This window comes from Rhinolophus sinicus, chromosome 15 (genome assembly GCF_057876585.1).
Source record: "Rhinolophus sinicus isolate RSI-liver-muscle chromosome 15, RSI-T2T, whole genome shotgun sequence".
Classification (NCBI taxonomy): domain Eukaryota; kingdom Metazoa; phylum Chordata; class Mammalia; order Chiroptera; family Rhinolophidae; genus Rhinolophus; species Rhinolophus sinicus.
In genome coordinates this window covers 91411116-91483204 of record NC_142515.1, presented here as the reverse complement: position 1 = coordinate 91483204, position 72089 = coordinate 91411116, and the positions used below count along the sequence as shown (strand labels likewise).

Below are 72089 nucleotides of genomic sequence, written 5' to 3'. Positions count from 1 at the left end.
GAGATAGCAAGCATAAAAAATGGATATAGAAACCATAAAAAAGAATCAATCAGAAGTGAAGAATACAATAACTGAAATGAAGAATGCACTAGAAGAAATCACCAGCAGACTAGATGAAGCAGAGGATCAAATCAGTGATTTGGAAAATAAAGTAGCAGAAAACACCGAATTGGAACAGCAAAAAGAAAAAAGAATCCCTCCAAAAATAAGGATAGTTTAAGAGACCTCTGGGTCAACATCAAGCATAACAACCCTGCCATCATAGGGGTACCAAAAGGAGAAGAGACAAAGCAAGAGACTGACAATTTATTTGAAGAAATAATGACTGAAAACTTTCCTAACCTGGTGAAGGAAATAGATATAAAAGTCCAGGAAGTGCAGAATCCCAAACAAGATGAACCCAAACAGGCCCACACCAAGACACATTATAATTAAAATGGCAAAGGTTAAAGACAAACAGAGAATCCTAAAAGCATCAAGAGAAAGGAAACTAGTAATTTATAAGGGAGCCCTATAAGATTGTCAGCTGATTTGCGACAACATAGATGGATCTTGAGGTTATTATGCAAAGCAAAATAAGTCAGACAGAAAAAGTCAAAAACCATATGATTTCACTGATATGTGGAATATAAAACTGAAAACAACAAAAGAACAAGACAAACAAATGAAGAAACGGGGTGGTCAATGAGGGTAAAGGGGATCAAATATATGGTGATGGAAGGAGAACTGACTCTGGGTGGTGAACACACAATGTGATTTATAAATGATGCATTACAGAATTGTATATCTGAAATTTATGTAACTTTACTAACAATTGTCACCCCAATAAACTTTAATTTAAAAAAAAAAAAAACATTGCCAGCTGATTTCTCAACAGAAACTTTGCAGGCCAGGAGGGATTCGCACAAAATATTCAACATGATGAAAAGCAAGGACCTACAACCAAAGGTATTGTACCCAGTAAGGCTATTATTTAAAATCAAAGGACAGATAAAGGGCTTCCCAGACAAGAAAAATCTAAAGGAGTTCATCACCACCAAACCAGTATTACAAGGAATGTCAGAGGAACTCCTTTAAGACAGGAAAAAATAAAAGATCAAAATTATGAATAATAAAATGGCAACAGCTACATATCTAACAACAATTACATTAAATGTAAATGGATTAAATGTTCCAATCAAAAGACACTGGAGGGTTAAATGGATCAGAAAACAAAACCCTTATATATATACTGCCTACAAGAGACTCATTTCAGATTGAAAGACACCCACAGCTAGAAAGTAAACAGATGGAAAAAGTTATTTCATGAAAATGGAAATGAAGAAAACAAACGAAAAAAGCTGGGGTAGCAATGCTTATACCAGACAAAATAGACTTTAAAACCAAGGCTATAACAAGAGACAAAGAAGGACCCAGTAATCCCATTTCTGGGTATTTATCTGAAAAAACCCAAAACACTACTTCAAGGGGACCTGTGCATCCATGTGTTCATTGCAGCATTGTTTACAATGGCCAAGGTGTGGAGGCAGCCTGGGTGACCATCAGTGGAAAAATGGATAAAAAGGAGGTAGTACATATATACAGTGGAATATTGCTTGGCCATGGAAGGGAATGTGTTCTTGCCATCTGCAGCAGCATGGATGGGCCTGGACGGTGTTGTGCTGAGTGAAGTATGTCAGACAGAGAAAGACAGATGCAATGTGATTTCACCTATATATGGACTCTAAAGAACAAAATGAATGAACAAACAAAACAGAAACGGACTCATAGGTACAGAAAATATTTTGATGGTGCCAGATGGGAGGGGGTTAGGGGTGTGGGTGAAGAAGGGGGAAGGGATTAAGAAGTACAAATTGTTTGTTAAAAAATAGTTATGGGGATGTAGGGTATAGCATAAGGAATGTAATCAACAATATTGTAATAACTATGAGGTCTGACAATTAAGTTCACGAACTTATCCCAAAAAAAGTGCTACATACCTCATTGCTGAATATCACTACACTCACCTTTGAAGTACTCCCCTTGGAAAACTATGCACCAATGCCAGTGCCTCGTCCACCCTTCAAAGCAATTTTGAAACTCTTTTTCTGGAATGACCATCAGAGCTGTCGTCATATTACTCTTAATGCCCTCAATGTCATCAAAATATCTTCCTTTCAATATTTCCTTTATCTTTGGGTAAAGAAAGAAGTCATTGGGGGCCAGATCAGGTGAGTATGGAAGGTGTTCCAATACAGTTATTTATTTACTGGCTAAAAACTCCCTTACAGACAGTGCTGTGTGAGCTGGTGCATTGTCATGATGCAAGAGCCATGAATTGTTGGCAAAAAGTTCAGGTCATCTAACTTTTTCATGCAACATTTCAGCACTTCCAAATAGTAAACTTCGTTAACTGTCTGTCCAGTTGGTACAAATTCATAATGAATAATCCCTCTGAGATCAAAAAATGTTAGCAACATCGTTGCAACAAGTTCGCAAATTTATTTGTCAGACTTTCGTGTGTATGGTGTCAAAAGTATACTAGATTTGTTGGGATGATGGATGAGAAGGTTTGGGGGGCAGGTTGAAAAAGGTAAAGGCATTAAGAAGTACAAATTAGTAGTTACAAAATAGCCGTGGGGATGTAAAGTAAAGCATAGGGAATACAGTCAATGATATGGTAATAATTAGGTATAGTGCCAGGTGGTTACTAGACTATGAAGAGGGATCACTTCTTAAGTTATATAAATGTCTAACCTCTATGCAGTACACCTGCAATTAATATAAAATAATGTTGAATGTCAACTGTAATTCAAAAATTTTAAATATGGTGAAAAGGTGAAGGGGAATAAGAGGTTCAAATTTCCAGGTATAAAACAAATAAGTCATGGGGATATAATGTACAGCATAGGGAATATAGTCAATAATATTGTGATAGCACAGTATGGTGTCAGACGGTTACTGGACTTATCATGGTAATCATTTCTTTAGGTACACTGTTTCCCCCAAAATAAGACCTAGTCAGATGATTAACTCTAATGTGTCTTTTGGAGCAAACATTAATATGAGACCTGGGCTTATATTACTATAAGATCGGGTCTTATGTAATACAACATAAGACCGGGTCTTATATTAATGTTTGCTCCAAAAGACGCATTAGAGCTGATTGTCCAGCTAGGCCTTATTTTTGGGGAAACATGGTATATAAATGTTGAATAACTATGGTGTAACCCTAAAATTAATATATTGTATGTTAGCCATATATTTAATAAAATTATTTTTAAAAAAGATACTCTACCCAAAGTATAAGAAAATGTCCAAAATACTTAACTCCCTCTCCCAGTGGCCTGCTGGTTGAATGACAAGCATTGAGAAAATGTCGCCAGTACCAGTAATATCCACTGACCAGATAGAGGAGAAAGATTCTTAGCCTATCAGCGGTGATGCAACCAACCCTTCAAACAAGTAGGGTATGAGAGATTTTGCAAAGCTTTATTCCGATTTCACCCCAGCTTAGATATGACTGGACACTTCTGTAGAGTCATGGCCAAAACAAACTCTGAGCCAGGCCTGATCATTTGGGCTGATACTAAAACACACACCAGCCTTGAGCATGTTAAGTCCTCGCCGTTCCCCCAGAACAAACGACAGCCTGAGAAAAGCAAGCAGTCATGCATATTTGTGCTGGGAAATTCTTAAAATGTGCACTTTATTTGTGCAAGATATGTACCAAATCTCCCCACTCAATGCAAAGCACTGCCACTTGGATGCTGGGCCGCATTCTCTTTTTGTGAAGTGGGGTGGGGGCTGCTTTTCATTCCAGGCACAAGAATGTGCAATGGGGATCTTTGAACTTATACCTGTACTTCCGAGTTTTGAAAAATCCAATTCCATGCAGCTTAAATATTATTTTCACCACTCAAATCAAGTTAAAAATTTAATTTAAAAAATTAACAAATTTCCACTCTAATGTTGCTAATTCACTGGCCTACTGATGTCACTAAGATTCTGTCCCAATCACAAAGATTTACTCTGGGATTCCAGCAATTTCAGTTACAAGTGGTTTTCTCTAAGTAGCTAGACTAGAAGAGAATCACATAATTTTAGAGCTGTACATCAGCTTTGAAGATTATTTAGGCCCATTTCTTCAATTTACAGTTAAGATTTTGAGATGTTAAGAGCTTATCATACGCATCAGGATCCAGTCAAGATGGCAGAGTAGGTAAACACTGTGCTTGCCTCGTCCCACGACCACACAAAAATTACAATTAAACTACAGAACAGCCATCATTGAGAATTGCCTGAAGTCTAGCTAAACAAAAGTCCTATAACTAAGGAGATATATAGAAGAAGCCATGGCAAGGCTGGTAAGAGGGTGTTGGATGTGGAACAGACTCTTCCCACACCCACATGTGGTGATTAAAAATCAGGAGGGATATCTAAGCTGTGGAGGTCCCACCTGAGGAGGAGGGGTCCCAATCGCACACCAGTCCCTCCAGTCTGGGGTTCCAATGCTGGGGAGAGAAGTTTCCATAACTTCTGTCTCTGACAACCAGAGGAGATTGTGGCTGAGTGAGATGGAGGGCTGCTGGAGTCACAGGAATTCCTCTTAAATGGCCCATGCATGACTTACTCACTGACAGACTCACTTGTTCTGAGCTCCAACACTGGGGCAACAACTCAAAAGGTGCCAGGGACTTATGGGAGGAACTGAATTGTCAAGCTCCATGGTTAGGAATGGAGGGGCAGTGTTCTCCCAGACAGAAGTGCTTGCAGAAGCCATTTTTACATTGTTGAGCCCTCCCCACAGCCAGCCTGCATGAATAGGCAGGCACCATATCTGAATCTCCACCAACCTGGCTAACATCATTCACTCTGCCCTGGTGATTCTCTGAGAGACCCTGCCCTGCCCATCTTATAGGCCAACCCATGCCACTTTCAGTGGCTTTTCCATGCAAACAGCCTGTCTTGACTCATACTGCAGAATTTCCTAAAATCTCTCAAAGGTTCACAAATGCCAAACAAGCAGCGTCTGGCCTCTTGCTAAGCAGCCCCAAGCCCAGCACTAGCAGCAGCTGGCCTCAGTTCGCAGCTTAGCCTCTCCCAGGCACTTCCAAACCCAGCACAAGTGGCAACCATCTGAAGATCACTTTGCAGCTCATGCCAAGGGGCCCCTGACAGGGTACAGGCAGTTGCTGTTTGGCCTGCAACAGAGACCCTCCCAAAAGGCCCCAGAACCAATACACCTGGTGGCCAGCTTCAGATCATACCAGAGCACCACCCAAATGACACGCCTAAAGAGCAGATTGGGAAGGCACCAGAGCCCTGCTAAAGCTAATCCTGCTCTGTAGGGTCAGCCCCTGCACCACAGCTCCTCCACTGTAGTCATGGCCAGTCCTCACAACCAATCAGCCTGAGGGTCAATCCCTCCCACTGATGTGTAAACAGCAACCAAGGCTCAACTACAACAGGAGGACACACACAGCCCACACAAGGGACACATCTGCAGCACCCAGCTCTGGTGACAAGGGAAACTGCACCACTGAGCCCCACAGGACACCTACAACATAAGGCCACTCTATCAAGACCGGGAGACATAGCAGCTCTACTGAATACATAGAAACAAACACAGGGAGGCAGCCACAATGGGAATACAAAATAACATGTCCCAAATAAAAAACAGAATAAGGCTCCAGAAAAAGAATTAAACAAAATGGAGGCAAACAATCTACCAGATGCAGAGTTCAAAACACTGGTTATAAGGATGCTCAGTGATCTCAGGGAGGACTTCAGCAAAGAGACAGGAAACATAAAAATGGAAATAGAGAACATAAAAAGAACCAGTTAGAAATGAAGAATACAGTAACCGAAATAAAGAATATATTAGAGGGAGACAACAGTAGATTAGGTGAAGCAGACAATTGAATCAGTGATTTGGAAGATAAGGTAGCAGAAAATACTCAATCAAATAGCCAAAAGAAGAAAGAATTCCAAAAAATGAGGATAGTTTAAAGGACCTCCAGGACAACATCAAGCACACCAACATTCACATCACAGGGTCACCAGAAGGAGCAGAGAGAGAAGGCAACTGAAAACCTATTTGAAGAAATAGTGACGGAAAACTTCCCTCACCTGGTAAAGGAAATAAACAGAAGTACAGGAATCACAGAGAGTCCCAAACAAGATGAACCCAAACTGAGCCACACCAAGACACGTCGTAATTAAAATAGCAAATATTAAAGACAAAGAGAGCATCTTAAAAGTAGTAATGGAAAAGCAGTTAGTTACCTACAAGGGAGCTCCCATAAGATTGTCAGCTGATTTCTCAACAGAAACTTTGCAGACCAGGAGGGAGTGGCAGGAAATATTCAAAGTGATGAAAACCACAACCCTACAACCAAGATTACTCTACACAGCAAAGCTATCATTTAGAATTGAAGGACAGATAAAGAGCTTCCTAGACAAGAAAAAGCTAAATGAATTCATTACCACCAAACCTGCATTACAAGGAATCTTAGAGGGACTTCTTTAAGAAGAAAAAAAGATCAACAGTATGAATAATAAAGTAGTAATAACTACATATCCATTAACAATTACTTTAAATGTAAATAGATTAAATGCTCCAATCAAAAGACATAGGGTGGCTGAATGGATAAGAAAACAAGACTCTTACATATGCTGCCTACAAGAGAATCACTTCATATCGAAAGACACACACAGAGTGAAAGTAAAGCATGGAAAAAGACATTTCATGAAAATAGAAACAAACAAACAAAACACTAGGATAGCAATACTTATACCAAACTAAATAAACTAAAACAAAAGCTATAACAAGAGGCAAAAAAAAGAGCAATTTCACTTCTGGGTATTAATCTGAAGAAACCCAAAACACTAATTTGAAAAGACAAATGCCTCCATATGTTTGTTACTGCGTTATTTACAATGGCCAAGACATGGTGGAAACCTGGGTGTCCATCAATGGATGAATGGACAAAGAAGAGGTGGTACATATACACAATGGAATATTACCTAGCCATAAAAAAGAATGAAATCTTGCATCTGCAACAGCATAGATGGACCTAGAGGGTATTGTGCTGAGTGGAGTAAGTCTGACAGAGAAAGACAAATGCCATATAGTTTCCCTTATATATGGAATCTAAACAAATAAAATAAACAAACAAAACAGAAACAAGCTTAGATACAGAGAACATTTTGATGGTTGCCAGATGGAACGGGGATGGAGGGATGGGTGAAAAGGGGGAAGGATTAAGAAGTACAAATTAGTAGTTACAAAATAGTCATGTGGATAAAGTACATCATAGGGAATATAGTTAGTAATATTGTAATAACTATGTTTGGTGTCAGATGGATGCTAGATTTATTGAGGTGATCACTTCGTAAGTTGTAAATATCTAATCATTATGTTGTATGCTTGAAACTAATATAATAATATTGTATGTCAACTGTAATTGAAAAATAAATAAATAAGTTTTAAAAAAAGAGAGTATCAACACAACATAGCTAATTAGTGGGGGACTCTCTACTCATGCTTGCACCTAAGTGAATGAACACTCAGTTAACATTTATTGAAGGTCTTGCATGTGTCAGGAACTTGTATGTTCTTGCCTCTGGATTCACCAAGATGGAAAAACTTCTCAAGGAGTTTACACTGAAGTAGGTGCAGGTTGATCATAGTCAGATCTTAGAAAAATGTTAAATATTTAATACTTTTGTTGGTTAAAAAAAAAAGACTGCTCTCTATACAACTCCACTTCATCTTAACCATATTAACTTAAGGAGTACGGCCATAGTGTGCGTCAGAGCCTAAGACCTAAAGGGGATCCTCATTACCCCAATATAAATTATCCAGGTGTGTAAGCTATGAGGCAATGGAAGGAAGCAAAGGGGTTTCATACGAAAACGTTCACTAAATGAATTTCCACTTAAAATTTTGTGCCCGCTCAAACATCCCTCCTCACTCGCAGCACTAGTATTGAGTTTCATTCTTTGGATCAAAATCTTTGTTGGTTAGTCTTTCCCAGATCATTTTAAACATTAGCACAATGCCACCTGGTTGCAAAATCAAATTGAAAATCTCTACTGAAATAATTGATAAGAGTCAATCAAATTGAAGTTGAAGAACTGCTCAATTACATGCAAAACTGTTGATAAATAAAGAGCTGCTAGAAAAAAAAAATGGTTAATGGAAGAAGAGAAATTGCAAGAATGGTGGCATAAAAGTTACTTCAAAAAAGAATGATCTGAGTATCCTTGAATTAAGAGACCTTGAAAAAATGAATTAATTTCTTGAATGTTTTCAAAAAATCATCTTTTCCGGCATTGTAGGATGAAACTCAAACAAAAAGTGGAGGCCACTGTCTTAAGCCAACATATACATTTGCCAGCAAAACCAAAAGAGAATGAATATTTATGTCATTCTTTGTTCATTCTAAGAATAAAACACTTTTTTAATTTAAATATATATGTATATATATACGTATACACATATATATTATGTATAAAACAAGATAAACTTATTTTCAAGATTTTTAATTGGATTCTTCAAGATACATAATCTCTATCACTTTTTTATTTGGGCATTTGTTCCTAATTTCAAGCAGATTTTGTACCCACGATTTTCAGTAATGAAGATGACCTGTTATTGTGGAGATGAAGGATGGAGGCCCAGAAAGCACAGCAAATTTTTGAAGATCACACATCTAGTCCTGGCAGCACTAAGTCACTTTATTTTCCCATCACCCAGAACTGTTCATCTATATGCAAAGAGGTAAGGAATTTGCCTTGCACTCAACATGGCTTTTCAGTCAAGGTAAGAATCTGATGGCAGGAGAAGAAGTAAAAGACACGGAGGAAAGATCTTATAGAAGATCAAATAAAATATGTTTTCCCTTCACTTTAGCTAAAGAAATGACATGTCTAAAATTGATTCTAATCCGAAACGTACATTCCAGGGATAAGACGTGCCCATTTTAAAGTGTGTTCTGGTGCAATTAAGAGACGCACTTAAGATGGGGATTAATCTCGATTATTCTGTTTAGGGTTCTTTTTCAAAGAGAAAGAACACAGAGGAAACCATACACCCCTCAGCACCATCACCCCTGCTGCCTCGCTCCTTCCAGCAAGTGAAAATATAAGGCAAAAAGGACTTCCAAGATGCTATAGGCTGAATGTTTGTGTTTCCCTCAAAATTCAAATGCTGCTGCCCTAACCTTCAACGTGATAGTATTTGTGGTGGGGACTTTGGGATGTAATTAGGGTTAGATGAAGTCATGAAAGTGGGACCCTTATGATGGGATTAATGCCCTTATAAGAAGAGAAAGAGAAACCAATGCTCTCTCTCTCTCTCTCTCTCTCTCTCTCTCTCTCTCTCTCTCTCTCTCTCTCTCTCTCCCCACCCTTTCCCATTAGGCCTGGCTCAGGCTCCACAGTATCTAGGCCTCCAATCCACCAGACTTCCTTGCTCCTCAGCATGGAGCATGAGGAAAATCCACCCATTTCTACCCTTGATGAGGATGTCCTTGGCGACTGCCATGATGACAGAGGGAGCCCAGTTGGGTGGAGGGAGAGTGAGTTTCTTCAGCAGTCTCTGCTGGCTGCTCCACATGGAGCCCTGTCAGCTGTGGCCCCATCACAGTGGTCCTTCCATCATTCTGTGTGCAGCTGTCCTCCGATGCAGTGCGGAGGACAGGACGTGACCCGACTTTCCTGACTCACTTATCACGGTGCTCTATCTTACACCTTGCATCCAGTCTCAGTGGAACATTCATTATATGTATCCCATGTACGCCCCTGCAGTGTTCCCTCTCCTAGAAAGGCCCAATCTTACTACCAAGAGCATATTCATTCAAATTGCAGTTCAAAAGTCACATTCTCTAGTTAGCCTGTCCTCCATCTTCTCAATCTGAATGTATACTCTGTTTTTCAAGCTCATGTGGCACTTTGTTAATTAATAGGATGACCCTATATCCCAGTTCGCTTAGGACCATTCCAGTTTATGCTTGATGTTCCCTTATTTTTAACGATTTGCTCCTTTAGCTCTGAAAAATGACCAAATTAGGACAATAAATTACATGGCCACTCTATGTATATCATTCTTATATTTTAATTATTTCTGTACCCATTTTTGTCTCTGCCTCCCAGTCCCTAGGTTTGAGGTCAAGGACGGCACCTCTCTCAAATTTGCCTTTCCCAGGCCCAGTCAGTACTTAATACCTAGTAGATGCTCAGTATTATTTATTCAAAGTAAACTTTAGTTGGGCCGCAATGGATAAGTGTGATTTGAAAAGGCAGAGTAGGAACATTTTAAAGATTATCACAGTGATATTAGGAATAATACTAAGATATTTTATTGTAGAATTTATTCGTTAATTTCAAGTCCATCCCAGACTTGCCAAGTGGATTTCCTGATCTGATGGACACAGAGTGGCAGGTTTCTGAACATGAACTCAGGGCTCTGGCTGCAGCTGCTCCTCAAGGGCTAAGCAGCTCCAGGGAGGAGGCTGAGTGGCCCCCACACAGATTTCCTAAGGGTGTGCCTGTGAACACTAAGTAGACTCAGGGTGGATCCAAGGCAATGAAACAACACTTCCAGATGACAGCACTACTGTTAAGCCACACTAAATCCATCAGGAAGTGAACATCGGTAGCCCAGATGTCCATTCAGTATGACTGTTTGAAAAGGTATATCTGAAATGTCCCTAAACCAGTTCTTATCTCCAGCTTGGGATAGAGTGCTCTGAAGGGTCATCCCAACTTCAGAACTCCCCAGAGTATTGGCGATGACTTATACTGGGACCGCCTCACAGCTCAATGCCTCCTCTTCCCAGTTGTGTGTCCCTCTCCCCAAAGAACCACCTGATAAACCTCCTGCACACTAACCATTTCATCCTGCTTCCAGGGAACCCAACTTGCAACACGGGTCCAAGGAACAAAAGACAGGGTCCATGATTTCAAGATACAATTTAGCTAAAGAGATTAAATATACTCACAGAAAGAAATAATAACAGTGTAAGACAGATTAAAAGACTTATAAAGATAGACACAGTACCTCATTTGTTTGAGTATCTTCAATGCTCACCAGCAAGCATGGTTCCAATAGCTGTTTTTTGAATGGATAGGTAGATGGTAGGATGGCAAATGAACGCCATTATGAGGTCTGACAATTAAGTTCATGAACTCATCCCAGAAAAAGTGCTACATACCTCATTGCTGAGTATCACTACAGTCACCTTCAAAGTACTCCCCTTGGGAAGCTATTCACTGATGCCAGCACCTAGTCCACCCTTCAAAGCAATTTTGGAACTCTTTTTCTGGAATGGCCATCAGAGCTATTGTCATATTACTCTTGATGTCCTAAATGTCATCAAAATGTCTTTGTTTCAATATTTCCTTTATCTTTGGGTAAAGAAAGAAGTCACTGGGGGCCAGATCAGGTGAGTAGGGAGGGTGTTCTAATACAGTTATTTGTTTACTGGCTCAAAATTGCCTCACAGACCCTTGTGAGCAGGTGCATTGTTGTGATGCAAAAGCCATAAATTGTTGGTTCAAAGTGCAGTTCATTTTCGTCTTTTTCACACAGCCTTTTCAGCACTTCCAAATAGTAAACTTGGTTAACCATCTAGTTGGTACAAATTCATAATGAATAATCCCTCTGATATCAAAAAAGTTTAGCAACATTGTTTTGAGTCTTGATTTAGAGTGATGGACATTTTCTGGTTGTGGAAAATTGTGCACTTTGACACTTTGTTTTAGGGTCATATTGGTACACCCATGTTTCATCACCAGTGATGACATGGCCCAAAATATTGTCCTGCCTCTCCAAAAGGTCTTGGCAAACTTCAACTCTCCTTTGCTTTTGTTCATCAGTGAGCTCCTTTGGGACCATCTTTGCAGACACCTTTCTCATGCCAAGATTTTCAGTTAAGATTTTCCTAACTGTTTCTCTATCAATGTTTACTTGGTCTGCTATGCTTCTCACACTCAGCCAACGATTTTGACACACAGTTCGACAACTTTTTGCAATGTTTCCATCAGTTCTGCTCGTTACTGGCTTCATCAGTGATGTGTTCTCGTCCATCAGAAAAACATTTAATCCACTTGTACACTGCCATTTTCTTCATGGCATTATCCCCATAAACTTGGACTAAAGTGTCCCTGATTTCCCTTCCAATCTTGCCAAGTTTAACAAGAAATTTAATGTCTGTTCATTGCTCTAATTCAAGCTCATTCTCGCAATGGCACACAAAAACATGCAACAACAATAATTAACGCCACTCAGCAAGACACTACCACATGTTGACACGAACACAGCTGTGAGACACTGATATACCAAGGTTATGAAACCTTACCGAGCTGTTCGTACAATGGTGCCAATGTAAGTACGTGGTGGCAAGTTCGCAAACTTAATTGTCAGACCTCATAATTATAACACCGAAGAACAATTGTGTGTTCAGAGGAGCAGAGGTCACTGTGAGGTTTGGTTCCTGGGAAAGGCTTCACTGAGAAAGTGCCATGTAACGAAGGTACTGATATACAGCAGGGAGACAGGAATACAATCTGATATATAGGAGAGAGATCACAAAGAATGGAGACCAGGTGAAGAAGAAGAAAATCTGGGTTGGATTGCCAATTATATGGGGCACTAAAATATCATCAGAAATATAACCAAATGGATAATTGTGTGATTGTGGGTGTCTATGCTTCTTTCCAGGATAGTATTAGCTGTGATTAGAAGTAAAACCCTGCTGAGCTGTGAGGAGGAAACCCCAAAGGGTATGGTCAAATAACAACACATGGCTACTTCCCTTCCTTCTGAGGAGGTAGGGCTGGGTGACCAGGTTTGGGGTGAGAGCTGAATTGTGGAGGAAGTTAAAGAGGCTGGGGGCTAACTGCTGCTGTTCTTCTTCTCTGATCTTTCTCCATGCAGCCATCAGCCATTTCCGTAAGTAAATGTCAAACATTGAAAGAATAATGGTTTAAAGGGATCTGCAGCTCTGGGTATTCACATGTTTCAGTTCAGCTCTAAATCTAGAGCTAAGCAGTAAGGACGAACAAACAAGAAAGACGTTCTAGATGTTAGTGATGTAACCCATTCATGTTGCTAAATGCTATTTGAAGCTATTTATATGTTTGCAAGTTCTGTAAGGGTACGACTATTGCATTTCTCTCTCTCTGTGTGTGTGTGTGTGTGTGTGTGTGTGTGTGTGTGTGTGTGTGTGTGTAGACACAGAGGGAAGGCACTAGTCATGCTCTCACTGTAAATCCAGTGATGTCCCGACACCCTTGGGAAGCTGGTCAATGGCTCCTGAGTCTGACTCCTGTCCCTTAGGACCAAGACTCTTACACCTTTTATAACAAGAGCTGCCCCTCGACTCACCTGGGATGCCAGTGGATTAAAAAAAGGAAATATGAGGGCAGGGGCATGGTGAGGCGTGGATCACAACAGCACTGTCTGGGGGAAATGGCTGGTCCTGGGGAAGAGTAATTTTAAATACAGCAAGGCGTGCCTCGGGATTGTTCTCTTGACAACTCTCTAGTGCTTGACACTGGAGACCTAGGTTTGCTCAGCGTCTCACTTCTTACAGGGAGCACAGAGCTTTGCAGTCCCATCACACTTTAAGGTTGTAAAGGAAAAGGTGGTTCCCACACTTGCAGTCACCTGTGGGCGCACGGAAGGAAGGTGTAACAAGGCCACCAGAATGCAGAGGCCATAAGTAGCTCCTCACACTCCGGGGACCCAGTGTCATCACAGGACTCTGGGGAGGGTATTATTGCAGGGACAATGAAATATGCTTAATCTGATCAGGGCCACCGAGGAGGATAAGATGGGCAAATTCACATGCCCGTTCTTGAACCTGTATGAGACCCCAGGAACTCTGAAGGACCAAAGGAAGGCATGAGGAGTTGAAATACCCAAAATTTAGAGAAGGCGATTAAGTCAAAGAAGTACTGCTTTGTTGCAAATATGATGATTCTGCTGTGCACCCCCAATGCCAGATGGTCCTTCTTGGGAAACACAGGTATGTGTGTATGACTGGCTTTGCTGAGTTCACAGGGAGGGCACGTTCACATCTGGACAGCTGGAAATCCCATTCCTGACTGCTTACATCTTGAGTGGAGAGAGAAGTAGACAGCTGGCTCGTTGTGGGAGCGCACATCAGCAACACTCGGAGAGGGATTTCATTGATTCTCCCATCCTGGGGTTTCTGGTTCTGACGGCATCCGGAATAACCAGCCTGACGCAGAAGTGAAAACAGAGCCTTCAGGAAGGCAGAGTAAATGGGTGTTGATGTGATCAGAGGTTCTGAGTACTAAGGGAAAGTCCCAGGACTTAAAAACATTTCTTCATGCATGCCCTTGACAGATGTCTGCAGTCCTGCCATCACAGCCACACTGAGTTGGTCTTGAATGCTGTTCATGGCATGTTGGAGTGTTTTTCTGAGCAGAGGGTTGTTTCTAGATACACTTGAGATTATTTTTTAATGTAGTTATTAAAATAGATACTGCATCCACCTGGTCGGACATGATAGACATAACTTCCTAGTTCAGTTAGACACGTGAACAGTCTTCCTTCCACTCCGTTTCTTCACCATCCAGCTGCTGCCATATTCTCGCATCACCATTGGTGTTAGTGTTCTACATATTCTTCCAGTGTTTCATTTGCACAGACAAGCAATATAAATATATGTTCTTACCCCTTTTCACCCAAAAGTAACATTATAAAACTTGTTTTATTTGGGGTTTTGTTTGTTTTATTTGTGTGTGTGGGGAGGGGTATTTTTGCATTTTTTTTTTAACTTAGATTTTGCTTTACTTAAAAAACGGGTGTCTTTGACAGCCTTCCATATCAGAAATTTTCTTAGTATTTAAACAATCGATGGTGTTCCCTTGTGTGAATATACTTTTTAAAAGTTTCCTGTAGTTGTAATTTAGGTTGTATACAGTATTTTGTTATTGCAAATAACTTTGCAAGAAAGAGCCAGAAGAAGCTTGTCATAATGGTCATTTTGCACAGGGGCAAGGATCTCTGGAAAATAAGTTTCCAGAAATGAAAAAGGACATATAGATTCATAATTCTGATAGATTTTGTGTGTCCCAGTGTCTGCATGTGTGACTTTTTTTATGACTTATTTTGGAATCATTTTAGATTTACAGAAAAGTTGAAACAATAACAAAGTTCCCATATACCTCTAACAATACTGTATGTTTTTTATATACATACATTGGAAATTATGTAGTCAACTCTATTCATCTTTTGCTTTGTAGTTTCAACTTTTGCAGAAAAATAATCCATGATTTTGTTTAGTTATTTTTTGGTTGCATCTTTTACATTGAATTCTTTAATTCGTCTGAATTTATTTTGGTATATGATATAAAGGGATTTGGGGGAGGGATAGAACTATTCTGTACCTTGATCGTGGCAGAGACTATATGACTCTATGCATTTCTCAACACTCAGAACTGAACACCAAAACACTCATTATTCTTTACGTAAATGTATAAATAAATTTTTAAAAATGTAGCAGTCTGTTAATTTCCTCAACTTCACAGTTCCCTCCCTTGAGTCACCGTACATATTTTAAAAAGCTGAACACAAACTGGACTGTTGTAAATCTAAATATCTAAAAATTCACCATGACTGCTCTTAAAAAGCTTCCTACTGTGAATTCTTTTGCAAAGTAAGCTTGCTTAGGGCCTCGGATACTTGCTATTATCCTTGGAAACTGGAATTTTGAATTTCATCATCTGTCTAAAATGAGGTGACTATGCAACTCTGATGATGTTTTAGGAGATGCTTGTTCCTTTTTTCTGCAGCTCTGACTAGGAGCGGGTAGGATTAAGTTATTCTCACAGCCTTTCCCAAGTCCAGGACTGGAAGAAAAAAAGGTGGAGCATTCTGAGGCAGTTCAAGTCCCCCAGGACCTGACACTGGAGAAATCCATGTTCTCGGACTCAGTGAAGAGGACGTTGGGACAAGGGGCTCGGGGTGCCTGGGTGCGCAGGGTCATGCCCATTGTAAGGCTGCATTCACAGCTAAAGGTCACTGGGGCCTGAGCCCCGTTGAGCCAGATCACAGCCACATCCGTCCTCTCACCCTGCCAGCCTCAGAAGGCCCTGATGTCAAGTGCAAACAGCAACAGCATGAGAAGGAGGAAGTCACCTTTGTCTCAGCCCCGTGCTTAGTGATCTATGTCAGAGATGACACCTGTTCAACAAACCAGGTAAACTTTGTGCGCCTTGTTCTGGCTGCCTGCTGGGCCCACAGTTAGCTCAGGTGCTCTGCGTGCCAGTTGTACATCCTGGTCGCATTTCTTCAGGCCTCACTTTTCCAAGCTGTGTTTCAGGGTCAGTAGTCTTTCAAACAAGTCACAGACAGCTGTCTTTGCCCCTCCTAGGAAGGTATACCTCCTTTGCTAGGTAACTTCCTCAAAAAACAATGGTTGCAAATCTCATTGTTATCAGTCATAGAGCATAATAAACGTCTAGGGGAGTTCCCTATAAAGCAAGCTCTGAGCCCTTTCTACAAACTGAAGTCTCCTTTTGTAAAGGAGCTAATCCCTCCCCCCTCACCTCTCTCTCTCTCTCTCTCTCTCTCTCTCTCTCTCTCTCTCTCTCCCTCCCTCCCTCCCTCCCTCCCGCCTTATCTCCCTCCCTTCTTCCTTCTCTTATGCTTGCCACTTTCTCTAGCTAATAAATCCTCATTGGTACACAGGATTTTTTATTTCTGGTGAACAGTGGAGTAGTCAATCTCCTGGGTTCTTAAAACTACCTATGCTTTAATGCAGGGATACTGGGAGGCATGGCTTGAACTCATCTGCTGGATATCCAAGCCACTCGGGGAGCTTCCAGCTCCTGACAGAGCATTTCCTCTTCTTTCTGGAGCACACAGCTGCTTCTGTTTATCTCCCAGCTCCATCCAGCACTTTACAGAAGGTGAAGGCACTGCCATAATGCAACACAGGGCAAGGATACACTTAAATAAAACATGAATTTAGTAAATAAGAAGAAATAGGTTAAAATATGAATGTCCTCTCATGTTGCCAAAATACACCTAGTGTTTATTTTCTTACTCTGGGGTTCAACTGGAAGGGATCAATAAATACTGCTAAATTTTTAAAATAAAGTTATAAGTCGAATTTAAGTTGTTAATTGCCTTATCATTGACAAGCTAAAGAGTATCCACTAAATACGAAAGAGTCCGCAAAACCCTGGTCCAATCTATTCCTTATCCTCTGCCAGGCTCGCCTGATGGTTCCTGATCTACCTGCTGAAGGACAGTAACCGGTCAGCAGGATTGATACACACCCCCAAACCCTGGCTCATCTGGCATGTCAAGCCAAGCTCAGCCATGAGGATTCCATGAATGCACCAGCCATTGGAGCAGAATTGTTTAACAACTTCACAGGCCCGAGTCCCTAAATCTTCATCCCACATCAAATAAAAAATGTTAATTTTACCCACATCCCACATTAGACCTACCACTTAGAACTGAGGGCTGGCCCTCCGCAGAGGCAGGACATGCTCTGGAGCTGACCACACGGAGGCCAAGTTCAGGTCTTCCAGAGGATAAGCCACTCCACACAGACATGAGCTTCCCAAGCTGAGGTCCTTCCCCAGCATCACCCATCAGGAGGTGTCACCTCCTCTGGGGAAGACGGAGGGAGGGGGCCTCAAATCCACTGAGATCCTCTGAAGAACCATGTAGAATGTTCCTAGGCATTGTCCTAATTGAAGAGGGGCGGCTGGGCCATCTGGCCAAGTAGTCCTGCCCCCGTGGGTTAGGGTTGCCATTGGAGGCTTTAACTACCCCCACCCCACCCCATCCCCTGTGTACTTTCAGTCACACTTGACACAGCCAAGTGACTTTTAGCTTCAAAGAAAGCCCTGTGGTAGTAAAGGGCTGCCTCTTTTTGGTGCAATGCACACAAGTCACAAGATCTGCTGCCGTGAGCATACGTGTGTTTTCTCTGTGCAACTAGACAGGCAGCAGCTGCGCCTATCACCATCTTTGGGCTATAATAATATACAGAAAGCTTAGTGGGGAAATCTTGCTTTTGTCCATTAGATCCTTTGCTGACCCTCATTCTGCCTATCCTTCAATAAAGCAGGGTCAGACATAGGGCCAGACCGACTTTGGGCAGGTCATTTAACCTCTCTAAGCCTCAACCTCCCCATCTGTAAAGCAGAGATAGTAACTGTGCTGACATCACAGGGCTCTCCTGAGCATTAAATACACTGGCATTTGAAATAGACACGTGGTAAACTGTAAAATTTTATTCAAGTCCCAGCCATGATCATAGGAGGCCTGGCGAAACCACCAGACAGATGGTTTCCTTCTCTGAAAAACCCGGCTCAGGCTTTATACCACTTAAGGGCACTTGTCCCATATTGCCCTAGAGTATTATGCATGTAGGCACCATGTGTCTTTTTGGGTGTCCCCACTGACCACCATGCAATGCACTTCGTGTTTTTACAGTTCGTTAAAGTGGTTCTCATCTTCCCCCTGGAGAGAGGACAGTCTCCTGGGTCCGACCCTTAGGGCCCTGCACAGGTGGAGCCCTGGCTGTGCCAGCACAGGCCTGCCTACTCTCCTTCTCATGCCCACTGGCCTGCTCCCCACACCCTACGGGTGCTGTCTCCCCACGTTGCAACACACGCTCCCAACTTGACTTTCTCCATCTAACTCGCACCCATCATTTCAGAGTCAGCTTCACTCGACTCTTCTGTGAAACACTTCTTAGACGCCTTCACCCATGCATTCCATAAGGATCTCTTTTCTTGAGTGTCTACTAGGTGCCGACACTGTGCAAGGGGCACAATGGTAAACCTATCAGATTGATCGCTTCCGTCATAGATGTAGAGACCTCACTCATAACAATGGTCTGGAACGTAGACAATTTGCTTTGTGAGTTTTTCCTTCCTGGTTATTTCATGCATGTACTTTGTATGGACCCAGCTTGAAAGCTGTATTTTTGAGTAAGGCTCCTTTGCATCCTCCCACCCACAAGCAAAACAGTGTGGCATATAATAAGCATATGTCAAAATAGTTCATGCATTGACGCTTGACTGTAAGGCAAGGAAATACATGGGGAAAGTTCCCAAACTATGAAGTATATTCCACACAATGATCAATTTAAAAAATTAAAACTGCACAAGCATGCCTTAATACTGATATGACATACCAGATACAAAACGTTTAGTTCAAGGCTCCTAGACGAGCACAAGTTAATGCAATTTCTTTTAGAAATGCTACTGTTTGGGAAAAAAAAAAAAATCTGGTACAATAGGGTCCGGAAGCTGAGACAGATGTAGGTTTCCAGTTTGAGGGGTGAGAGTTGAGGTGTGTGATTAGTGTATTAATGAAAATCAGATGCCATCTTGTGGCCAGAAATAGAAATTCAGGGATTTAGCTGGGCAAAATAATCGATTGCTTTGGGAACCAAATAGAGCATTGCATTCCACAAGCAATGTGCTCCATCCCAGTGGGGACAGTGTATTTCCACATTTACCCTCAAAACACTTCTTTGCTATAACCTATGATGTCCTTACAGATGTAATCCTTAATTCACACATACACATTTACCAGCCTCCTAAAACCCCCCAGTCCAATCTATAGGGCTGGCTGTCACCTCACCCTAAATCCAGTGATTAACCCCTGATAAACTTTCAGCAAAAACTTGATCTCTGAAGAGTGAAGATGACATCATAGATACTTTCAAGGATATTTGGTGAAACACAATTTTCTTTCATGAGCAAAGAAAATTTCAGTGACAAGTGAATGGATGCTTTGATAAAGTTGTGATTTAAAAATATTTTATGTGATTTAAAAATATTTTATAATTTATAATATTTATATTTTGTGATATTTTATAAATTAAATAATTTTTATTGTGTGAATTATTTTAAATTATTTGTATTTTATACCAATTTTGACAGTACTGGAAAGTTCAGGATTTCCCTCAGACTAAGAGTTATTCAATGGAAAAGGTCAATGTAACCATAATCAAGACTTTTTGCAGATATTGTATATTTGGATGCTTTTAGAAAAAGCTTAGCTGTGCACCAATTAAAAGACAGAGTGTCAGAGTAGATCATATAACAAGACCTACTTATATGTTGTCTACAAGAAATCCACTTGAAATTTAAATATATAAATAGATTAAAAGTAAGTGGGTGGAGAAAGATATACCATGCTAAAAATAATTAAAAGAAAGCGGAAGTAGCTATATTTATTTCAGACAGAGTGGACTTCAGAGCAAGGAAATTTACCAGGGAAAAAGAAGGGTATACATAATGATAAAGGGTCAATTTTCCAAGAAGAAAAAACAATCCTTAATGTGTATGCACCTAACAATAGAGCATCAAAGTACATAAGACTAAAACTGACAGAACTGCAAGGAGAGATTGATGAATCCCCTATAATAGTTGGAGACTTCAACAGCCCTTTATCAGATCCAGCAGGCAGAAAATCACACAGTTGAACTAATCAGTGCCATTGATTAATTGGATCTAATGGATATCTCTAGACTACTTACTTCATCCAGCAACAGAATACACATTCTTTTCAAGCTCACATGGAACATTCACCCAGGATAGACCATATCAGGAGCCATAAAATGCATTTTAGCAAAATTAAAAGAATAGAAATCATGTAATGTCTGCTTTCAGACCAAAATGGAATTAAATTAGAAATCAATAACAGAAAGATAGCTGGAAAATTACAATATACTTGGAAATTAAACACTTCTAAATAACATGTAGGCCAAAGAAGAAACTCAAGAGAAATTTTAAAATATTTTAAACTAAATGAAAATGAAAACACAATTTATCAAAATTTGTGGGATGCACCAACAGCAGTGCTTACTGGGAAATTTACAGCATTGACTGCATATTTTAGAAAACAAGACAGATCTAAAATCTATTATCTAAGATGAAACATTAGGAAACTAGACAAAGAAGAGCAAATTAAATCCAAAGTAAAAAGAAAAAAATAACAAAAATTAGAGCAGAAATCAATGAAATTGAAAACAGAAATCAATAAAGAAAATCAATGAAACCAAATGAAAAACCAATGAAAACCAATGAAACCAAAAGCTAGTTCTTTGAAAATTGATAAACCTCTAGCCAGGCTAAGAAAAAGAGAGGACACAAATTACTAATATCAGAAATGAAAGAGGAGACATAACTACAAGTCACATGCACATTAAAAGGATAATAAGGACTACTGTAAAAATCGTATGTCCATAATCTTGATAACCTTGATGAAACTGACCAATTCCTTGAAAGACACAATCTGCCAAAACTCACACAAGAAGAAATGGACAATCTCAATAGGCCTGTATTTACTAAATAACTTGAATCAATAATAACACTCCAAAAAGAAAGAAGTAGGCCTAGATGGGTTTATTGGTGAGTTCTACCAAACATTTAAGGAAGAAATGATACCAGTTCTCTATACCAGTTCTATCATCCAGAATAGAGAAGCAGAGGGAATACTTCCTAATTCACTCTGAGGCCAAAGTTACCCTAATACCAAAACCAGACAAAGGCATTACAAGAAAATACAGACCTCTTATGAACACAGATACAAAAATCCTCAACAAAATATTAGCAAATCAAATCCAAAAATGTATAAAAAGAATTATATACCACAATCAATTGGGATTTATCACAGGTATGCAAGGCTGGTTCAACATTTGAAAGTTAATTAATATAATCCATCATGTCACCAGGCTAAAAGAACAATCATATGATCATATCAATAAATGCAGAATCCCCTGCCCCCAGCACACAGCAAGAAAGAAACTGACTATAAGCCAGGAAGAGCGCTCTCACCAGACACCTTCATCAGAACATCTAGCCTCTACAACTCTTAGAGTTCCAGTCAATATGGTGGAGTAGGTAAATTCTGTGCTTGCCTCATCCCACAACCACATCAAATTTACAACTAAACTACAGAACAACCATCATTGAGAATCGCCTGAAGTCTAGCTGAACAAAAGTCCTATAACTGAGGACATACAAAAGAAGCCACGTCAGACTAGTAGAAATGGTGGAGACACGGAACTGGCTGGTCCTACACCCCCATGTGGTGGCTAAAAACCAGGAGGGATATCTCGGCTTTGGAGGTCCCCCCTGAGGAGCCAGGGGTCCCAGCCCCACACCAGGTTCTCCAGGCCAGAGTTCCAGTGCCAGGAAGAGAATTCTCCACAACTTCTGGCTGTAAAACCAATGGAGATTGTGTCTGAGTGAGACTGAGAGCTGCTAGAATCCCAGGTTATCCCTTTAAAGGGCCGGCGCATGAACTTACTTGCTGTTGGACTCACTCTCTCTGAGTTCCAGCACTGGGGCACAGCTTGAAACGCACCAGGGACATATGAGGAGAAACTGAATTGCCTGGCTTCAGGACAATGGCTAGAGGGGCAGCTATCTCCCAGAGAAAAGTGCTAGCAGAGCCATTGGTCCGTTGATGAGCCCTCCCCCCATTCAGCATGCAAATGCAGGCAAGTGCCATATCTGAGTTTTCATCAACCTGAGTAACACTGTTCAACCCACCCTGGTGATTGCCTAGGACCCTGCCCCATCCAAATTAATGTGGACGAATTCTGCCCATCCAAGCCACTTCCAGAGGCCTTTCATACAAATGGCCTGTTTTGGCTCATGCTACAGACTGCCCTAAAATCTCTCAAAGGTTCACAAACCCCAAACAAGCAGCATCTGGCCTCTTGCTAAGCAGCCCCAAGCCCAGCACTAACAGCAGCTGGCCTCAGTTTGCAACTTAGTTTCTCCAAGACACCTCCAAGCCCAGCACAAGTGGCAATCATCTACAAATCACTTTGTAGCTCATTCCAAATACCTTTGGGCAGGGCAGCAGCTGACCTTGGCCTGCAACAGAGCCCCTCCCAAGAGGCTCTAGAACCAACACACCTGGTGGCCAGCGTCAGACCACACCAGAGCACCACCCAACCATCTCCACAAACAACACCCCCACCAGACTTCACAGGCACCAGAGCCCTGCTAAAGTGAAATTTGCTCCATAGTGTCAGCCCCTGCACAACAGCTCCTCCACTGTAGTCACGTCCAGTCCTCATAACCAATCAGCCTGAGGGCCATTCCCTCCCACTGATATGCAAACAGCAATCAAGGCTCAACTACAACCGGAGGGCACACATAGGTCATACAAGGGACATACCTGGAACACCTGACTCAAGTGACCAAGGAGATTGCTCCTGTGAGCCCCACAGGACACCTACTACATAAGGTCACTCTACCAAGACCAGGAGACATAGATCTACCTAATACATAGATTCAAACACAGGGAGGCAGCCAAAATGAGGAGACAAAAGAAACATGTCCCAAATAAAAGAACAGAACTGCAGAAAAAGAACAAAACAAAATAGACACAACCTAACAGATGCAGAGTTCAAAACACTGGTTATAAGGATGCTCAGTGATCTCAGGTAGAACTTCAACAAAGAGATAGGGAACATAAAAACAGAAAGCATAAAAAAGAACCAGTCAGAAATGAAGAATACAATAACTCAAATGAAGAATACATTAGAAGAAATCAATGGTAGATTAGATAAAGCAGAGGATCAAATCAGCGATTTGAAAGAAAAGGTAGCAGAAAACACCCAAACAGAACAGAAAAAATAAATAAATAAAAAAAATGAAGATAGTTTAAGGGGCCTCTGGGACATCATTAAGCATACCAACATTCAAATCATAGGGGTACCAGAAGGAGAAGAGAGAGAGAAAGCAATTGAAAACCTATTTGAAGAAATAATTATGGAAAACTTCCCTAATGTGACGGAGGAAATAGATATAGAAGCTCAGGAAGCACAGAGAGTCCCAAACAAGATGAACCCAAAGAGGCCAACACAAAGACCCATCATAATTAAAATACCTAAATGTAAAGACAAAGAGAGAATCTTAAAAGCAGCAAGAAGAAAACAGTTACCTACAAAAAAGTTCTCATAAGACTGTCAGCTAATTTCTCAACAGAAACTTTGTAGGCTAGAAGGGATTGGCACAAAATACTCAAAGTGATGAAAAGCATGGACCTACAACCAAGACTACTCTATCCAGCAAAGCTATCATTTAGAATTGAAGGACAGAGTTTCCCTGACAAGAAAAAGCTAAAGGAGTTCATCACTACCAAACCAGTATTACAAAAAATGTTTGAGAGACTTCAAGAAGAGGAAGAAAAAGATAAAAGATCAAAAATATGAATACTAAAATGGCAACAATTACATATCTATCAACAATTACTTTAAATGTATATGGATTAAATGCTCTAATCAAAAGACAAAGTGTGGCTGAATGGATAAGAAAACAAGACCCTTACATGTCCTGCCTACAAGAGACTCACTTCAGATTGAAAGACACACACAGACTAAAAGTAACAGGGTGGAAAAAGAGATTTCATGCAAAAGCAAAAAAAAAAAAAGGAGTAGCAATACTTATACCAGACTAAACAGACTTTAAAACAAAGGCTACAGCAAGAGACCAAGAAGGATCCAGCAATTTCACTTTATCCAAAGAAACCCAAAATACTAATTTGAAGACAAATACCTCCATATGTTCACTGCAACGTTATTTATAATAGCCAAGATATGGAAGCAACCTAAGTGTCAATCAATAGATAAATGGATAAAGAAGTGGTACATATATACATACAATGGAATATTACTCAGCCATAAAAAAGAATTAAATCTTGCCATCTGCAACAATATGGATGGACCTAGAGGTGGAGTAAGTCAGACATAGAAAAACAAATGCCATATGGTTTCACTTGTATGTGGAATCTAAAATACAAAATAAACTAACAAACAAAACAGAAATAAGCATAGATAAAGAGAACATTTTTATGGTTGTTAGATGTGAAGGGGCTTGGGGAGATGGGTAAAAAAAAGGCGGATAGGATTAAGAAATACAAATTGGTAGTTACAAAATAGTCATGGAGATATAGCACAGGGAATATAGCCAATAATATTGTAATAATTACATATGGTGTTGGATGAGTATTAGATTTATCTAATGGGTGGTCACTTCATAAGTTATATAAATGTCTAATCACTATGCTGTACATCTGAAGCTAATATCATATTGTATGTCAACTGTAATTGAAAAATTAAAATAAAAAAAATAGATGCAGAAAAAGCATTTGACATAATCCAACACCCATTCATGATTAAAACTCTCAGTAAACAAGGACTAGACAGGAACTTCCTCAACTTGATAAAGAATATCTACCAAAAAACCCTACAGTTAACATCATACTTAATGGTTAGAAACTCAAAGCTTTCCCAATGTGATCAGAATCAAGGCAAAGATGTCCCGTCCCTATAACCACTCCTTTTCAACATCAAGCTGGAAATCCTAGCTAATGCAGTAAGACAAGAAAAAGAAATAAAAATTATACTGATTGGAAGGCAGAAATAAAACTGCCTTTGTTCACAGATGAAATGATTGTTATGTAAAAAAAATCCCTCAAATCAACGAAAAACCCATCTTGGAACTAGTAAGTGATTATAGCAGGGTTTCAGAATACAAGGTTAATATACAAAGTCAATCATTTTCCTATAACCAGCAATGAATAAGTGGGATTTGAAATAAAAAATACATACCATTTACACTGGCACCCAAAAATATGAAATACTTAGGTATAAATCTAACACAATATATAGAAGATCTATATGAGGAAAACTACAAAACTGATAAAAGAAATCAAACAAAAACCACATAAATCGGATAGTCCATGTTCATGTATAGGAAGACTAAATAGTGTCAAGATGTCAGTTCTTCCCAACTTGATCTATAGATGCAATACAGTTCCAATCGAAATCCCAAAAAGTTATTTTGTAGATATTGACAAACTGATTCTAAAGTTTATGTGGAGAGATAAAAGACCCAGAACAACTAACTGAATGTTGAACGGATAGAACGAAGTCAAAGAACTGACACTACCTCAAAATTTACTATATACAGAGGGTGCCAAAAAAAATGTATACACATTTTAAGAAAGGACAAAGAAGGGAGTCAACGTGGGCAGCCTGAAGGAGGTCAGGAAAACGGGAACCAAGAGAAGGGAGCTAAAGAGGGATCACTTCGCTGAGAGCTCAGAGCTCCAATCTTGTACCTGCCCAAGGAGAATGAGGGCTAAGGGGAATCCATTAGATTTAGAGACAAGGCCCTGCTTCTCTGCCACAACCTGTTATTCCTCCGAGCCAGGCCTTCCTCCTGACACTGCCACTTCCCCCAGACAACCTGTTGTGATCCTGCCCTGCACTCATGCATCCACCCACCCTCAAGTCCCAGTTGATTCCACTTCTACACTCTCATCGGTTCCACTTACTCTGTTCCAGTCTCCTTTGCCTTTCCCGTAGTCATCCTTCTTTTGGACAATTTCACTGTGACATCACACCAATCATCTCCTGGCCTCCTCAGTATTCCTTCTCCACTCTGTCCTGTCCACTTCTGCCAGATGGCTCTTCCTAAAGCTGAGCTCCAATCACAGTATCATCTGCTCAGAGACCCTTAATGACTCCCCATTACCTACCAATTAAAGGTCAAATGCCTTATGATGGCAGGCAAAGCTCTTATTTGCAGCTTATCAAAAAGACAACTTTCTCTTTTCCTGTAAGCAGTATTTATTTCCCTGATTAGAGCATCTCCACTCTCTCCCAGGGATTGGGTCTCTCTCTTATATGTAACACTGGGCTTCAAAAAGAGCTAGCACTAACAAGAGCTAGTGCTAACAAGAGTTCAGCACCTGTCTATTTCTGTGGTGCAGATTCCTATGTTTGCCTACTTCAAGCTAGCAAGATGACTTTACTGAATGCGAAGCAGGGGACAAGTACAGACAATCAGCTCCTGGGGGCTGTGCAGAGGCCACTCCAGCACACCACTGGCGGGGACAGACCCATGAATGAGATGGACAAGTGTCTCATGGAGCTTGGCTAATGATATCACGTTACTGTTTTACTTCCATGGTAGCCTCCACTACCATCCTGGTAGGTCTAGATTTGACTGCATTACGAAAGTTCACGTCTTCTCTTATATTCTTCTATTAGGCTGTAAGGCCTGAAAGGGCTGGAACCACATCTTATACCAGGCACGGTGCTGTGCTCATGGAAGGCACTCCAGATTTGTTGGCAGATTGGCTTCATGGGGGCTGAATGGATACACATGCAATGAAAGCAGGTCTTCCCATACCTGGCACCTACCCCAGCGTGGAAGCAACTCCAATCCACAAGTCAGCTTTGAGAAACACACCATTGACCTTTGTTCAAATCACCAAACAGAAAGCGTAACTCCGGCCTTCTTCACCCTCTCATCAGCACTTCCTTTCCACCCCCTGGCATCCTTGCCCATGGCTGGTTCTCAGGCCTGACCTCAGTTCTGACTCTCCACCGTCGCTAAGGCTTTCAGTGAAAGTAGATGCTCTAACCTCCAAAACTGTGTGAGGAGTCAAGAGTCACCCCTGGCTTCTCAAAGGGGTCTGAGACCTCCCCCCCACACACCCCCACTCCCAACTCCAGGAAAGGTTTTGTTCTCTGGTTTGCGCTGTGCCCTGTAGGAAGCATGAATGGATTCTGGTCACTCTCAGAACGTTCCATGGAGAGGGACTTTGACGGAACCTCCACAAAGGGGTTAATTCGTGTGAGAGAAACAGGCATGAGCGTACCACGGACCAGGGCTGGGCACACCACGTACTTGCAGCCCGTCACACTCCCACTCCCATACGAGGAAAGATCAGCTGCCACCTTCCCCAGCATGGTGGACAATGCCACAGGAGGCCCCCGGGCACTGCCCTGGCACAATGTGACCTCTCTAGGCTGGCTGTGGTGGCGATCTGCTTCCATTGTGATAAGAGGGCTGGCTGAAAGGGTACTTTCTATCGCTGCCATAGATCCTGGTCCTTCCTGTGTGGGCCTGGAATAGGCACAAGCCCCAGAATTAGTTTCTTTTCTCCACCCACTCTCCTCTTATTTCAATAGTCGCACCACATAGCCCCCAACACTTCAGAGAGCAAGGCTTTATTTTTTTCTCTAGCTCCAGTGTGACAACTGTAGCAGCATATCAGAACTAGTCCCACATAAAACACATAGCTCTCCTCTTCAAAGAGCTGGCAACAATTGAGAGGCAGAATGACATTTACTACAGGCATTCAAGAAACAACACTTTACTCCCCGTATAACACACACTGTGGGTCTAGCAGATAGGAAGCAGCAGTACCTTTGCATTTAACAGGCACAATCATCTTTAAATAAAGTTAAATAAGACCTCACTGGCATAACAATGTGTTGCAGGTGCAGCCTTAGGGGGACTTTGGAGGACAGTGCTTAGAATAAGACATCAGCATTTAAGAAAAAAGAAAGAAAGGAAGGAAGGAAGAAAAGAAACAGAAACAGAAAGCATACAAATGGATGTAGGCCAGAAAATAGGTAGATTCAATCCAAAATTTTAAAAACATAGTCATGGATTGAACGTTTACCCATTTTTTAAATCAATATTTTATTTGCAAATAAAACTCTGATCTACAAGTGGTTGAATCTCATATCATGGTATGAGCAGAATACACACACACGCACACACACACACACGCACGCACACACACACGCGTTATTGAGTACCTGTACTCAAGTGGCATTGCCTGACTGTAGATGTCACTCCCAAGACACTAATGACCCAGTACATAATATTAATTTGGTCATCACTGGGGGTGGAGGGGAGGGGAGGACATTTTCCCATTTAGTACTTCACAATGTCAAAGTCACAATCAACCATTGGATTGCAGTCTGTACAGGGCAATAGTACAAACGTTGGAGCTCAGGACGAGTGGGGAAGATTAATTCTCACAAAATTAATGACCACTTATATTTGTTTAGTGCTTATTCAGCCGCAGGAAGACCCAGTGAGGAAGGCAGGACAGGTCGTGTCACCCCCATTTCCAAGCCAATGCATCTGCAGAGAGAGGAGAGCCAGGATCAGACCTCCTGACTCTGAGCCCGTAGCGCTCTGAAATCCACTCCTTACCTCTGCTTCTTGCATCTCCCCACCCAAAGGTTTCCCAGAGAAGAGAACAGCTTCTTTTCGGAATAATATCGAAAATAAAATCCTATAAGAAATAAAGAATATTTTGCAGCAGTGTGGCAAATAGTAAGTGGACAAAAGGGGTGGTTGGATAATTATTTTAGAATTCGATCGAGTTTGTCCATCCGCAGAAGTTAACACTAACATAGGACATGTTTAGAGACAGGTAAACACTTCTCACAGCAGCATCGTCTCCAGGGGCTTTTGTATCCCGAGTGGAACAGATGCTTGCTGCAACTGGTTGGCACTGGGGGGAGTGGGAGGGGGGTTAACCCTGAGGTGGGACAGGCCAGCAGCCAAGCCCTCCAGCCCAGAAGCAAGGCCCTGCTTGGGCACACGTGGGAGCTGCCCGTGACACTCGCCTGACCCTGACCTGAGACTACCAGAGGCACTGCGTGCCGGGTCCCAAGATGGAGACTGTCCCGGTACCACCTGAATTCTTCCCAGGAAGTTACGGGAGCCCAGGTCTGAGCCTCAGTAAGATCCTGGACACTGACTGTGCCTGAAGTGAAGGGTGGAGGGCAAAGGGTGAAGGTTGGGACCAGCCTGCAGGAATGAAGGTACACACATGCTTCCTGCTCATGTTAAGAGACAGGCTCTTGAAAGGAAACTGAAGCCATTGGTGTCCTTGTGGTGAGAGGTCTGGCAGCCAGTGGAAAGGTGTGGCTGGAGGGAACAGGCTCGCATTTATTTTCTCTTAGTGACAATCTGGCCCAGATGCACCATTTCAGAAAACAAGGCAGTGAGGCCTTATGTTCTCAGTTGTCGTGGACCTAGTGAGGTTGAAGATGACTCCAGAAGTGTCCTGATTCATGCATGAAGGTCCAGCTGCAGGGCGCGGGCTAGAGGGCCTGGCTTCCGTCTCTGTGCAATGAGAGGCTCTGTGACAGGGCGGGGGGGGGGGGGCGGGGACGGGGACAGACAAATGTCAGAGATACACTTGCTGTTTTTGAAAATGCCTAAAACTGCACAGGGAAACAGGAGATTTAGTCACACACACACAGAATACCTGAAGGGCCTAAGGTAAAAGATAGATGCAGAAAGAAGTCCTAGCGTAATGGTAGGGTTTACCCCCACGGCCTGCCCAACAAATAGCCAGATGTTGGCATTTCAAGGGCTCCTAAGTGTTGGCCCAGGGAGGCGAATGAACATTTGTGTCACTCACCACCAGGGAAGGAGATGGTCTCAGTAGGTGTAAGACCAGTCATCCTACTTCACCTGGGGCCACTGCCCTCCAGTGTGAGCGACCCTGTCACCCAGCATGCGTGCATGCAAACAGCAGGAGAAGATGTCCCAGAACCAGGCCTTTGGTCCTGGAATTTCAAGGAGAGACAAAGGCAAAAGGCACATGAAGGTGGCTGACTGAATAAAAGAAAAACAAAAAGTAGCTGGAAGATACATATTGATTTCTTCAGTGTACTTTTTTTTCCCCATGAAAAGAGAAATTCAAAATATAAACTTATGTTTATTATTTTACATTCAAGTGAAACTTCCCATCTGGGGGCTCAACATAATTTTAGGTCAGATCCAGCAATTTATTACTTTGGTGCCTTTTACTTAATCCAAACGGAAGCATTCAGCCCTCTATTAAAAAACAACAACACAGTTTTGTAGCCCCAGCTGTCACACTGATTCATACACACACGGACACACACACAAATCCAAAAACCTCTACATAGAAAAATAAAGGATAAACATTATCCATCCCTTTTATATCGTGTACGGAACGTTTATATCCTTTTTTTGTTTTTTTGCTTTAATGTTTTCAGTCACTGCACATTTTCTTCCCACCTGTGAGATCTACAATTCTAGGGGAAGAGCCTGCCATGGTGAAGCAGAAAAGCTACCTTCCTCTTAGGGGAGGAAGAGAAAAAGCAATTTCTTGCTCCCCTTCCAAAGTCCTTCCCTACCTACCACCACCTTGGATGTGCCTGTGGACGGCCTCTTGGTAAGCGGCTGTCCCATCCTCTCCTTTCTATAAGGTGTCAGGGAGCGGTAGGCCCACCCTGCAAACACCCTGCAAACATGATCTTGGTGTGAGGGCAAGGGAATGGCAGCAGGTAGGGAAAGCCTTTTAAAAATAAAAGATTCTGGAATCACTGCCGACCGCCTGTTCCTTCAGTATGGAGTTCGATTCTCCAGCTTGTGCTTGGTGAGGAAGTACTTGAAAAACTCATAGACGGACCAGGAAATGGCAGTGGAAGGCATCTGGTAGAGGACACGGGCCTGCATGCCTTTGAAGTAGCCAGACAGGCCGTTGAGCTGGTACACCGTCCGGAAAGCGTTGGCCATGCCTGACAGCCGGCCACTGATGTTGGCCAAGTTGAGGGCCATGTTCTCCTGAGTGTTGAGGAGGGTCTTACACACGTCCAGGGGGGTGGTGGCGGCCGCAGCCAGGGCCCCGGCCAGCCCTCCTGAGATGATATGGGACCGTGGGTTGTAGCCCCGGTGAGGGTTGACATGCTCCTGCAGGAACTCATAGGTGATGAAGTGGATGGACTGGAAGGGAATGTTCATGGTCAGCTGCGTGGTGTAACTCCGGTAGAAGGCCCGCAAGCCCTCAGTCCTCCAAACTGTCCGGATGCAGTTGAGGGCCGACCGGTGGGGTGAGTTGTACATCTGCATGCGCTGCTTCACAACTGTCGTCGGGGCCGCAGGGCACAATGGACGGGCAATCAGTCAGTGGGCAGTTGGTTGGTTTGGCCCCACCCCAGGTCGGAGTGAAATGGGAAGCCAAGCCATAAAGAGAAACAAGCAAGTTTAGACATGCTGGTAACAGGGCACAGAGACCTAGCACACACACAGCCCCAGCCTGAGACCACAGAGGGTCAGCTCCAGGCAATCCCAACCCAGTGCCAGGAAGGTGGCTATTTCCTGAACTTTCTCTGGCCTGAATCTTGTTTAAGGTAGTCCCTAAACCAGGCCACCACTTTGAACTGGATTCCCTACCTTGACCCCCAGATCCTGGCTACCTGGGGGAATTGCACCTGCCACAAATCTAAATCCTGCCCTGACCCCTCTGCCTTCCTCTGTCCGAACATGTCTCCCAGACTCGTGCCCCGTCTTTTCTTGTGTGGTCTGTACCTCTGCAAGTGTCATTAGCTTCTGTGTCACAGTGCTCTTGGAAGAGACACTAGAATTATGTCAGCCCAAGTTCCATGACAACCTCCAATGAAGACCCTGGCTTTAATACAAAAGGAACTGGTGGTTGGTTCCAAGGACATGAGGCACGTGAGGGCCAACTGTGGTCCCTTAGGCTTAGATTTGTGATCAGCCCCACACGTGGCCAAACTGAACTCATTCAGTGCGCTTTTCTTTACTTTTTCAAGAAATCAAGTCCTGAAATCAATATAACCTCAAGGAGAAGGGGAAGTTGAACCTCATTTTTTTTTCTCCTTTAAAAAATAAAACCAAAATTCTTGTCTGGTTAGCCCTCCTCTGGGCTAACTGGTCATGGACCCTGTATGAATTGCCTTGAACACACAAAAAGTGAAGCCCAACTCCCAATCTGAGCCCTCGGGTTGCTGCAGGACAGAACCAGTCCCCACATCTGCTAGGGCATGGGAGCCAGCTGAGACCAAATAAGAAAATTTAACCATAAAAGACAAAAACAGACAAACTTAATGAGACTAGACTTAAAATGTTACCTCTGATTCTCCCTTCTGGCAAGAGACCATTTTCAGATGGGGAAGAAAGATGGAGGGAGTCCCTCATCTCTCAGAGACTAACCCAGCTGAGAGCAGGCCCAGTACAAGGTCCCAGAACTCCTCACTATTTAGACCCAGTCGGCTAAGGACACTAGGACACAGAAAATGCTGACAGAACTCAAGTCTCCACAGTTGACAACTGTTTTCGAACACTTGGCCAAATGTTAGTTTATGAAGTAATGATGCATACATAGGGGTTTATAATATTCATGTCTCTACATTTGCAAATGTTTGAAATTTTCCATAATAATTTCAAATTTCTTTTTAAAAAAGACATTGAATATTAGCCCTCATGAAAGGCCTTTGATGGGATTCCCCCTAAATTTGTCTAGGGTTGATAAGTGAACAAGGGCCAGAGGTGGTGTGTGCGTGCGTGCACACAGATTTTACAGTGCAAAAGCATGCACAAGAATGGCCAGTAGAGCTGTTAAAATAGATTCGCTGTCCTTACCCCAAGATTTTGATTTAGTGGACCTGGGCCGGGACCTAAGAGAGCATTTCTCATGTCCCCAGGAGATGCTGGTGGCTGCTAGTCCCCCAGGTCACATTCTGAGTAACTCCGTTTAAAAGAACAGGAATACTAAAAGGTCAAATGCTCATGTCCCTTCTCAAGGCCTTTAATAATGTGATAAAGAATTCTCCTGCTTATTCTGCCTGGGGGCCAGGAATCCTCTTGCCCAACCTTCTATATCCCTCCCCCAACACCTTTTTTTCTAGCCCCTTTGACATTCCCAGCTGCCACTCCCTGGGACCGTGAAACATTACCTTCTGCTGGATTCATTACTGCATCGTGGAGCAGTGTGGCCATACTCCCAGCTATCCCTGCAAAACAAACTCCAGAAAATTACCCTCTGGGACCAGGCGTTCTGAGGAAGTTCCTGGAACCTAAAATCAGACGGAACCCTGAGCACAGCTTTCTAAGACGCAAAAGTCACTATCAACTCCACCCAGATGAGCACTGACTCTTAAAACCCTAAAGCAATCATACTGGATAAATACTGGATAAAAGTGGGGAAAGTGACATAGGCACAGACACCCACATCTTCATCTTGCAGAAACCTCATTTTCTTTCTTGTGGTCAACCTCGGGAACAGGCTCTACCTGCTAACGCTGGATGGTCCTCAGAAACCACACTTCGTGGCTTTTTCTACTGTTTAGGTTTTAATTCTCATTCGTCTCTGTCTATAGATGAACTCACTCTGCCCCTTACACTGGGGCAGTCAGAGGGAGTGATACCATGTCTACTTCTCAGAGAGAGAAAATGCCAGAAGAGAAATCTTTAAGAAAATTCCTTAATAAAATCTAGGCATTTTTTAAAAAAACAAAACGGGCATGGGAAGAGGACATCAGGAAGAGCTGCACGTGGTAGATTTTCAGGGTTAATTTGGAAAGTTATGACTTGTCTACGAGGTGGCCGACCCCATCCAGGGTCTCATCTGGCTTCAAGAACCAGGAGCTTCAAAAGCCTGATGCAGGCCTAGAATGTTGCTTTGGGCTTTGGGCTTCCTGCCTCTTGCGGGTAACATGCCCAGTAATTAAGATTATCGCTGGCAGGTGGGAGGAATGAGGGACACCAGGATAAGGCTTCAGATACGCATATACACTCTCCTCCCTCCCTCCTCACACACACTTCTGATTATCCCCAGAAAGGTCAAAGTGCAACCACAGCACATGTCACAGTGCAGCAGTAACAGCACTGGGCAGAACTTGGCATAACCTGGGTTCCATCAAACCGCCATCAAGGGGTTTAGTGACCAAGGGGCTAAATCCTCACAATAAGGCAGTTTCAGCAAAAGGAGGGTTATGGACGCGGGGGTGGCCTCAGAACGGAGCTCTCTGTGACCATCTCAATAAATGCAATTAACAGCCAATCTTTAAAAAGCAAAACAAATGTCTGCAAACCAGCCAGGTGCAGTTATTATTACCAAGGTTTGCTGATGGAAGAGCTGCTTTTTGGTTCTGAGCAGCACAAAAAGAGAAGGGAAGAAAGTTGTTGCTGGTCACGTCTACCTCTCACCATTGTTGAACAATTAATTTTGTTAAAATAAGTACACCGGAGGCTGCTATCCATAGTCCCATTTCATACCCAAACAAAAACCAACAAAAGCCAAACCCACAGAAGAGGCGAAAATAACCACTCAGCCGGGCCCAGTAAGACATGTGTATGTAAGAGCTGCCCGCCGAACTCAAGCCCCCATCCCACTCCCTCAAAACAACAAAACTATTTCAGCCCTTGATCGCAGAGAGATGCAACTCAGACAAACGGAAAAGAATGGGGGTGAAATTCCCCAATCCCCAGAAGCTTAAAGTGGGAAAGGTCGTCTGCGCTGGAGCAAATCCTTTGTCAGCCATAAAACTTCTTGACCTTTTAAAGCTTAGTTTAGATCTTGACGTTGTAGAGACCTGTTGAACCAGTTTTTAAATAGTCTCAAAGAAGCTGTCCAGATAACATTTTTTTTGTTTGTTTTTGGAATCCAGCATTCAAAAGTTTTGTTCCTAGTCAGGGCTACTGTTTTCCTAGATCTGATCATTAATGGCTTTTGAATGTTTAAAAAAAAAACAAAAAAAAACACACAAAAAACCACGAAACAAAAACCCACGCAACAATGAAAACTGAAACACCTCTGTCACTGATTTTCCCCCAGGCTTCAGAAAGCGAAGGAGGGGTATGGAAAAAAACATGTGTGTGTGCGTGTGTTTGGGTGTGTGTGCACACACACGACTCTAGAGTTCTTTATTCATAAGCAAGCGTGGCGGAGACGAGACGTCAGGCTGCTGGGTCACAGGGAGAAGAACCCTGGGGAAGGGTCTGTTGAAGGACAGAACTTTCTAACTCCAGACAAACGCTTTCAAATACCGTTGGCTAGGTGGCTGTTTCCTTGGTGGTGGAAAACGGCATTTAAAGTTCTTTTCATGTTTTCGTAGCAGGCAAAATACATGGCGTGGGCCGGCCCTGCGCCCATCATCATCACATTTAGACCTCGCAAGGGCCTCCAGAAGCCTTCAGTCCGCATGATTTTCCTGAGGGCTCCATAGACGCTTGAGTACTGGGCTTTGGGATCTGGATTCAAACTCTGCATTCGTGTCTGAGGGAGGGAGAGAAAACAAGAAAAGCGTGGCGATTAATGAGGATGGTGGAAAGGGAAGACCCAGAGAGAGTGAGAGAAAACGGTCCATTTTCATCGTTTCACAACATTTCCTGGTGAAGAAAGCATGGATTCTCTCCTTCCTGGAGTACTCGTTCCTCCCCTCCCCTCCCACCCCAACACACACACATTCACATGGATGTCATTATGCCCAGCAAAGCGGGGAAAGGATGGGAGGCAGGATTTGGAGTGGGAAGACCTGCCGTGGCCCTAGCAAGCTGTGTGACCTCTGAGGAATCCCTTAACCGCTCTTGGCCTGAGGATCCTCGTTCAAAAACAAAACAAAAAAACCACAGGGTTTTCATGAACATCAAATGAAGCAATGCATGTGAAAACCCTCAATAAGCTCACAGATCTAGTCAAAAGTATTATGATTACTCTGGTTCCCGCTCTGGTTCTACTGTCTTCTGTGTCCTCACTTATCTGCGACTTTCATGTTCTGAAAGCTCCTGTTCAGCCCCCACCATAAAAATTTCCCCAGAATCCTTGAGCCCATGTCCAGAATTTCTGCCATAAGCTTGTTTACTATAAATATCTTTGCCACAAGCATTTTCACTGCACAACTAATTGGCTATAAGGCAATTTTCCTGTCAAAGATACAGTAATGAAAAATAAAGACGGGCATTAAGAAGGACATAATGAAACATGAAAAATTAAAAAGACTTCTTGTGAAAAGGGGAAATACATCGTCTTGGAAGTCTTTAGTATGACACATTTAGTTACTTGTGTTTCCTCACTTGGCATCATACTTTTTCTTTTCCGTTACAATGTCTTCTTTCATTAAGAGAGGTATCAGTTTCCAACTAAAGAATCGATAAGGCTCTCAGAGACTGTTGTGAGAGTAGCGACCTCTTTCATATTTGCATAGCTTGGTAAACTTTTGGTGTTGACAGGTGGGAGGGAGGACTGTGGTCCTCAAAGGATTTGCAAACTGATATGTGATCATTTTCTAGCATAGGATGCAATCTGGCTTTCCATGTAGCTTTGCAATCTGCTTTACCCGTAGTTGCTACCATCCACTATTTTAAGAGCATCACATCTACTCATCACTCTGTATGACCGTCATGAGTGCTGAGATTTATATCATATAAAAATAGGCGTTCTATGAGAATTTCACCAATGGAGAAATGAAACCAAACTAACGACTAGCTTAAATACATGAAGGCCACCAAATGTAAAGCAGAGTATCAACTAGCTACTTTATCTTTTACCCTAAACTTGCCTTATGGACAATTAGTTGTGCAGCAAAAATGTTTGCAGTGAAAACACCTAGAATCCCTCCAGGCTTCACTTCTCTCTCATCTCCTCTAAATACTTTTTACATTTCATCATTACCAGATAGCCCTTAAATATGAATGGTCTTATCCTTAATTTCTTCATATGTACAGTCTTGCCTCCTGAGGCAGAGATCCTGGCTTTCCCCATCTCTGTTAATGCCATCATGCTAACCAGGCACTTGCATAGGTGTGACAGTTAATCTTACGTGTCAACCTAGTGAGGCCATGGAACCTACACTGGTACCAGATATGATCAAACACGAGTCCAGATGTTGCTGTGAAGGTATTTTTTTTTTTTTTTAGACGAGATTACCACTTAAATCAGTAGAATTTAAGGAAAGTATATTACCCTCCCTAGTGGGTGGGCCTCGTCTAATCAGTTGAAGGCCCGAACAGAAAAATACTGATGTCCCCCAAGGAAGAAAGTATTCTTCCTCTAGACAGTCTTTGGACTTGAACTGCAATGTCCACTGTTTCCTGGGTCTTCAGGCAGCCTGCCCTGCAGATTTTGGACTTGCCGGACTTCACCATCACCCAGTTTGGAGAACCACTAAATAAAGGCCCCTTCCACTCCTAGCACTTTCTACTAACAACCTCCATCCAACCTTGGCAGTAAGGATGTCACCTCTGGTTATGTGAGGAGGGGATGAGGAGGGAGTACTTGGGGGAGGACAGTGTGTGCCAAGGAGGTAGAGACAGGAAACACTGGGGCACATGGTACCAAGGCCAGCCAAGCCCATGCCCCCCGTCTGAATTCTAGCTCTGGGATTTTGATCAGGTTCCTTAATTTGGGGGCATGAAATAATGCCCCCAGAGCACGTTGGCCGACTGAAATAACAGTGGGAAACACCTGGTACGGATGGGCAGTCAACAAAGACCGTCCCCTCTCCTACCTGCCCTTTATGTGTGTGAAGGCCTTAGGCGGGTCTCTCCCTTACAAAGCTGCTCACGTAGACTTCCAAGGGAAATTTCGGATTGCTTTCTCACCTCCTCTTTTTAAACGGAGGGATGAGGCAGTGAGAGGAGTAAATATCACTGAGCCCACACGCATCATCCTCTTATGGGAAAGAAGAGGACAACTGGGTATGTATGCACACTCAGTGGACTTCTCTGTCCTCAGGGGGGTGGCCGTTTTTAATGACACATACCTACATACCTGAGGGAACAGAGGGAAGTGGCTCATAAGCGCAGAGGACCCAGGCAAGACTACAGTGGCCAGGTTTGGGGCCAGAGCCTCTTTAGTCCTGACGCACTTTGAATCTTCAACCTGCCTGCAAGGGAGCACTCCCTCGGGGTCAGGTACCGGAACACAGAGGAAAAGTTGATGGGGAAACAAGGAAAGTGTGAGATAAGGGCAGAATGACACGGACATCCCAGGGTTCCAAAGCTCAGAGAAAAGACGAGGCGTGACCAAGCTACACTGTTACAGTCATGGCAGCTTCCTCAGAAGAAAGGCTGAGAGACGCCGGAGGCAGACGGGTAAGAAGGCAGGTAGAAAAGGCTAGAGCCTGAAAGAAGATAATCAGTTTGTTTAGTTTCTCTTTTTCCTTTTGAGTGACTCTGCCTGTGAAACGTACCACAAAGCTGGGTATTTTCTATCTTCTTGTGGACCAGAGAAGAAAAAGTCAGGGGTAGGTGGAAACAACCCAAGGGTTCAAGAAATAGACAAGCAAAATGCAGCATATCTGTACATGGAACATTATGCAGCCTTAAGAAGGAAGGCCACTCTGACACATGCTGCAACACGGATGAACCTCGAGGACATGGATGCTAAGTGAAATATGACAGAGACAAAAGGACAAAACCTGCATGATTCCACTTATATAGGTACGTAGCATAGTCAGAGTCATGGAGACGGAAAGTAGACGGTGGTTGCCAAGGGCTGAAGGGAGGAGGAAGGGGGATGGTTGTTTAATAGGGACAGAGTTTGGATTTTAACAGGGACAGAAGCTGTACTTCTTAAAATGGAGGATGGTGATGTTAGCCCAACAATGTGAATGTACTGTAGGCCCCTGAACTATACACTTAAAAATAATTAAGACGGGTATTTGATATCATGTGTGTTTTACCACATTAAAAAACAAAACGTCAGGGGGTGAGGGCAGAGAGAAGGAAAACGAAATTTAATGAAGTAGGGTGTATGAAGAGAGGGCGGAGATTGAAAACGCACAACACAAACAAAAACGGAGACAGAGAATTTCACAAACCGCCTTTCCTGTCCTGGGTTTCACTTCCTGCTCAAGGTCTAGCTGCATGGCTCTCCTGTTTCCTTAGAGCAAATTCCCACTCCGTGCATTTTAATTCTCCCCTCTTAGAAAATGCATAATGCACATCAGCGTATTATAAGTTCTCCGAAAGCAGATCTGTAGGAAAGCAGCCTGTTGAACGTGGTTTAACAAGGCCCTTCTTAAACGTTTGTCTTTGGCAATGGAAGCGCTGGCTCAATGCATAACCAGCTCCACCGTGCAGAACACGCTTCAGAAAATACAGCTGAAGCCCAGGCGGGCCCTGGAAGCAGGAAGTGCAGTGATCAGCAACAGGTGTCAGAAGGACATCCCCCATCCATACCCCTGGAAGACAAGGCCTGAAAAAGGGGGTGGCAGATAAGCAGGAGGAACCCTCTGCTGTATGTTGTCATGTTACTCCACATCCACTGCATACCTGCTGTTTGCTCTCAAAGGAGCAGGATTGGAGAAAAGTACCTCGGCCCAGAAACCAGGAGACCCGGGTCTCTGGCTTGGTCCTGCCACTCACTGCGTGACCTGAGCAAGTCCCCTCTGGCTCTAGAATAGCGATGCTATAGGAAGGCGCCATGTCAATGATATAAATTCTGTATGTGCATTGAACTGGCCAGAAAGGAGTGCAAAATCGAGCCTGTTTGACTCAAAGTCTCCCCTAAGAAGACAAAAAAGGACCAGCTTGCCTTGTTGGCCTGTCCTCTTATTGAGGGGAGGAGGGAGGAGAGAGTGGAAAATACGCGAGCTGTCCCAGGTGAGCTCGCTGGATCATATGACGGGAGCCGCGAGGCCCTGGGCAGAGAGCACATCTAACTCAGCACCTGCCTTTTCAGATGGGAAACTGGGACAGAGCAGGAAAGTCACTTGGCCAAGTTCATACAGATAAGGAGGCACGGATCTAGGCTCTGGGCCCTGGGCCAGGACCAGAAAAGCAAAGCAAAGGGAGAGAGCTGAACTTGGCAGGGGGACCTGGGACCACCCTGAGCATCCAGCAGGGGACAGCCCCGCCCAGCCCAAGACCCTGAGCCTCACTTGGCCACTGTCCTCAACCCCCACCCCCACCCCCGACCTGGACACGGCTGGGGATTCCCAACCCTCCTTTCTCAACTCCTCAGAATAAGAAACAAATAATATTAATAATATAAAAAACTTCCCGTGCCAAAAGCACTTGAAGCACTGAAAGAACCAGGAGAAGATAATACAGAATCTGTCCATTCATCCACTAAAAAAGCATCTGCTGCGCTCCTAGAGGCAGGCCGATGGGGAGACAGGGTACGGATGGGGGCTCCCAGTTCCTGGTGTGAACAAACAAACCTCACAGCACCGAGGGGCACAACTCCCACCGAGGGACCAGGGCTGTGCTCCAGAAAGCTAGCCAGGAATCTCTGTTCTAGACTCTCTCCTGGAGAAAGGAAAGAAGGTTCAGGCACCTAGAAAGTGCTAGGAAAATGCCAAATAATGTTAGCATCTGCCACCCAGTATCTACTTCAGAATCAGAAATCTAGTTGGTAAGTTTAATTCTACCCCATCTGCCAATGGTTGCCCAGTAGCGCTGCCAGTCTCTAAGTCAAATCAGAGTAAAATGTCTAAGCCAGACTGGAGGGCCCAAGCCCTGCCCCTACCCATGGTCACGGGCATCACTTTGGCCTGCAGCTCTCCCAGTTCCACCCATGGCCCGTCCACAGCACTGTGTGCCTGCTGCTCTGGAGTCTGCAGATGACACCCCAGCTCCTGCCCACAACCACCCAGGGCAGAGCATCGGGCCACGGAGCCCGCTCCCGGGCAGGCCTCCCTTGCTGAGACACCACCCATGGGATCACGGCAAGGCCAGTGGGAAGAGGCATTTTTGGTTCAGTGCTTTGTGGGGAGAGGACTGCTTTCCAGAAGACAGCCACGGACCTCATCAAGGGCTTGGAAAGCCCTGTCTCACGTTCCAGAATCCTTGGGAAGCACACAAACCACATCAAGGCAAATCACGCACAGTCAAGCTTTCAGCACTGAGTTCAAAACTGCCTGCATTGACCCGGGACCCACAGGTGCCCTTATTGTACTCGTTACAGACGATGGACTCCTCCTGGTGATTCCGACAATCATAGCCTGGCCTTTTGAAAACAAGTGTAGAAATCATCTGAAATGAGGCACGAGGACACCATCCAGCATCACTGCCACACACGTCAACCAGGAACAGAGCAATGCAGAAAATCCTTTCAGGGATCCGGCTGCTCGCAGCAGCAGAGATATGTTGATGTGCACGTATTCACAAGTTCAAATGCCCAAATAACATCTTGTTACATCTCCCAAATTGGCAAAACTGTGCACAAAGAGAATATATGTTCTCTCTCTCTCTCTTTTTTAATTAAAAGGAAAACTTCATCCTCTTGAAGTTTACGAATCAGCAAGAGAATAATGACTCTTCCAAAGCAGTTCTTGCCTTTCCCCCCAATAAAAGGGGGGTGTTGGGGGGGACAATCACGTATCAGAAGCAGGTGGCAGAGTGGTGCAGGGGAGTTCCAGGCCTAGCCGTTCTGAAAGCCCCTGTTCAGAAGCATGAGTTTAGAGCAAGCAAAGGGCCAGCTCATGGGAAAAATCAGGCAGGAAAGCTGTACAGAGAAGAGAGATGGTGGAAACACACCTCCAGCTAAATCATATCTGCGTCAGTTTCCCGGTCTTCCTCTAGGAGCCCGAGATGCCCCTCTGTTTCCAGGTCGCCCTGATGTTGGGGGAGGGAAGGAGGAAGTGGCTCACATGTGTGAAAACAAACCATCAAGGCCGCCTTTTCACTTATGTCCCATGGGGCCCAATTTCAGAAAAGTCACATTTGCCCTTCTGAACAGACCAGTCACACTCCGATGTTCCTGTCATCTGAGACACTGGGCCTGGACTGCAAAGGGTTTGCGCCACCTGTCATGAATACTCTCCAGACACAATACTGAAACCTTCAGGGCCCATCAGGGGCAGGTGCAGGGTGGGGGGCACTGCTGTTTCTGGGGACAAAATGACGAAGTGAAGAGCCTTCATTATGAATTTGGTAGCATGCAAGACAACCAAAACCCAGTTCCTTGGTCTCCCAAGGAAGAAGCCACAGCACCAAACACCATTCTTCCTAGAAACGGCACAGTGGGGAGGAGCCAGACCCCAGATCACAGGGAAGGGCTGCAAAGGAGCCAGTTGAGCTGAACATAGACAGAGGGAAGACACTGCAATCGATAAGAAATGGAGCTGTCATTACACTCCCTTCTGTGCTATTTGGGTTTCTTTGACCATGTGCATGTGTTACTTTGGAGGGGAAAAAAAGGCAAAGGGAGCAGGGAGAACAACTCTGGCTGAGGGGGAATGTGAACATGCTGGCAGGTCTGGGTAAAAGGAGGGTGTGTCTGGAGGGAATGTGTGCGGGAAGCAGAGCTGAAGTAATGGGGGTCAGGGAGCCCTGGACTCGGGAAGGTGGCGACGCAGTAAATGATCAATAAATGGTTGCTTGGAGAAAGGCAGGTTGGGGCTAGACTATGGGAGGCCCTGAAGAGCTTGCTAAGGAATTTGGAATTTACTTCATAGTCAAGTGTCGTCCAGTTACGTACTTACTGCAAAGGAAGACAGGAGCCATGAAGAGCCACACAGTAAGCAGGACAGATGTGCTCTCCTGCATCTGGGCGGAGGGAGCTGGCCTATGCAACAGAAGCCCTCCCCACAGGTCACGTTACATGCTGGCCACTCTCTTCAAAGCTGTGGGTGCCTGCAAGGTCACCGTAACACCACATATATGCCACTGCAGTCTCTCTGTCCCTACCCTCGGGCAACAGCTCACCACCCTGCCGATGGTTGAAGCCGTCCCACATTCCTTGAATCTAGGAGCCAAACCTAGTCACTCCTCCCCTTCTCTAGAGAATTCTACAGCAGAAGGAGGGAGGGATGAAAGAATCTGTGCCTGGCGAAGGCCCAATATACCCAGGACACGCTCAGTTTGTGGCCCGCCCAAAGGATTGAATTACTTCTGCTCTACAGGTGGGCAAATTCCCAAGATTCCAGGTAATGGGGCTCATGTTCCATGGGTGGGATTGATGACCTCACTGGGAAACAAGAAAGTAGGCAGAGCACTGGGCTGCACGGGAAGCCTGAACCACTGGTCACTCGTACCTACCTTGCCTGGCTCTCGCGAGACTAGCACCTACACTCTTGTCCCATATCTGACACTCATAGACTGTGTGGCCTTAAGTGAACAAACTAACTTGCTTCTCTGAGTCCCAATGCCTCTTATTCACAAAACACTGATAAGAATTAAAACCGTCATATTAGCAGCCAACTAGCCCCATTTACAAAAAAGGAAACTGAGGCACAGAGGGGCTAAGCAACTTGCCCCAAGGTCAGAGTACAGACAGGATTGGAAGCCAGGTGTCTGGTTCCAGAGATGCCCTTAACCACAAGGTGACACAACCTCTCACAAAAGAGTGGATTGGAAGGGATCATAAGTGACCCCCAGCTTAGGATACAACCACGTGAAGTCACGTGTGTACCACCCCTATGTGCTTTCTGAAGAGGGAGAAGGCCTAATTATGTCAAGGTCACCTAAATCCTGGCTGATTAAGTTCACGCAGCTCCTGAAAGGTCTGTCTAGGTCCAGCCCACAAGCAGTGTATACTTATAGGCTGTTGCAAGCCCAGTCTGATGGAGGACATTGGGAAATAGTTGCTGACACCTGGCCACTGGTCCCAAACAGTAAGAACGGTTGGTTCAACACAAACCCATTCTCTCTCCTCGAAAAGAACTTGAACTGTTTGCCCACCCACACTGAAATCATTTGCCCATGGATGAAAGCCTGGCACTCCATCGGTATTCAAAGACTGAGACTGAATATTTCAACAGTCAGACTGCTTTCAAGCCACTTGGCCTCCCTAGGGCCTCCCCTGACTCAGCAGCCTTGTTTATCATTTGCTTATAAACACCCCACCTACAAGTAAGGACAAGATGTCAGAGACAGAACTGGAGAAACACATTCTCCAAAGTGTTTTACCTATAGGTAAACTCACTAAGGCATCATGACGCCACATGGAAGAACAAAATACAAGAGTCCACATGGAAGCACCCTAGAAGCACATGAAGCCACTCTGAGCACCAGGATTCCTACTGTGTGTAGGAGAAAAAAAGAATCCCAGCTCTGAGAGCATGTGCCAAGATTCTCTACGTGATGGCTCTGCTCCCTGCTCCCTACTTCAGCGCCAGCAGCTCTACCATCATCTCTTTTACATAGTGGGGCTCCCCATGGGCGTTTGTTTGATTTGAGATTCTGCCACCCATCTAGCCTTCCCACCCTAACTTTGCTTTGCTAGTGAGGAAACAGTTCTGTGATTTGCCCAAGCTCCCAGAGCCAGGACCCTCGAGCACTTTTGACTCCCAGACCCCACCTGTCTGACCATCCTTCAACCATATTTTGCTGAAAATTGCAATCATGACATCGCAAAGAAACCTTGTTCAACCACCCACCCCATACCCAACGCCCTGGGCTTTGAATTAATCTGTTCACTGAACAACTACACATGGAGTTTCTGCTCCATGCCAGGTGCCATTATTACAGGACCTGAGGACCCAAAGATGGCCCCTGTCCTCCACCACCTCACAATCGAAATCCTATTCTATTTTTTCAGATGTATGCACTTGGGGAAGTTACTAAAATTTTCTGACCTTCAGCTCCCTCATCTGTATCCACTCCTATTTCACATGCTTTCTGCGATGCATAAATGAGGAAGCTTAAGCACCTCGGTCACCTGGTACAGTACAGTAGGTGTTCAATAAAGGTTTGTCATCATTGTAATTATTTCTAGAAGGGCTCCAGAATGTCCCCTGAACCATGAACTATGTTAATACAAACGGTACTGGAATTTTATTAAGAACCACCACCAAAACTAACTTAATCTTGTCTAGAAGGTGTGGGGGTTTTTCCCTGCTTACTGATAAATGGCTGTTTGGTACAAAGGATCTCGTTGCAGGTTTGAACTGAATCATTAAACTACAGAATAGGACAGGTCATAAGCCACACAACAGACCCCAGGGTTCCAGAAGGAAGCTACCAGCCACAGGGCACTGGTGTGGGGGACTCCAGGCCACAGTTCCGCCAACCTCACAAGAAAGGGACAGGAATGAGACCCAACCCCAACCACCTATGACCAGGAAGAGGTTGGACAAAGGTGAGGTGGCTTCCAGTTTCCACTGGAGCCCAGACCCACAGTGGCCAGCACAACAGGCCCTGAAGCCCCACCTCCATCTAAATCCCAGCTCTGTGGCTTCCTTCTCACACCTGTACACCTTAAGCAAGTTACTCAATCTCTCTGAGCCTGTTTCCTTATCAGTAAATGGCATTCATAATTGTACCTACCTCCCAAAGTCTCTGTGAGGATTGAAGAAAATAATAAATGAAAAGCCCTTTGCCTGGGGGGCTGGCCTATAGCTGCTGTTGCTTTTATTTATGCTTCTTTTCTTTTTTTTTTTTGATAAACAGTGAATTCCTAGGAAGATGTCATGTTTACTCTAACTCCTTCATAAAACGAATTCCTTCAGGATTCGCTGCGGTTGGGAGCAATCATTGCACAGTGAGCCTGTAAGACCTGAGTCATTGTCAGGACTGCCCGAGCAGCCCTTTAGTTTGCTGCTCCTCCTAACAGGAGAGAAACTGAGGCCCAGAAAAGTGAGGGGACTTGCCCACAGCAGCCCCACACGGGACCCTGTCCCTCCCAACCACCCACTCCCATGCTTACCGTACTTCCCTCGCCATTGCTAAATGAATGGACCCAGCTGCGTACATTAATCCTGGTTATGTAACAAAGGAAACTTGGATAGCTAGAGAGGTAGGGGAGAAAAATCACTAGTGTCAGTTTACACAGGCGCAAAAGGGCCAAGATGACAGTGCGACAGGAAGATCACTCACCTGGCCTGGCTGCTCAGAGCCAAGGGCAGTTCTGGAGACCTTCAACTGGCGCTCAAGTCTGAGGCCAGGGCAGGGACCATAAATACCAAGGCTCCCTGACAATGTGACTGCTGTCCATTCCCGCAAGGTCGCTGCTGTGGAAAGGGCCTCCCCACTGCTCAAGGACTCGCTAGCCTCTGAACTATAGGAAACAGCCAGATGGGGCCAAGCTGAGCTACAGGACTGGGCAGGGGGAGCCCTCTGAGGGGTCTGCTCCTTCCCCCATGCGCCAGTTACCCAGCAGGACTTGGGCCCCACCCATGGGTGCCAGTAAGTCCATTGGATTCTGGAGGATTAATCCACGTGGCATGTGGGACATGTTTCCACGGAGTGTGTCTCACTTTCCCAAAAGGGGCGATCCCCCAAAACATGCACCTAAATGTGAGCATGACAGAGAGCCCTGTCCCAAGAGTCAGAAGACCCAAACTGCCATCAGCTCTGCATCCAAATCCCTGAGGAACTCCGAGCAATCCTTTCACCTGGCCGGACACCAACATGAATTGCCACCAGCAGGTAAACCTGAGACGGCAGGGGATTTCTTCTGTTTTGTTCACCCATCTACTACAACTGTAAATATTTGTTGAATGAATAAATGAAGTTAACAGATTGTCTCTCAGGAGGTCCTTTTCGGCCCCTGACAATCTAAATCTATGAAACCGGGTAAAGAATCCTTCAAAATACAAATGTGTGTGGGTGTGTTGTATTTGGGGGGAGATAAATCTACATTGCTATGCATCAGTTTTTAAACACCTGTATAAAAAAGAATTCCAGGAGAAATTGGAACCCTTATGCACTGCTGGTGGGAATGTAAAATGGTGCAATCCCTATGGAAAACAGTATGGAGGTTCCTAAAAAAAACTAAATATACTGGGGGTGCCAAAATAATGTACACACATTTTAAGAGATGTTATCTATGTGTTACTTTTTGAAGTTGAATTGAATTACAGTAGCAATGTGTATGTAGTATGACATTCACTCAAAAGGTGGCATTAATCAAATGAACGCTAGCATCACCGAGCGACAGGCAGGACAGTCAAAGAAAACGGCGGAAGCACGGTTGTCGTTTGAGGAGTGCAAGACCTCCATTTTGAAGTGGTATTTGAAATTCGAGAATGTGGTGGAAGTACGACAATGGAGGCGTGAGTCTACAACAGAACCTCCAACACGCCTAACAATTGCACGCATTCTTGGTAAGTCTGAGACGCATGGTGCTGTGTGTGTGTGATGAGCACAAGGGAAGATCCGGGAGGCCTTGCTCAGCAACAAGTCCTGCTTCTGCTGTGGTGCTGGAACGGTTCACACGCTCGCCACAGAGGTCTACCAAACAGTGTTTGCCGTAATCACAGGTGTCTGGACGCTGATGGTAACCACTCTGAGCACCTCTTGTAATTGCAGAAGTCAAATGTGACTTGTATTCATCTTTTGTTATCCGCATATATTGAGTATTACAATTTTAATACAGCTTTCCTTTCTTAAAATGTGTGTACATGTTTTTCAGCACCCTCTGTAGAATTACCATATGATCCAGCCATCCCACTTCTGGGTATACAACCAAAAGAATTGAAAACAGGGACTCAAAGAGATATTTGTACACCCATGTTCTCGGCCGCATTTTTCACAATAGCCAAGAGGTAGAAGCAACCCAAATGTCCATCCATGGGTGAATGAATAAAACGCGGTATATAGTACATACAATGGAATATTATTCAGCCTCATAAAGGAAGAAAATTCTAACACATGCTACATCATGAATAAGGCTTGAGGACATTATGCAGCAAGGCAGACATGATCCAAAAAGACAAATACTGTATGATTCCACTTTACATGTGGTACCTAGAGTAGTCAGATTCAGAGACAGAATGTTGGAATGGTGCTTGCCAGGGACTGGGGGAAGGGAGGGGAAATGGGAATTGTTGTTTAAAGGGCATAGAGTTTCAGTTTGAGAAGATAAAAAGTTCTGGAGATTGGTTGTACAACAATGTGAATGTACTTAACACTACTGAACTGTATGTATACTTATAAAAGGTTAAGAGAGTAAATTTTATGTTATGCTTATTTCACCCTAATTAAAAAAAAAATCCTAATCAACAGCTCATTCCACATGCACTTCATAGTCTGAAATTCTGTCACAAATCAAGTAAGTCCCTCAGCTTCCTTTATCACCTGGGATAGCAGTTTTTGTCTGTTTTTGGTGAAGGCAACCAGAGGTCCCAAATGCCAAACTGTGATCCCCTGAACACAGCAGCATTACTGGCTCCAGAGCCCGCCTTGGGAGGAAGGACCTGGAAGCTCAGCCCAGGGGCTCTTGGTCAGAAGGCAAAGCCTTAATGGAGGACAGAAAATGCTGAAGACGCAGAGTTTGAACCCTCATCCTTTCTCACCTGCTGGCCCCTGGTCCCGATGCAAGATGCTAGCCTGTACCCGCCCAAAAGGTATTTTCCCCAGGAATCAATACCCCAACTGCTCAGGCATACACGTAGCTGACGAAAACCAGCCAAATGTTTTTATGGGAGAGACTGGGGAATGATGCTGGTGGTTCCAAGGCACTGTCTTGCCACCAGAGCCAGGGAGCAGAGGGGCCTGAGTGCTGGGGATGACAGTGCTCCTGGAATCCACCCTGGACAGGCCCAGAGAGCTGGGCACCTCAGAAGTCCCATGCACGGTTTTCAAGTCAAGTGTGGTCCTGCCACCTTCTGCAAGAATGGCTTCCACACCCTTCACAGAGACCACACCTTCTAAAGCATGCCCCACGATTAGCCTATTATCCACAGGAAAAAAAGATTTTTCAAAGTAGTCCTGTCGCCAGCCGTCTCTTGCTCATTCCTCTACTTATAATTATATCAGGTGACCTGTCTGCAGGCCTGTCTCTCCCATTAAAGTCTGAGAAACTCAAAGGAAAGGACGGCCTCACCCATTTGTGGTCTTGGCACCCCAGCCCTGTGCTTTAACTACAACAGACACTCAACCACTTGTCAAGGACTCAGAGATGTACTCAATTTCACCCACTGGCATATACAAAGCAGGCTGTCGAAGACCCTTCCCCAAATGGCTATCAGCCTGATGTGGATTTGTGTTCCAAAGTTTGATGCACCCCACCATTTTCTAGAGTCTACCACCAAGGGTAACAGCCAGCTCCAGAGTTCAGGGAACACTAGAGTCTAAGCAGATGTCCAGGGTAAATTTCCCAGATGTTACCTACCGAAGCCAGATTTCCCACAAACACTACTACCAAGTTACCTCCATAATGCTGGATGATTTATGTGTAGGCGGGGTCAGGTCACAGCTGGAGCGTACATTCTCCTGCTTTCTTCACACACCTTTCATACTAGACAATCACATGGAAAAATGATAAAAGACCAGAAACACCAGGCTTGATACTCTCACGGTCTTGGGGGGGGAAGGAGGGGAAAGATACCAAAGGAAACACCCTAAAGACTCACCTTTCAGCTTCCGGAATCCACTTGCATATACAAATATGTGCAGGTATAAATGATTTCATGAGCTTTTTAGGGAGTCATTTTTAAGTTTTACTGGACGCCGAACGGCAGGAACCCTCAATTCTGTGTGAGACTTCACGCTGACTCAAAGCCTCGTCCTGGAAACAAAAGCTCAGGTCTATGATTTAAACCACAGCTGTCTGACTAGGGGTTTCTAGGAGAGAAGGAGATTGGTGCTGGCGCTGGAGTGAGTGGCCAGACTGCAGTAGCCTCAAGCTCGTACAACAACAGTGTCGTTCTACCAAAAGGTTCTCCCTGCACCATGAATAGTGCGTCGCTAGGGGTGCTGGGATGAGCAGAGCAGATACGGAGTCCTTGCCTTGAAGGAATTTCTAGTCTAGTAGGGGATGGAAAGAGTAAACCAAAAGTCATACAAGTAAACAATGACAAACTCTTGAGTGCTACATGAGAACAAAGGAAGGGGACCTAGTTTAGATTTGGGGAGGGGTCCTGGAAGGGACCTCGAAGCGGACACCTGCAGGCTGAGAGGAATCAAGCAGGTGAGGGAAGCATCGGAGAAAGGGTCTCCGTGGGGGCACAGATAGTGGCTTATGGGATAGGGACAGAGGCCCTGAGGAGGCTGGTGTCCCTGGCAGCCTGCTGAGTACCAAGAGATGAATCTGGACAGAAGCATAAGGACACAGCGCCCACGGCAAGCCCGGAAAGCCATGGCACAGGAGGTCCATGTTTATCCTTCGCGTTGTGTTTCAGTCTGTCCAGTCCTGCCTGCCTGCCTTGGACTTGTGAATAGAAAAGGAATGGAGGGAAGGAATGAGGTGGATGAAATAGGAGAAGTTTTCTCACTGTGAAATCTAAAGGGAGCGCAAACCATGGGGATCAACGGTGTTCCTGTCACCATGATGGGAGACACTGCTGCAAGCCTCCCCTAACCCTGTCACTCCCCCCAACGCTCCCCCAAAATGCTCAGATTGCCTAGACTAACCCCATCTGTGCTCCTGGCAACCTTGCTGGCTGTCTCGGATCCCCTCAGTGACTCAGCTTCCTGGGGGTAGACTTGTTAAGGATCTGTCAGGAAGGAATCAGAGAGCTATAAACAGGGCCTTCCAGAAGCATCTGCTCCATGCTCCCCTTGATTCCAGGGCGGGGCTGTGGCCATTCAGCATTTCTGGAATTGCCTGAAAGCATGGTTTGCAGTCTCTAAGTGTTGCAGTTGGAGGTTTCAAGTAAATTAAACAAACTGTAATTTCTAAGCAGGCACTTTGGGATGCAGGGGCCCCCACATCATACATTGGCAGCTGGGTCCTCTCCCTGCTTCTCAGCCTCCGGAAGAATTCCAGACAGGGGTCTTCCTAGCTTCCTCCTCCTACTCCTCAAAAAAAAAAAGTGCTTGTAAGTCTATAATTTACATTCAAAGTCAAAAGAGGATGTCCAAAAGTTATATTGCCCCCGGGCAAACAAGGAGTGGAAATTTTAGACCCGGAAACTTAAGAGACCATTTCGTTTTAGTTCAATCTCTCCATTCTATGGATGAAGAAACTGAGACTCAGACAAGTAAAGTGTTTCTCCCAGAGTCTCTCAGTTGGTGGGCCTCTGGTCATCTTAAGCTCATTACAATTCACCCTAAAATGCAAATATCAATGTTTTGTGTGCACACATGCAGGAAGAATCTGCTTTGCCTTGCTTCTCCACGTTTCATTCCCTGCCCTCCTCATTCAAGAACACCCCGCGTGGCCAGTTCATGGTTGACAAAGCTTTTCCTTGTCCCTTAAACTGCGGTTGCTCAAAGATCAGATATCTGTTTTCAGTTTAAAGCAGCTTCTAGTAAAATCCCAGCTTTGTGGTAACTTTCAGATTTTAGGGTCTGAAGGAGAATTTCAGAAACATTCTTATGATTTGGATTAACGGAAAATACAAAATACAAAAGACCCGTGGAAGAGACACTTCAAGGAAAGTTTAAAAAGAATTCTTTCCCAAGGTCAGGGAAAGCATCGTGGGGGGCGGGGAGGGGGGGCGCATTTTCTGACCTGTGGAGGGAACAGCGCCAAAATTGTACCAAAAACGCACCCTATCACGACAACCTAGTTTCAACTTCTTCTCCATCTCCTTCCAAAACTTGCAAGATTTGTTTTGGAAGCAAAGGAGCTAAGAGTCATTCCAACTTGTCAATATATTCCTTATTGTTATCATAGTGTTTTTATCATGAAAAGTCGTTTCTGAAGCGGATATTCTTGAAGCTCTAAGGGCTCACTATAAATCTTCAGTTATTTTTGAAGTTCATTTAACATGTCACCCTTCCTGGCCTGTATAATGAATACATGTACATTAATATAGTGATTGTCTGAGAAGCCAAGATTTAAGGGGAAAAAATTTTTTTTAATACAATTACACTAAAAGAGAGTTCTCTAGTATCATATACACTTTATGTTTTTAGTCCTTTCACTAACAACCCCACTTCCCGGACATTTTCTGTGGTGTAACTTCAACTAGATCAAATCTAGACTATTTTGACTGGGTAACAGCTCAGCATTGTAAAGACACTGAAAAAGGCCCACACAAGTCCTCCTTGAAAACACCCAGCAAACAGATTTAGTAACAATGACCTCCTGTGCCAGGGGAATCCGCCAACACAGAAATAGAGGGTTGGCCTTGGGGTCAGCTGGTTCTTGCCCATGTCACCACATTGGCCTTTTGGCGAAACAGGACTCAGTTTCCAGAAGCTGCGAGATCCAGGATTGTCTGTCCAAACCCGGGACTGATACAGATGCCAGGAGAAAAATCCTCAAGAGCCCAGTTTCAGGCCCTTTATCAAAATCCCTAGAGGCTGATGGACAAGCCCAGAGAACTGAACCCTCTGCATTTTATAGGAGGCTCCACTGGAGAAGGAAGACTAAAAGGAAAGAGAGGGCAGGAAAAAATGTTCAGCCACACAATTGCCTTTAAAAAGCAACAAGGAATGACGTATGACTCTGAATGTCAAGAACAGGTTCCGGGGCTCCGGGCTCCAGATCAATCACTGTCCGTGGGAAAGCACAGCGCTCACCTGTACGCTGCCTGTCAGGTCTCTCGCCCACCATCCTACTAACTGTGGCCTGGGTTGGTAAAGGTCACTCAGGCAAACCATAAACCTCCACAAATCACATGGCTGTATTTTAAAAAATGGCTGTGTTTAATGTTTTAGCCACTTATCTGGCTGCTACTCAAGCTGGCAGGTGCCACTGATGCCACCCATTAAATAAGAACCAATTATGAGCAGAAAGGCCTTTGGCATAACAGCTTTCCTCCCTTCCTTCTTGTTTCCTCCTTCCTCTGGTCTTTGGCTCTGCAGTGAAAGTTCCCACCCAGGGAGAAGGCTGGGCTTCCCTGGAAGCCACTGGATAGTTGTGTGGTGGCCAAACAGGGAAATAAAATGTCAGAACAGGAGTAAGAAGCAGGGGTGGGGAGGGGGGGGTGAAGAAAGAGGAGGAGGAGAAACAGTCAGAACAGGGTGGGGGGGGGGTTGGAGGGTAGGTCCTGCCTGGAGGTCTTGGATGATAACCCCAAACCACAAAAACTTTCTCAGCTGATTCTGCAGTCAGAAGGCCCAGAGCGGAACCCCAAAATCAGAGTATTAGGGGGCATACCAGTGTCCTGACGATGGCCTGGCACCTTGGGAACAGGCCGTGACATTCGGGGGTCAGAGAGAATTGTACAGTTTTGCACGAACGTCTACGTCTCCTTCGGTCTAAGATACATAGTGAGATAGTATTTCCTTGAGGAGCCCTTTCTGTACGCCTCCCAATGAGGGTTCAGGTTCCCTGAGGTCAGACTCGTCAACCCTTACAGGAATGTTCCAGACAGGACTTCGGTGGGAAAAGACCTCAGAGCTGTCAGCCTCCCAGCTCCCTGGCACAAGGTACACAAAGTCACACCCTATTTAATCCCACTCCTTGATTCATTGAGTCAATCAATGAAGACCAGGGGATGAAGTTGCATTTTTACAAATGCCTTTCAATTCTGCCTAGGTAGCAATGTTTCTATGAACCAGACTAACGCAAGCCAACATCTAGCAAACAAGCTGTGGAGACAATGACTCAGGAAAAACTATCTTGGTTCTTCAGTAAAAACATACCCTGGGCTCACCCTTCATCCACCCTCTCAAAAACAAGCACACACACTGGCATCTTGTCCTTTGGAAAGGCTTTCCCACCTCTCCAGTATGACTTCTTGGATCGGATCATTGCCCCACCACCCCGCTCCTTTAATCCAGGATCACGACAGTCCCAGGTCACCCTTGGGACATCCTCTATTCCAGGGAGGGGAGCGCCGGAAGTCACAGGCAGTTCTGGTGTGTGCCCAGCAAACATAGCTGCCCACGGGCTGACGCGCCCACCCTGCACCGTCTGTGTCTGCTGCCAGGCCCAGGCCAAGACCAGGCATTAACAAATCCCTCTATGTGGGTGGCACGAGGAAGGTAGGACAGAGGAACCCCGAGACAAAGGCATCTGTGTCCTACCTCCTACCCCTCTTAACTTTTCTATGTCAGCATCGTGAGCAAACAAGGAAACAGAGATGGCAGGGACCAAGGCGGGAAAGTCCCCAGCCTCATCTGCTTGGTACTCAAGGGGGCAGACTCACTTAAAAAAAGTGAGCATACAGAATGACAACCCCACAGAGATGACTGGGCCCTAAGTACCCTGGGCACACAGCTGTCCTCCATGACCGTGGCTTGTTCCAGCTCCTCTCAATCGCAGGTCCTACGTTCTCAAGGTTAAATATATTTCTGAGCACGCTGGCAGTATGCTTGGCTCTTGCTCATTACCCAGCAGTCAGGCCCCCTGGTCTTTACCCAACAGAGGGGAGACACAGTGTAAGGAGAGAGGTTAAGTGTCCAAGGCTGTGAATCCTACAGTCCCTGGAACGAGAGCCTGTATTTTCCATTCCAATGAGCTAACCTCACCTCTTTAACAGGATCCAGTTTGATAATAAATACCAGGGCCTGGCACCTGCAGAGAGCTTTATACTTTTTTAAACTGTGTTCACAGCAAACCTGGCTGCATTTTCTTCCTAGATACAGTAAGTGGATCTGAAATGTGGGCAAGACAGGCACTGTTATTCTTCCCTATCTAGATGAGAAAACTGCAGCCCTAGCAGACCGACAAACTCTGATAGTGCTCTTCTCAACAGGTCATTTTTATGCTGTGATCTGGAAAGGAAGACTCAGGCCAGTTCACACTCAATTCACTATAGTGAGTCCAACTTCAACTCCCTGCTGAAATGAAGAGGTGCCAACAGCAGCGACAATTTGCTCCAGAGAGAGAAGCCAGACCGAGCCCAAAATATCCTACATCAATAAACATTTGTCATCATCCCCTTGCCCTCCATAATGGATTAGTTAACCAAGGAACTCCTACCTATACATTAGAGCCCTAAGTTCCATGCCCTACTTTGATTTCCTGTTGGTACTCCCTTGACTCCAGTTCCTCCCTCCCAAGAACGCAGCTGGGGACCCATCATCTTCTCTCTCAGAACCCAGTTCAAGGGCTCTGCCGTCATGAACATCTGAGTCTGCACCCCAGCACCTCACTTCCTTGCTCTTACATGATTCCCTTCCTCGATTCTCCCCCTTCAGATCTGGCGTAGCAGAAAGAGGCCCGAGTTCCAGGGCATGTTATTTTTCTGAAGCTCAATCCTCTCATCTATGAGATGAGAAAGAGCACATGCCTTTTCCCACCTTCAGAAGATAGCTAAGAGGATCAAATGACAGAATATAGGTTGAGACAATACAAAAGTACTGCAATATACAATTGCAATAGCAACATACAAGCATAACCAGCCATTCAAGTAATAACACTTTCAACAACGATAATAGAAGCTAATATTAATTGAGTGCTTACCATGTACCTGACACTATTATTAACACTATTAACACAATTATTCTAGGCATGTCATAATTAATTCTTATAGCAACACTCTAAGTGGGTACTATTACTATCCCCATTTTACAGATGAGAAAAATAAGGCAGAGAGAGGCTTCAGTAACCTGACCAGGCGCCACCCTGGCCGTCTGGCCCCAGCACCTGTGCTGCTAACCGGAACCACTCTACTCTTAATAGTTAAGCACATTGTCTCTGATACAACCTGTCGATAGCTGGGAACGCGAAGGTTTACAAAAGCCATCCACAAACGTGATCCCACCTGAACTTCTCAACAGACCCGTCAAATAGCTAAGCCGATGAGATTATTCTAAGGGACTAATATTAGTCTGCTAGACACGGAGACAACAGCCCAGAGAAGCAACTCCCCCGAGGTGTCAAAGCTGGTAATGGCAGGACCAAGACTTAAATTAAATCCATGGGGCCTGCACCTCGCCCCAGGTTCGATGCCCTTTCTAGAGCCTCCATATCAGCACAAGTGTGACACCCACACACCCCTCCCCAGCCCCTGCTCACAGCAGCCTCTCCAGTGTAGCCTTTATGGTTATACCAGGGAATGATGAGGTCATCAGGTCAGCGGTGTTTGCCAATCAGACCTCAGGGTACCACAGCTTTCTGAGTCTCTCACTGGATGCGTCCTATGGATCCAGAGGCTGGTGGCCACAGAGGAAGTCCTCTCGGTGACACAAAGCTACGGCCCCCAACTTGACCCACGATGGCCAGATGTTTCCTAAACCTGTGACGCAACAATTGCTTCAACCAAGCTGCTGCTGGGATTTCTATTTCAACATGTTTTGTTTTCTCTTCAGAGAAAAGGCATGAATGTGAAACTGTAACACCTTCTAGTGACCAGACAACGAACAGCCCTTCCCTACTGACTGGGATTACTGGCAGGGTGGGGTATGTTTTCAAAAGTGCCTTATATGAGCCAATTTTGGCTTTCTGAATGACTAACAACCTCAGGAGTGAGGAAGAGAAGGGGGGCCGGGGTGTACAACTGATGGCCACTGTCTTCTACAGAGGAAAGAACCAACTCAAGAATTCCCAGCAGAGAAGCCTGGCGTGATGCTTCCAGCAGGCTCCAGACCTTCAAGATGGGAGCCTGAGGACCCCAGCGTCGACACCCCAGACCTTATGCTCATTTGAAAGTAAATATCAAATTGGGCCATGCTTCTCTTCAGAGGGACCCAGTTCTGTCATCTAAGCTCAGCATCTAATTATAGGGAACATGCTCTGGGAACAGGGGCCAGGACTTATTTTTGTTACCCGGTGTCTAGCACAGAGCCTGGCAGGGAGGGCATTTGGTTCACGTGGAATGAATGAAGTGGAATGAATGAGGTGAATTCATAATCTCATCAGGATATGACTGTGGCTTGCCGGTCCGACCGCTAAAAAAGGACAAACAAAAGGGCAGAGAAAGTCTGTTTGTGGCCAAGACACATTATGGTCTCAACAAAAAACAACACAAAACAAAATAAAAATGAGCATTTGTTTAATAGCAGTTTTAAAAGCATTGTTTTCATTTTTTTTTTCCTCTTTAAAACAATTGTGTCTTTATTCATTTAACCGCCATTTACAGAATACCTTTACATGTCTTGCTCTGGTAGACATGCCAGAGAAGGAGGGTCTGAGTCTCTGCATGCCACACAAGGTAGTTCGGGATTTATTCTGAAGGCAACGGGGAAAGCTAGGAGAGCATTAAGTGGGGAGACACCACCTGCTGGGAACTGCAGGCGAAGGCTGCTCCTTAGCCCCCCTCGCAGGCTCTGCTACACCCTGGAGAAGGGGCTGGATTTTCCATTCCAATCAGGATTCCCAACTTGATAACATACACCATGACCTGGCACCTGCAGAGAGCCTTATAATTTTTAAATGGTAGAAAGGTTTGTTCACTGCAAACCTGGCTGCATTTTCCTCCTAGACGCAGTAAGTAGACCTGAATGGTGGGCAGCACGGGAAGTGCCTCTCTTCCCTATCTAAGATGTGGAAACCAGTCCACCAGGAAGCGGGAGGGCTCTGAGGCTGGAGTGAGCAGGACCGGCAATGAATGATTGGTGGTAACTCAGTCAACGAAAACTTCACTGAGCACCTACTATGTGCTGGCGACTGTTTCTAGCAATGGGAATGTACCCGAGAACAAAACAGCAAAAGATTCCTGCCCAATGGGAACTTACATGCAAATAAGAGGAGAAAGACCATAAACAACATAAAGGATATTATAAATACAAACAAAATATATAAATAATCAATAGACGTAAGCAGTATTGTGTGTTAGAAGGTAATGAATGCTGTGGAGAAAAGTAAAGCAGGGAAGTGTGGGTGAGAGGAGGGCAGGGAGTACTCAGCTGTGATTCGGGTGGTGAGGTAAGCTGTCAACGAAAGGCAGCTGACTGAGGCCCCCGAACCGAGGCGGTAGTCCTGGGGACAGGGAGAAGACAACAAACTCAAGAGATGCTACAGATGCACGTGGCGGGTAGAGAGAAGTGGCAGGGGCAGGGGTGGCAGCAAAGCTGAAGATGACCACCAAAATGACCACTACGTTCCTGAGAGACAGGGCCCAGGCTGAAGTGCAGGCTGAGGGAAGGTCGGGGTGTCCACCCTGGATGTGCCAAGGCCGAGGAGCCCGCGAGGCAGCCAAGTGGACATGTTTGTGAGGCAACTGGATACCCAGCTCCCGGAGGGACTGGACCACAGACAGTGATCTGCGAGTTATCGGGACCCAGGCGAAAACTGAGACGTGTGTCCTGGGGGAAGAAGAGGGTGGAGGGCAGCGTGCTGAGAAAGACCAGGAGGGGTCAAAGGGACTGAGCAGCAGCAGACCCAAAGGGGGAACAGAGAGCGCTGTGGGGCTCGGGGTTGCAGGGCCACCCTCACAGAGGTGCCCTTGCAGGGTGGGGTGCACAGCAGCAGAGGGGTAAGGAAAACAACGAGTGCGTTTAGCAAGGAGATGACTGGCGGCCTCCGTGAGGTGTCAGTGGAGCGGTGGGCAAAGAAACCGGAGGCCTGGGGGTGACACGAGGAGGGAGTCCATGCCAAGGGTCAATGATCTTTCCATAACATCTATTATTTTAAGGAGAGAAGAGGAAGAAGAAAAAAAAAGAACAGCAACAAAAGTTTGTCTGTTTCCATGAAGAAAGAAGTTGGTACTTGGGGCCTGTGGGGGTCAAGGTTAGATGTCTGTGATTTATTTGTTAATTTTAGATGGGACAGGCTTGGACCTGGATAAATGATTTTAAGGAACCAGTTGGGGGAGGGAGAGGCTCAAGATAATGGAACTGGGTTACTCGAGAGAGAGAGAGAGAGAGCACCAAAATAACTACCACCATGGCCATTTTTCGAGACTGTATGCACGACAGCAAGAGCTCTGCATACGTTGGCTCCCTTAATTTTTCCAACTACCCTATAAGGTAGGTGTTGGTATTAATGTCCCCACTCGGCACACGAGGAAACTGAGCTTAGAGAGGTTAAGCAGTGTGGCCCAGGTGTGGAGCCAGGATTCCACTCCAGGAGTGAGGGTGGTTCCCACACATCGCCCTTCCCGGCCCTTGCTACGTCACCCAAGAGGAAGGAAGGACCCTCTTACCTCACGTAGGTGGAGGGGTAGGGGATGGAGGGAGAACTGGAAGGACAGTGACAGGAAGATGAGTTTGAGTGGGGTCCTAGTTCCTCTAGGAAGTCGGAAGCAAGATGCCGTGCAGAGGGCGAAAGCGTGGAGAGGTGGGGGCTTGAGGAACACGGGCATGATCTGAAGCAGCTGTTGGGGAGGATGGAAGCAGCCTGACCAGAACACGTGGAAGGACAGGCTAAGGGCCCGAGAGGCATGGGCACGCTGGCACCAAAGAGGCATTGTGTGGCTTTCTCCTGAAGGGCTCGCTGCTTGCAGCCTGACGGTCTGTTCCAGATCGGGGGTTGGGCAGGCCGCTGTTAGGAGAAACAAAAGCAGAGGAACTGAGGGCCCAGCGGCTGCAGTGATGGGCCACAGTGTCCAGGCTGGATGAGGACAGGGATGGGCTGAGAGGAGGCGGCAGCTGGAGCACAGTGGGACCCTGAGATAGCTGTGGCCAGGCTATGAAACATCTGAATTTAAGATTTCAGAGGCAGGTAGGTTCTGGGTTGGGACAAGTTCCCATGAGGTAAAGGCCATCGACTTGAGGGGTATAAAGAATAGAGGGATTTGAATATTAGGTGGTGACCGAGAGGGGACAGTCTCGGGGTGATGATAGGATTTGTGGAGAGGCGGTCTGTGCGCGAACCCCAAAGTCTGAAGACAATGAGGGAAAACGCCACCAGTCATGGTGATGATGATGAAGATGAAGATGACACCTTCAGAGCATTCACTACCCAGCAGGCACTGTTCTAAGTGCTGTAAGGATTTCACCCTCACTGCCACTCTGTGACATCAGTACCATCTTTTCCCCTTTCACAGATGGGGAAACTGGGCACAGAGAGGTGAAGAAACTGGCTCAAGGTCACACCTCAGTGGAAACTGGGACCTGGCCCAAGTAGTCTGGCTCAGGGTCCGAGCACTAACCATTTCACTACCCTGCCTCTAAGGGGAAGGACAGCTTGATGAGAGAGAGGTCAAGTAACGGAAAGAAGGCAGCGGCACCCCCACCCAGCCCAAGGGTGCCTGGGTTTGAGCTGATGGGAACCAGCTTTAGTTGAACTGGTAACAGGACAGGAAGGCAGAAGGAGCACTCAGTGAAGAGGGAAGGCAAAATAAGGGGAGAAGGGAGCAATGGAAAGTTGATTGAGAAGAGAGAAAGCAGGAAGAAAATCAGTATCTGCATTTTATAGATGAGGAAATTAAAATTCGGAAAATCTGTGTCCTGCTCAACCAGGAAGTCAAAGACTGGGATTTACATCTTTCCAAGACAATTCCCTTAAGGGTGAGAAATCCCAGCTCCGAAGGTGCTTGAGGGAAGGATTACAGTTAAACCATGAGCAAGTGATTTGATACGTCCCTCCTATGAAAAATGTCAGCTGGGAACACTCAAGATGGAGGCGGGGAGGGGAAGAACAGGGAGGGGAGGGGAGGGCAGGGCAGGGCAGGGCAGGGCAGGAAGGGCAGGCTCTGGGTAAAGCAGAGCTCACGCCCTCCCGGAGGGCACTAACAAATGCCAGGAGGGTAGAGATGTGTCTATGGCCGGCACCAATGGGGCCAGACGAATCCTTGAAGATGAAAAACAAACAAAAATAGAAATTCTTTGAGAAGAAAAGGTTGGGTATTAGGGGAAATAGAAGAAGACCCAGAAGGTTCTGGGATTCAAGAGAGATTGCCAAAGGCTTTGTTCAATACGAGCAAGTCAGTTCATCCAGTGGGTCTGGGCAAGGCAACCCTCCTGAAGTTGGAAAAGGGTCAAGAACCCACGCCTGTCAAAAAGGGGAAGTGGGACTAAAGTCCTGAGGTTGGTCACTGCTTCAAAGAGCAATGGGACAAAAACCCTCATAAATGAGATGGCCACAGGTAGCTAAAACGTGCCCTAGTGGAAACCAGGAAAGGGATGGGAAGCATTCTGGACCAAGTACCACCTTCCCTCCATGTGACACCCCTTCCCAACCTCCACATGCACACCCCAGTGGGGTTTAAACAAAGCAGTCACTTAAATCCCCCCCTTAAGCCCCAAGTGCCTCTCCCTCCTGGAGCTGAGGTCACCTGAGGTCACCTTCACTACTCACTATAATGCTAGGGGCTCCCCTAGCATTTCTCAGCAGAGAGGGCCAGAGCAGGCAGGAACGTTGCCATCTGGGGCCAAGTGCTGACTCTGGGACTGGGTGAGATCCCCGCCCACACCACTCCAGCAGCAAGCCTACAGGGCACCCATGCCACTCTGGGTACTAGCATGTGGCCTGGAAGTCCATGACACAAAGACTAGGAGAAATGTTCAAGAATGCTCCTTTTCTGACTCCATGCCCTTCCCAAACCCACCTGTTAGAAAAAGCACCTCCTATGGAAGGACAGAAGAGAAGGGAGGGCAGGGATCCGAAGGAGACGAGACAAGGGAAGAGACAAAAAAATCACTGTAATTTTGTTGCTGGAACTCGAGCCATTCGGGATTTCACGCCCTTTTGAAGCTGAATGGCATCAACAACACTATACTTTGTTTCAAAAGCAATGAAGTGGGTAGGAGGGGATTCGGGCAGCTGCCTTCACTCCCCTGAGCAGGCTTCCTACCAGTCAGCCTGCACTGCTGAGCACCATCTGAGGAACCCTGGGCCGTCCTGGCACCTGCCTGGCTCAGTGCTGCTCAGAGCCCAGGAGGGCCCACTACAAACCCCCAGGTCAACTTGAAGCTTCCACCTGGCTCAGCCCCCACCAACTCCTGGAGAGAATGCTGTCAGCCCTCCGTCTGTACCCTGGCTGGGAAGGAGGGCCTGGCTGGGAAGGAGGGCTCTTCCTAGCCGAGTTCAGGACAGCAAGAGAAGGGCTGTGAAAAGGTCAACGGAAGTTCCCTCGCTTCAAATCTTTCCTGTTTCCTTTTGCTCCTGCTTTCACCACCACAGGACTCAGCATGGTCTACAAGTGGTGTGCCTAATCGGGTTGGAATTTCCTTCTCCACCCACCTGGCATTCTCCCCACGGTCTTGAGCACTCCTGACCAGGGGCTCTCACATCTATCCCAAGAGCTGATGGAGGTGACTACACCACTTGCCACTTTGGAGCACCAGGAAGAAGGTCATGGAAAACTTGCTGCCCACCCCAGTGGGAAAGGAACAAGTAATTGCTAACCATTTGGCGAAAGCCCAAGAGAGTCTCCAGGTTCTCTCCCTCGGTCCTACGGTGGGGGCTCTGAACCTAAAGGAGAAAACCCATAGCAAGGGTCCTGGTAGTCTGGCCCTTTCCAGATTAGTGAGTGAGCATTCATAGCCCACCACCGTGGGCCTAGGTGAGAGAGGAAGACACAGGAAGGGGCAGAAAAGTTGCCGAGGGTCTTCCAAATGCCTATTTAGTAATCACAGGCTGTTGATGGCTGGAGCTTCAGAGATTAATATTACTGATCATCGGGGTCAGTGTTTTTCATACTTTCTTGGTCAAAACCCTAAGCTAGAAGTGCACTTTACACAGCCATTCAGGGACACACACACATACCCATAAAACCCAAATAGAATTTCATGGAGCAACGCTTCTCATTACTGCATGCCATACCCACTTGTACTCTGACCGATCTGTTTTTAAAATGTTGATCCCGCTAATAATGGGTTATGACCCACAGTTTGAAAAACACAGGTCATGAAAGTGACTGACATTGGGGTGTGGGATGGGACTTCATAGGAAAATGTATGTAATACTGTAATGTTTAGCATTTAGCAAGGCTGGTTTTCAGCACTTACAACCACACCATGAAGCATCGTGGTCTCTATTCCATGGTCCATACTATCTAGGATAGAAAAACTGGAAAAACCAGGCCACCCAACGTTCTCATTTAACTTCACGACATCAAAGTGAAAAATGTGTGCCTTATAAAATAAAACTTAACTTTTTCTTCCAGGATACAATTTACATTGATGTGGCTTTAGTTGACATAATTATTTGCAACTTCAAGTAACAGAAAAGAGGACAATGGGTGTTCTGTGTTCATAGTAAGGGGGACAAGTTAAAAGGGGGAGAAACACTGTGCTGGTCCAGACAAAACGAAGGCACAGCACAGTGCCTCAGGCATCGAGCAAGTCATGGGTAGGGCTTGAAACCCAACCCAGAGCTCCTGACTCACTCCCAGGCTCCATCATCCAAAATACTTACGATCACAAAGTCTCCCCAAGCATCGCCATGACTCAAGCCTGGATGCATCCCTGCTATCTCGGGCTGGGCACAGACAACCGTGCTGACCTTGGCAGACTTTGGCATTCTGCTACAGCCTCACGGGGGTCCTATAAAGGGGCTCCCCCACTTCACTCTCTCTCTCTAACTGTCTCAGCTGAAAAAATATACAAGACTAAGCCTTGCTACCCCTTCCAAAAATGTAGTGAACGAGAGGTGCTTTAAAACCAAACCTGTGGGCTTGAAAACAGAAGAACCTCCACCGGTCATTGTTCTGGGTCAGAGTTAGAATGCCAGCACCCAGAAGGCTGACTCATTAGAGAACCCACGCCTTCATGTCACAGTAAAGCCCCATAAGGTGACAGCCAGACCAGCTCCTTCGACCACACACACCATGTTACGTTCACCTGTCCATGGCTGAAAAATGCCACAGGAAGTAATACTAAGTACACAGTGATGACCGGAGCAAAACATACCAGTGTCTAAGGGGCCGGGAAGAAACTAAACACAGATCACACAATTTAAACCTGTGAGACAAATGCCTCCTTAAAGTGTCAAAGGGAGCTCAAAAGGCATGACTAAGTTTGTCTAATCCTAAGGATAAACTAAAATGATGCTCTGAACCAAACTCGACGCAGAGGCCGAGGGCCTCAGAAGCGGTATCGTTCCTTGACGGAACATTCATCTCCACGACCCAGTGGGGCTGATGCCCGTTGAGATAACATCTCCCTGCTCCTAACTTTCCCCACACTCTGTCCAAGGCACTTGAGACAACAGCTTCAAATATGGGGAATTTTATTACATGGGAGGGATTCTTTCCTACACAAATGTCACCTGGTATCTGTCCAGGGTCTTTCCCGGAGGAGCTTTGAAAACCTAAGAGAGTAGATCTCCTTCCACGCCCTCTATAACCCTGGCAGGCAAGGATCATTACTTTAATTCCACACAGGGACACTGGAGGGACAGAAAGGGTGATGGCTCAGGCCCAGCAGCACAGACTCGGGGCCTCACCTCCCTGCAAATGCCTATGCCTTCTCTCCCTGGACCTGTGCCTCTCTAGTCACTGACTGCCAGCTCTCCGAGAGCTGCCCCGGGCAGGGAAACCCTCTGAGTTAGACGTTCTGGCCTTCACAACGCTCATGTGGAGCCAGCATCAGCAATAAGATACAGCTGCCAGTGCCGGGGTTCTGTGGGCCCTGCCTTTCAAAATAATTGACACCTAGGGAGGCCCCCAGTCTTCCAAAGCACAGTGGGGCTGGAGCTAGAGGATAGGGTGGAGTGTTAGCCTATGGGGAGGTTAATCAGTTCACCTCTCTGTGCCTCGAATTTTTCATCTATTAATCCCCAGGTTTGCTATGTGAATTAGATGAGTTATGCCTACACAAATGCAACGTGTCCATACTACTATTACTTCCCTCCTCTACTTTATTCTCTGGCCATTCGGTGTCCTGATCAGGCTGACAGAGAGCAGCTCTCTGTCGAACAGACAAATTCTGCCTGTCTGAAACTGCCTCCTTGCAGAAATGCATTTAAAACCAGCTGCCTGAAGAAGTGTCGGCCGCACTGAGTGACTATTACACAACCCACAGCAAGGGCTGGATAGCACACCGTTCTCCCTGCCGGCCCACTTCCCTGCAACAGAAAAAGAGAAGGCAAATGTCACCGCAGGTCTCACTGACTCTCTGCTGCTTGGCTGCCCAAAAACTCCAAGGGAAAAAGTGCAGAAATCCAAAGAAAAGGGTTCAGCGCCGCTGAACCGGCACCCCCCAAGAGAGCTACCAAGAACCGAGAGACCCCTGCCACTCCCACAACCCCCCAAACACCCGGGAAGCAGAAGCCACACACCAGGGCCGGAGGGAGCGCTGCCCGGCCGGGGCCACGTTTCTTAGCGCGAGTGTGGTTAGCGCTCCCCGGCGGCGAGCTCCCTCAGAAACGGCGCACGTGTGGGCAGCCCCCACCACCCCGCACAAGTCCGTGGACGCCTCTCGCCGCGCCTCGGACACCAGGAGCGCCAGCGGGAACGCCAGCTGAAGCAGCGACGAGCCAGGACCCTAAAACCCTTGGGTCGCGTGGGCAGGCATGGTAAGACCGCAAAGCTGCACCGATCGCCTCCCTCGGGAACCCCGCTGCCTCCACCGAGGCCAGCGTTGCTCACCACTTCTCCCCCGCCGCAGCCCTGGCCAGGAACGCGGCGGGAGCGCCCGTATGGAGTGCGCGCTGGGCACCCTCGTGGGCTCAGGATGGGGGGGAGGGACGGCCCCGGGGCGGAAGGAGCCGCACGGCGCGCTCCCCAGCGCCCCAACTGCGCACGCCAGCTCGCGGATCGACTCTGGGCGCCGTGGCGCCGGGAGCGCGTGGTTTCGGGGCGCTGCCTCAGGGTGCGTTTGCACGGGATGCAAACGCACGCACGCGCGCTCTCTCTCTGCTCGCTCAGTCCCTAAAGTCTCCTCGTGCCTCACCTTCACTGAGTCTATCGGGTACATGACCGTGTGCTCCAGGATCCCGGCCATCGCTCCGGCTGTCATGTGGGTGGATAAGGAGGCGCTGGTCGGCAGGTTCTCATAGTCCTCCGACCCAGCGTCCTTGCAGCCGCCGCCGCCGCCGCCATCTCGGCTGTCCCCATCCATCCTGCGCCCCACAGCCTGGCTCCCCACGCCGCCGCAGCGCAGCTCCATCCGCCAGCTCCGCAGGGCGCGAGAGGCTGCAGGAGGTGGGCAGGGGGGGGAGGGGGCGAAAAACTTCACTTCTTAAAGTGGGAACCACCTCCCGGGTGCTGCGGCGCCTGACGCCATGGCGGGCTGGGGTGGAGCGGAGGGGCCCAAGACACCAATCACTGGAAAAGAAGAGGCCGGCTGCGGCCGCACCATTGGTGTGTGGGCCAGTGTGGACCCGCCTTCCTGTGTGACGTCACTGTCCAGTGCAAATTTCCAAGCAACCGGACGGGGGCGAGAGGAGACGTTGGGGTGTCCCGGGAACTTGTACCACCTCGAGCGAGGTGGTGCTGCCTCGCTTGGGGCAGGCAATGGGGGCGGCCCATGGGGAAAGTCAGCCGGGCCGTGGAGGGGGTATGTTTAGAGCTGGAGGGAGAGCAGGAACAGTGGCTCAGGAGAAATAGGTCCCCAGAGCCCACGGTTTTGCAAACAGTATTGCTCAGCAGGCTTTGGCATTCCTAAGGCCTGGAGGTGGGGAGAATTACTGTGAATCTCATTTATGGAGCAGTTATGTGGCCAGATTGAGGGGGGGGGGCGGTGCACGTGGGGATGGAGTGGAGTTCTAGAACTGAGGACACCGTGCGTTATAGTAGTGCACCTCCTTTTGTGCAACACGAGGTCATATACTGCGGAGAGCCTCAAAACAAGGCCCTCTTGTAGGCTGCTTCAAGAACAGCCTTTTATTCGAAATGTTTTCTCTCACTGCAAACACATAATAGCTAAATTTATTCTTCCGCTTATTCTCACAAAGAGACTAAATCCACCCTGCCCTGGACTGACCAAGACAATAACTAGTAACCAGGATGGAGCCCTTCTGATTAGGCACCTCTAGCACATTTTCCTCTGGGATGATATGCCTGGAAAGTCCCAGGGTAGGGCTGCAAAGTGGCTGAGAGTAATAGCCTGCAATCTTACATCTCCTCCTGTCTTCTAAGACTCTGGTCTCCTAGATCTTAAACTCATCCCAAGCTGGCTTCTTAAATAAAGTGTAACCCAGGCTGCTTTATTTCAACCCAAATAATACTGTCTTGCTCCATCTGGGGGAAAGAGAAGGAATAAAAAAGCAGGGAGGTGACCTGTTTATGGAAGTCTCCATGAAAGTATGGCATTTGCACGTCTAAATGTACATGTTCCAGGGCTGAAGACTTGGCTCCAGCTGATCAACCTCTACAGCACCAGACACCTAATTCAGGGAAGACTTCTGCTCAGGAAGACTGGGCCGTGAGATATGAAAGGGAGGAGACCTTGAAGATGTTGTGCCTGCTCTTTACCCTCTGCCTGGTCCCAAGGTTCGTGTCACAGCAACCCAGGCAGCTCTCGGGGATTTGAGATACAGTGATGTGAGCTTTGTCAATAGAGGCTTCAAGGCCAAGGCACCATTGCCCTCTTTTTGATAGCTGCCAATAGTGGCTCCCAAGACAAGTGCTGAAGACGTGATGGGCAGAAGCAAGCTCTGTGTTTAGTGTTCGCTAGAGAAGAACTCCCTGCTTTTGCCAAAGTTGATGTTTAAAAAACATTGATCGAAAGCTGTTGATATTCGTTTAAAAATGGATATCCTTTTTAAAAAAAATTTTTTTAAATGGATACCCAGTACATATTAGCCCATTGTCCCACTTCTGAGAATGTGATACAAAAGTCTGAATATGCATGAAGCTCTTCTTCAAAACATTATTTATAGTAATAAATTAATGGAAACAGTTCAAATGTTTAACTAGACAGGAATGGCTAAATTGTGACACATGTATTAGTGAAATATGGGGCCATTAAAAACTGTGGTTATATTATGTAACATGGTAAATGGTTATGATGCACATTAGGAAAAAAAAAATAAGATTCTATAAATGTTACATTTACAAAATGTAAATATGCATGTGAAAAGAGTGAAGTGCTTATTGTGATAGAAATGTAGGATTATAGATAACAACTTTTACTATGTTTTTCAGACTTAAATAATACTTGTATTATTTCTATAATATAAAAAAATGAAAAACATGAAAATGAATCATTCTTTTTAGGATGTAATCTCCCAATGGATGAGAAAACCTCTGAACTTTACCATGGTGATATTGGTGGAGAAAAGTCACCCTGGGATAGTTAAGAGGACTCTTGACAAATGTGAACATGCCCATAATCTTCAGAGACATAAGATTTTAAAAAAAAATTTAGTAAATAAATGTGAATCCAGAACCATTTAGAAAGTTTTTGGAATATTTATTATAAGCAATATTTTTTCTCACCATATATGGTAAATATAGAGGTTTAGTACTCAGCATCCCTCTCAAATTCCTTGTACTGCAGTGGCCAGAAAATTTTAAACTACATTTCTCAGACTCCCTTGCAGCTAGGAGTCTAGAATAAGTTAGATTCTACCAATTCAATGAACTAGGAAGATCTCGGAGGTGGAAGAGAGATAGAGGGAACCTTCCAGCTGCTTTGATGGTTTCTGCTGCCTAGCAAGATAATAAACACTTAGGGTTAGGAGCAGTTGGGGTGGGCAGTGGCTTCCCTATTGCAACAGCATTACAGTGTCTGGTCACCACATTCATGGGTGTTGCGATGCAATTGTGGCAGTGGGGGTGGCAGCAGTGATGGTAGCAGTCTCCTGAACCCTGTACCACAGCTTCAGCAGATGGCCTTCCTTACCTCAGTGGTGGAAGTCCCCTGGGGAAGCCAGTTTGGCAGTGTGGATTTGAGAGTTATCCCTGGCGGCCCAGCCTAGCGTCGACTCCTGGCCCATTCCAATGATATTATGTATAGTAGCCAGAGGGCATCCTGATGAAGGAGCCGTTCCTGGATGTCAGAATACAATCGCCAGGCCTGGTCCTAGACCTCTGCAGAAGGCCTTCTTGGAGAGGGGTGACATCCCAGACACCATAACCCAGTGCTTTGGCCACACTGCCAACAAGAAGGAAGCAGCATGGGGACCCAGGAGCACAGCAGTGATCCTCTCCTGTGGGACTCAGGATGACTTGCTAGTTCCACCGGAGTCTTACATAAAGTTCCTGAACGTTGAGGTTCTGGAGATGTCATCATACTACCTTCGCTCAACTGAGAACCAAGCTCCACTTAGAAAGGGGAAACTACAGACATTGTAGGGTGATCAGCACTTGACTTTGGAGTCATGGGCCCTTCAAGCCCTGCTTCCACCATGTACTCGCTGTATGGCTCTGGCCTATTTGGTTGGCGTGCCTCCTCGTCGGTTGGCCATGGACATTGATACTTAACACATGGTGAGGGGAATATAGATAAAAGGTAAAATAAAATATCCTGGTGAAGTATATATAATTTTGGGGTGTTGAGAGGAAAGATGACAGAAAGGAGTTATGGGTGCAGAAGGAACAGGTTCAGGCTTTCTCAAAACTCTTACTTTTTTCCCAGTAATTATTCTAGCTCTGACATCTGCCTGTCCACACAGATACCATAACACCCTACTCAGAAATGTGGCCCACGCTGTGTCTCCCACTGGGGCCCCAGCATTCCTCTACCAGAGAGGAGGCACGTGTTATGGAGCAGCTGCCGTGGGTCTGATGTGTCATGGAGCACCGTGTGGTGGGGCACCAGGGTGGAAGGTGTGTTTCCTGTCTTTGTTTTTCTCAATGGATGCCATTCATAACCACATTCATTTGAAGTCAAGGTTATATGTTGAGAGGACTGCAAGGACCTCTGGATACGTAGGTCCCTCCCTCAAATACAGATCTGGCCTGTAATCCCAGAATTTCTCAATTTCCCAAGGACAGCACTGTGTTTCCTAAAAGCTTATCTGTGATTCAGAGTTAGGCATGTGTCTCCCCGTGAAAAAGAAGAAATGAAGGTGAAAAGCTAGCCTCACTCCAGAGCCTTGGCAAACAAAGAAGGGGTGGGAGAGAGCCGTCAGGTACAGAGAAGGCAGGTCTCCCTCACTTTACCAGGCTTACAAAGGGTGGTGACGGGCCAGGGTCAGAAGTGAGGGTTGAGAGAAATGTTGACCTACTCTGCCTCCCAAGAGCCTGCAGTGCTCACGCTCCGGCAGACATGACTGCTGAGTCCAGTCATCCCACGTGACGTGGCCCAGGCTCCACTGCTGTGAGACAGTGCCCTGACTCCCGTGCCATCCTCCAATTCACTGACGAGACCCAACGATGGCAGCTGCCCCCTCCTCACATCAGGGGCTACACTGTCACTGAATTGCTCTTGATCCCGCTCTCATTCAAGAGCCCATCCCCTAGCGGATGGCTCAAGGCCCCAGAGGCAGACAGAGGGGGTGACAAAGGAGCGCTCATGCTCAGTTGAGGCAAAGTGTTGGCTGAATCCTGGGTAAGCTGTGCCAAATCTGTGTGTTTGCATGCGTGGGCCTTGGGCCATCCGATAGCCACCCACTACAAGAGCTTACATCTGTGATTGTACCCTGTCCTCACTGTTTCCCATATATATACTCAACTCTGCACAGCCTAATAAAATCCCTCCTCTTAAGCTATTGCCCTATTTCTCTCTTTGTCCTGAAGTCCCTGAAAAAGTGATCCCCCCTCAATCTTGAAAAGGTCACCCATGATCTCAATGCTAAATTAGCCCCCTTTCCCAGTGTGACCTCTGCCTCCTCTGGAATTCCCCCCTCACTTCAGCTTGCTTCCTGCCCTTTCTACAGTGCCCTCTGCCTCCTTATCTACCTCTCCTTCCTCTCCATGCGTTGTCCTCAGAGGTTCTCCTCTTCTTTTTCCTCCTCTTTTCCCTTCTCTTCCCTTCCCTTCCCTTCCCTTCCCTTCCCTTCCCTTCCCTTCCCTTCCCTTCCCTTCCCTTCCCTTCCATTCCCACTTTCCTATTACCAACCCTGACTCTTTTAAATCCTGACCCCTCCTCTGCATCCCAGCCCCACATTTTCACATGCCTCCCGGACAGCTCCACCTGAATACTCCACATGAACCTAAAACTCAGAAAGCATATTAGTGTCCTAGGCCTGCCATCACAAAAGACCACAAACTGGGTGGCCTAAAACAACAGACATATACTCTCTCATAGTTCTGGAGGCTAGAAGTCCAAGATCAAGATGTCCACAGGGCCATGCTCCCTCTAAAGGCTTTTCCCCTGGAAGAGGATCCTCTCTTGCCTCCTGCTACCTTCTGGTGGCTCCCGGCATTCCTTAGCTTATAGATGCATCACTCCAATTTTTGCCTCCGTTGTCACATGGCCTTCTCCCTGTGTGTCTCTGTCCAGATTTCCGTCTTCTTATAAGGACACTTGTCATATTAAATTAGGGGCCCACACTATGCCAGTCTGACTTATCTAAACTTGATTATATCTGTAAAGGCCATATTTCCAAATGAGGTCATAGTCGCAGGTTTCATGTAGACATGAATTTGGAGGGATACTCTTCAACTCAGTACAGTGAGGGAGAGAGGCAAGAGCTGCAAACGATAGGGCAGGAGGCCTAGGTGCCAATCCTGTGTAGTTTCTCTGCCCCGGTCCCCTTACCTGTAAAAGGAGGGATTGGACCAAAGGTATGTAGGGCTCCCTCCAGCTCTATCTTCCTGATTTAAAACTGAATTCATAAACTTTCCTCATAATCGGCAACTCTTTCTAATGCCATTTCCCCCCCTGTAGTTTACCTCTGTTTTACCAGGTAACCAGCTGGCAACCTTTGAGGCGTTCCTGCCTCCTCTCTCTTTCTACCTCTCAGATCCTACTAGCCATGTGTGGATCTGGCCTCTGCAAGAGTATCACTTAGAGCTATGGTGACTGTATAATTTGTCATCCGACACTTTTTGGGAGTGAAAAGAGGCAGTGTTAGTAATGACACCAGGACAGGAAGTATAAACTGAGACTGTTCTGGGAAAACTAGGACATATGGTCACCCTAGTTAT

The 72089-nt window shown here is 45.6% G+C and overlaps 1 protein-coding gene and 1 long non-coding RNA gene across 5 annotated transcripts; one reads left to right on the top strand and one right to left on the bottom strand.

Moving 5' to 3' along the window:
* Window positions 1–30542: 30542 nt before the first annotated feature.
* On the bottom strand, window positions 30543–66219 carry SLC25A37 (solute carrier family 25 member 37). 4 transcript variants are annotated; one of them, XM_019714773.2, is made up of 4 exons: window positions 66004–66219; window positions 35662–35890; window positions 33570–33626; window positions 30543–31736 (listed from the first exon to the last, which is right to left on the bottom strand). In XM_019714773.2, exons 1-4 carry the CDS (start codon window positions 66217–66219, stop codon window positions 31216–31218), a joined length of 1023 nt encoding a protein of 340 aa, XP_019570332.1. In that variant the 3' UTR covers window positions 30543–31215. The 4 variants fall into 4 exon arrangements, with proteins under 4 accessions (XP_019570332.1, XP_019570350.1, XP_019570360.1 ...); XM_019714791.3 differs by having other exon boundaries at window positions 34730–35890; window positions 66004–66144; XM_019714801.3 differs by having other exon boundaries at window positions 35170–35890; window positions 66004–66144.
* On the top strand, window positions 65173–68434 carry LOC141572716 (uncharacterized). The gene is made up of 3 exons (XR_012498116.2): window positions 65173–65626; window positions 65979–66254; window positions 67392–68434. It is a non-coding gene; the product is annotated as an uncharacterized LOC141572716 (long non-coding RNA).
* The last annotated feature ends 3655 nt before the right edge of the window (window positions 68435–72089 follow it).

What these genes read in the sequence shown, in the direction of transcription:
- SLC25A37 (XM_019714773.2), bottom strand. Translation starts at nt 66,219, where the DNA reads ATGGAGCTGCGCTGCGGCGGCGTGGGGAGCCAGGCTGTGGGGCGCAGG. An exon ending in AAACAGCCACCTAGCCAACG is followed by an intron (nt 33,627 to 35,661) that starts GTATTTGAAAGC and finishes TTTGTTTTGCAG; the next exon opens with GGATAGCTGGGAGTATGGCC. An exon ending in AGTAATGAATCCAGCAGAAG is followed by an intron (nt 31,737 to 33,569) that starts GTAATGTTTCAC and finishes CCCCGACGACAG; the next exon opens with TTGTGAAGCAGCGCATGCAG.